The sequence below is a fragment of the Filicampus tigris genome, chromosome 1 (assembly GCF_054856515.1).
Source record: "Filicampus tigris isolate MCC_2025a chromosome 1, RoL_Ftig_1.0, whole genome shotgun sequence".
Lineage (NCBI taxonomy): Eukaryota > Metazoa > Chordata > Actinopteri > Syngnathiformes > Syngnathidae > Filicampus > Filicampus tigris.
In genome coordinates, this window is record NC_141217.1 from 36,683,189 (window position 1) to 36,753,463 (window position 70,275).

The 70,275-nt window shown below is 44.9% G+C and overlaps 5 protein-coding genes across 13 annotated transcripts in view; 3 read left to right on the forward strand and 2 right to left on the reverse strand.

Annotated features, from left to right (window-relative positions):
• Positions 1-200: 200 nt before the first annotated feature.
• Positions 201-27,845, reverse strand: LOC147153917 (chemokine-like protein TAFA-1). Of its 4 annotated transcripts, none has more exons than XM_086045109.1 (6): positions 27,429-27,845; positions 25,410-25,551; positions 5,342-5,482; positions 3,195-3,319; positions 2,959-3,048; positions 201-906 (listed from the first exon to the last, which is right to left on the reverse strand). In XM_086045109.1, the coding sequence occupies exons 2-5, from the start codon at positions 25,549-25,551 to the stop codon at positions 3,013-3,015; spliced, it is 444 nt and encodes a 147-aa protein (XP_085901235.1). In that variant the 5' UTR covers positions 27,429-27,845; the 3' UTR covers positions 201-906; positions 2,959-3,012. The 4 variants fall into 4 exon arrangements, with proteins under 4 accessions (XP_085901235.1, XP_085901253.1, XP_085901245.1 ...); XM_086045127.1 differs by having other exon boundaries at positions 25,410-25,554; XM_086045119.1 differs by having other exon boundaries at positions 25,410-25,609.
• Positions 27,846-47,432: 19,587 nt separating this feature from the next.
• slc16a7 (solute carrier family 16 member 7) lies at positions 47,433-55,109 on the reverse strand. Of its 4 annotated transcripts, XM_086037782.1 has the most exons (6): positions 51,320-51,407; positions 50,973-51,203; positions 50,737-50,880; positions 48,389-49,219; positions 48,281-48,311; positions 47,433-48,201 (listed from the first exon to the last, which is right to left on the reverse strand). In XM_086037782.1, exons 1-6 carry the CDS (start codon positions 51,396-51,398, stop codon positions 48,159-48,161), a joined length of 1,359 nt encoding a protein of 452 aa, XP_085893908.1. In that variant the 5' UTR covers positions 51,399-51,407; the 3' UTR covers positions 47,433-48,158. The 4 variants fall into 4 exon arrangements, with proteins under 4 accessions (XP_085893908.1, XP_085893903.1, XP_085893894.1 ...); XM_086037777.1 differs by lacking the exon at positions 51,320-51,407 and adding an exon at positions 55,040-55,109 and having other exon boundaries at positions 47,433-48,311; XM_086037768.1 differs by lacking the exon at positions 51,320-51,407 and adding an exon at positions 53,834-53,910 and having other exon boundaries at positions 47,433-48,311.
• On the forward strand, positions 54,448-57,715 carry LOC147153919 (uncharacterized). Its single transcript, XM_086037801.1, has 3 exons — positions 54,448-54,716; positions 55,494-55,682; positions 56,281-57,715. Exons 1-3 carry the CDS (start codon positions 54,591-54,593, stop codon positions 56,473-56,475), a joined length of 510 nt encoding a protein of 169 aa, XP_085893927.1. The 5' UTR covers positions 54,448-54,590; the 3' UTR covers positions 56,476-57,715.
• Positions 57,716-57,996: 281 nt separating this feature from the next.
• LOC147153920 (uncharacterized) lies at positions 57,997-63,044 on the forward strand. Its single transcript, XM_086037760.1, has 9 exons — positions 57,997-58,341; positions 58,887-60,287; positions 60,391-60,543; positions 60,934-61,082; positions 61,330-61,424; positions 61,516-61,687; positions 61,774-61,831; positions 61,901-62,095; positions 62,416-63,044. The coding sequence occupies exons 2-9, from the start codon at positions 58,956-58,958 to the stop codon at positions 62,872-62,874; spliced, it is 2,613 nt and encodes an 870-aa protein (XP_085893886.1). The 5' UTR covers positions 57,997-58,341; positions 58,887-58,955; the 3' UTR covers positions 62,875-63,044.
• A 1,120-nt stretch (positions 63,045-64,164) lies between these two features.
• The window catches only part of LOC147153921 (neurofascin-like), a 17,600-nt gene continuing 11,489 nt past the window's right edge, over positions 64,165-70,275 (forward strand). The window contains exons 1-7 of one of the 3 annotated variants that reach the window (XM_086037730.1): positions 64,165-64,198; positions 64,416-64,571; positions 67,819-67,931; positions 68,028-68,133; positions 68,238-68,428; positions 69,352-69,474; positions 69,728-69,946. In XM_086037730.1, the coding sequence (XP_085893856.1) occupies positions 67,856-67,931; positions 68,028-68,133; positions 68,238-68,428; positions 69,352-69,474; positions 69,728-69,946 (715 nt within the window). In that variant the 5' untranslated portion in view covers positions 64,165-64,198; positions 64,416-64,571; positions 67,819-67,855. The other 2 variants (XM_086037739.1, XM_086037748.1) reach the window with 2 other exon arrangements.

Consider the following 70,275-nt stretch of genomic DNA (forward strand, 5'->3'; position numbering starts at 1 on the left):
CCCTCCCCTTACGTCTTCATGCTAAGCCGAGCTAGGCATTAGCCGTATCAAGCCGCTCATCTGCAGCATTTTCCAGCAAGAAAGCGAGGTGGGAAAACGGGTATATCTCTGGCAAATGTCAAACCATTTCTGTTAAGCATCAGTCCCAGCAATCTGAAGGATTTAGGGCAAGTCTGTGAGGCCAAGCCCTTGCAAGCATATTCTGGCATTGTCGACAGGATCAAGGACTTTAATGACACTTCATCACATATTCACATATGGCTTCATACAGTATGTACAACGTCATCGTCTGAATGCTTTGACACAAATAAGGCATTTCCAGTCTTGAAAACAACCCAAAGGTAGTACGTGTTTGGCAAGTCAAGTTCATGATGATCAGGGTCTCTGACATGCTACCAAGTTGGACTGCTAAAACTGCTGAAGAGCAGGCAGCGCACACACAAAGTAAAGTTCCAAAGTACGGCATTAAGACACACGGGTTGAACTTGGAATGTCTGCTCAATGATCGCACTCGGGCTGCATTCGGGGCTTCAGATGAAACACACATCAAGACAAACACTTGATGTACACATTTGACTTTGACAAAAGGAAAACCCTGGGGGGCTGTCAACTCCTTTCCGGCCCCGGGCTTCATAGGAGACGACTGGCGTCTGAGGTCAAATTCCACGCCGGCGTCTCCTCATGTGACGTCCCATCGCAAAGTTGCGGAGAAATGTGGAGGGATTACATTTGGAACAAGGTTATGACGAGGATGACGACGATCCCGCCGGCAGTCCGGAGCATCTGTATAGTCAGCAGCCTTGAGCGGGTTGTGCACCATGACGTATTCTACAACTTTTTACACTTGAGTCTGAGAAGGCCCCAGAACGTTTGTTGGGTGGTTTGCTGCTTGGTCCTTCGGCAGTGCTGAAAGAAGGAAGAACGACACGTATTGGAATGATTCAAACATGTCAGGGTCAATATGGCAGGAGCTGTCAAGCAAGGCCCTGCTCTGCTGCCCTCTACTGGCCACCTTTCTCCACTAAACCACATGAAGAGTTCTACTTCATAATAAGCAATGAGAATATGAAACATGACCAAAGATCCGTGCCCTTGATTCATGTGCAAAAGAAAAAAAAAAAAGAAAAAAAAGTTGAACAACATCTCTGTCAGATGATGATGATGATGATGATGGCATTTGAGTGCTTTCCTTGTTGATCGTTTTTCCTGCATTGTCGTAGTTAGGATGATGTAGAGTACTATTACTTTTAGAACAGCGCTCAACCCGTTTCCATGTAAACCTAGCAACTGTTCCCGCCAGTATTTCAGGCTGACCCACGTGGGCCCAGTCCGTCCATCGTCAGCGTCCAGAACGTATAGTGTTGGCCTATGTTCAATAGTTATTGTGCATTAGGGGTGGGCGATATGGGCAAAAAATATATATACGTCTGTATTTTTTTTTTTCAAATCAATAATTTGGCAATATTCTACAAAAATATTTTAAATCTGCACTTGCTTCACATACCAATTGTGGATAGACAGCGTTTGTGTGGGAATATTTGTCATTTAAATGTCTCTGCTGTTATTCCATAATCATGTGAGATTTTGAGCTGCAGTAAGTGCTGCGGTACAACTGCCAACTACTAGAGCAATCAGAATGAGAAAAAGGTGTTAACTGCAGCAATCACAATGGGAAATAAATGTATTTGATATGTGACTTGTGTGACAGAAGTGTCACGCGGCGCGAGAGAAAAAAGACGTCGTCATGACAACACCCATTCTCATACATTGGCCACCGTATTCAGAATAAAGTTGAATTGCAAAACTGCAATTTACCGAAAAGTGCATTTTCCCACTCATTCATCGCTGTGATATGTCGCTTTGTGACGTTATTCATGTTTGGGTGTATCCTGGCGTCACACTAATAAGCGGTCGTAGTTTGCGCAACATGTCTCGGGAATACATGCTAGTTATGAATGATGCGGACTTAAAGCGTGTAAACTGAATGTTAACCGATCATCCTGGATATCACGTTTGACTTGCTCGCTAAAGTACTGAGTGTGTGTGCGTGAGTGTGTGTGTGTGCGTGAGTGTGTGTGTGTGCGTGAGTGCATTTATTTGTTGATGCAACTGTTTTCTGAGGGTGTGTTTCAGCTTTTCTTGAGCGTGCTTGAGCGGTCGCCAAGTTTTCCTCGTAATCCATATGGCTCGCGGTGGAACAGAATTGCTCTTCACGGTGACCGTTTTGGCAATGTTATTCCCGCCGACGTCAGTTTTGTCAAACTCAAACCATTTACAGTGGACTCGCGTCTCGCTATGAATCCCCGCTCGACACTCCTCCATATTTGAAACAGCTCGACTGCAGTGCGGACAGAGTCACGTGACCCGGTCCTGCCCGCTGATTCGGCAAATGATTATCACTTCCTCCTCCTCTGCCGTCAATGCACACTGATTTTCAGCATTTCCTCATACTTTGCGGCCGTCGGCTGAGTCGTTTTTCGAGGAACTATCAATAATTAATACTAATGTAAAATTACACATCGTTCGTCAATCAAGATTGACGATGATATCGATGACGATATATATCGCCCAACCCTATTGCGCACCACTATTTTGAAATGATTAGTATGCTAATGTCTATGTGTTTACATTTTCTCTTTTTTTTAAGAATTGTTCACCATGCGCCAAACTGCTGCTTGTCGTAAAGTGACTTGAGTTGAGTTCACTTCCACCACACCGCGCTTGTACGTGTCGGAAATATTTGCAGAGCAAAACATTGGCCGAATGACACTTCGCATCTGAAAGACGTGTAGATCGGTTCACTCGCATCTCCAGACAGACACCACTCCGTGCTTGCCTGCATGAGGGCACATAAATGATGCTAGTCTTCGATCTCATTGTATCAAATGTAAAAGCCAGCGAGTGTACATTCATACATGAATGATAGTAAGAGCAATTCTTTTGAGTGTCATAAATTACCTGCAATTCAAGCTGTGCACCAAAGACGTTGAGTTGCAAGCCTATGGCAAAGTTTCAGTATGTAGCTGACGTTGTGTATGGCTGAGTGTTCTGGATGGGGGAAGAAAGGCCATATCGTATCGCTGTTAGTTAAGCTGCCATGTCCACCGCTAGTATTCAATGCTAAAGCATTTTTCTGGCCGGGTACATTTCTCTGCCTTAACGTCTTGTTTCCTGCGGTCAAGCGAGGTTCTTACCCTGGTGGTTTTGATCTTGTTGCCTGCGTAGCACATCCAGCCTGAGTTGTCAGGGAGCGTCTTGCATTCTTCTCCCTCCAGGCAAGGCTCCATCTCACACCACCACTTCCCAATTACGATGGACGCTGCGGGCAGCAAAGACAACAGAGCCAGTAAGGTAGGTGTCGGACATACTGCAAATACGCCCCCCCCTCCCCCCCCCACCCGCCCCCAAAGTGGGCAGTCATTAACCCGACTTGTCATTTTTCTTGAATTGTAATACCTACTTTTATATTCTTTCTTGACTAGATGAAGCTTCAATAAAAGGGTGAAAGTGGCGCTTTTCATGGAATGAGTGGCAGGTGTGAGTATAATGTGGCCCACGTGCGCCAATGGTGGGGAAAATTGCCTTAAATACAGGGCAAATAGACAGTAAATGGGTCATAATGTGCCATGGTGAGAGTCTGTCAAAGCAGAGATTGACACACTTCCAAACGCTGCAGCCAATTTGAAGGAATATATTTGCATGAGGGAGTCATGATAAAAGCTGTAGCTGAGAAGTTTTCCAGAAGGCATTGGGCCCCTTTTGTGTGTGGATTGTGCAGCAGGCATTTATCAAAGCATTTACACCGGCACCATTGTACATCTGCAACCTGCTCCTTCAACGTTGGTGACTTGGGCTTGCTTTTCTACTCTTGCTCATGCTGTGCTACACACATATGCACACCTCAGCGTCTGGCTTTGACTGTCTGCAGGCATACGTGACAGAATCCCCGGTAAAATTCCTAAGCGATAGATTTTTGCTCCCCTCGCCCTAGAAATCGGTGTCATCTTTTTTCAAAGATTTAGATGGTAGATTTAAGGGGTGAACCGACTAGCCACCGTGTCAACTTTTATACTAGATGTTGATGTTTTTGCCTTTTTGGAATGCGTTCCTTCAATGGCTCAATTAGTGAGGGGCTTCAACTGAGCCGCCTACTGCCGTGGGCAGACTATAACGCGCCGTCCGTCGAGCAGCAAAATGCGCGGCCCTCAAAGCGGCAGAGTTGCGCGTCATGCACGGGATGAACAGTATGAAAATAAGATGGTTTTGGATGACAATTCAAGAGGTTCACGGCTCAACATCTTTATTTGTTATAAGTGCAGTAAAAACACACATGGAGTACTGAGCAATTTTAAATAAGGGATGATGAATACTGAAAACAAAATACAAAAAACAATTGAAAAACAAAGGCAATTCAAACAACTAAAAGGACTGCGTATTTGAGCTTGGCCGTAGTTGTTGCGCCCCAAAAGGTAAGTAAAATAATATACCGTGCAAAGATGTTGGCATTTGACAATTCAAATTGCAGAGGTATTGCGCAGTGCAAACGTGAGCAGGATTACGACAAAAACAATAAATAAAAATTACACAATGCGGTTGACAGATGTCATTTGTTCAGGCGTCTACTGGCGTGTTGGGGGAATCTGTGTTTCCCCCCCCCATCTTGTTTTGGCCAGATGGGATACATTTGCAAAGTGTATGTTATGAATTTGTGCTGTCTCTGATCATGTTCAGTGTCCTTTTTCCGGCACGATGGCCATCTCCACTATGTGGTGTAGTGCTGGCGTGAAGCTCTCTACACTCCGCAGACATGTTGACATACTGGAAAGCCTTCCTGTTCCGTCCTGTGATGGAGTTCGTCAGGATGCCGTGAGCCTGGCTAGCTTTTGCTATTCTCGTCGACGCTAGTCTTAAAATATTCATAGCAGAGGCATAAAGGGAAGCTCCATCTTTGTCGCCGAAATGTTACTGCACAGACAACAACTGTGTGCTAACTAGAATTTTGTTTTTACGTTGTTTGCTACAACACACGGACCGGCATTGCAGCATTTGTGTCGCTCACTTCGGTGTAGACCGCCGTACGGATGCTACAGGAAGTGAAAATATTTGACCAAAAGTGATCCCATTAGCAAGTCTACCCTCAAAATAGAACAAAAGGCCAAGTGAAAGAGAGAAATGTTCACATTTTCGGGCTTCCTCACGATGCGTCGTCTTTAAACATGCTGCAACGGTGTCATTGTCGTAAAGCGGCACAAGCGATGTTGATAAGCTGAACTGGTCATGATATCATCGCTAAAACGAGCATGTGGGCCAGCAGCAGTATAGTTTCAAGCCGTAAACTCACCATCAACACACGAAGGTCTGTTCCTGGTGGTTCCAGCCACCTTCCCCGGCAGGCAAGAGCACTTGACTGTTTGTGAGCGCTCCTCAATACGATTCTTATTACAGCATCGGTGAGCAGCAATTACTTTGCACGTGCCGCCCTCTGATAAGGGGGAAAAAAAACAACAGCACATTAAATTGGCATCTCAGGGGTGAACTAAAAGAACATTCTCCTTCCCGAGAGCACCTCGCTATGGCTTTCCTTTTTATTCATCCTTTTAATCATGTTTGCCTTCATGTTGGCGCTTGCATCATGCAGGTGAAACGCTGGCCGCACACAATATTCATGCACAAATTCCCCACACATTCATCGTTGATATGAACTGCTTCATTTCATGCAGCAAGAACACGAGCAAATATCCCAGTAAACAGGAATAGCAAGCATGTGCCCGTCCACTCTTTGACATAGAGTGATGATGAAGAGACATGTGTGCGGGCGGGTATATATATATATATAAAAAAAAAAAAAACGCTTCTATTAGCGGGAAATGAGGTCTGCTTCAGGGTCATCATGAATATGAACGGCGGCTCCGCTGTGCAATTATCACCAAGCTGCGAGCCCCGACCCCAAGGGTGAGAAGCCCGGGCCGAGTGAGGTCGGCCCACGTGTTGCCCACCCACTGTGTCCCGACTCTCCACTCCTGAGTGTCGCGCTGCCAGAGGACCGTGTGACAATTACAGCCGCCAGCGTGACACAAGATCAAGAGGGCTGTGAGGAGAAAGGGGCGATGGCTCCCAAAGATGTCGCCGCCTGCTACTCTATATTGGCAGTAAGGTTATGCTTGACAATGCGCCGCCGCTTTGGTAAATGTATTTGAATATTTTCCTTTAAAGTGTCTTCCGATGCAGAGGATTTTCCTCGAAGCAGCGAACACCTTGATCAGTCCTAATGGTATGTATTCATTCCTCCAGGTTGCTTCATTCATCCATTCCCTGTAGCGCTGATCCAATTCAGGGTCACATGAAAGCTGGAGTCTCTCCCAGCTGGCGTCGGCTGTCCTTGGACTCATCACTAGCATAGGGCACAGTTGCAGCAAGCACACATCCGGTGGATACGTCTTTGCTTCTATTTGGGGCTGGTTTTGCAATGAAGGAGACACTTGATGCTCGTTTCCCACAATGTCACGTTGAAAGCCCAATTCCACACAAGTTGGCCTTTGTGTGAAATCAAAACGGAATACAATGATTTGCAAATCCTTTTCAACCTATAGTCAGTACACAACGAGATAGTTCATGTTCAAATTGATCAATCTGATTGTTTGTTTTTTTTAAATAACCTCTTATTTTGAATTTAAACAAATGCCAGTAAAGCTGGGACAGGGGCAACAAAGGACTGGGAAGGTTAAGGAATGCTTAAAAAATTCTTGCTTGGAACATTATTCCACAAGATCGAACAGATTCATTGGAAAAAGGTGAGAGTCATTGTTGGGGACAATCGGAGCGTCCCTGTAACGTTCCGTTATCCACAAGCAAGGGTGGAGCGAAGTTCACCACTTGTGGTGAAGAACTGCGTGAGCAAATAGTACGACAGTTGAAAAGCGTTACTCAACTTGCACTTGCAAGGATTCCATCATCTACGGTCGATAATAGCATCAAAAGTTTAAATATCTGCATGTAAGCGGCAAGGCCGAAAACCAACATAGAATGCCCTTGACCTTCCGTTAGGCAGCATTGCAGAACAAAAAACATATTTCCACGTGGGCTCAGGAACACTTCAGAAAACCATGTCAGTTAACATATTTCATGGCTACACCGACAAATGCAAATTAAAACTCTACCATCATAAAGTCGGAAAGCATGCTGTGGTCTGACGAGTCCACATTTCAAATTGTTTTAAGAAATCACAATGTGCCCACTGGGCCAAAGATTGATCGATCGCTAATCATTCACCAATACTGCAGCTTTTCCCAGCATTTGGCTTTGATATATAAATATTTCCAAATGGCTTATATGAAGTGGTGGTTTCTGTACACCTCACACATATGCAGGCAAAACTCATGAGACTTGTGGTTGCCACACAAACATATAAATTTGAACAGAAGAAAGAGGTGTGACCGAAATAATCTGGGCAATTCTATGGCTTGGTATCTGAAATGCAATTTGCATTGCAACGTTTTCAATGATATTCGTTGTTGTGCCGTTTAGTGAAATTGGAAGCAAAAACAAAATGTCTGAAACTGTAGTCTTTGGTTCCCCACTGTTATTTGTTCTGTAGCAGGATCCACTGCTACAAGAATATTTAACCCAAGCCGCACAAACCCAAGTCAGCCAAAAAGTGGCTTTAATTCAAACAGCAAATAATTGTGTGTTGACATAATTGTGCCATCATGTGAGCTCCGATGGGGATTAGTCAACGCGGCCCAGCTTGACCTGCTGGAGGGAAGTAGATCACTCGACTTCCATGCACTTGATTCACTTGTTCCTCACACTTATCAAGCCATTAGGGTGAGCGTCTAATCTGAGGATTTGCAGTTTTCATCCCGGTGGACGGACAAGATGAAGGCTAGCTATTTCTTTCCTGTATACTATCCTGAAAACAACAAATGAAAAGACACTTACAGGTCATATTCTTGCCAAAAGTGAGACACTCACTTGGGTGTCAGCTCCAAGTTCCATTAAAACGTGAACCGGCGACACTTCTGACATATTTGAATAGGTGCCGGCTGACAGGCAGACACATTTCGCTTTGACGAAACAGCAATGAAATAACCATTAGAGAATGAGTTTATGTGTTTACATTTACTCTCTGCGTCGTGGAGAGCCTTTGGGGAGAAGATGCCACTGGGTTGAATTCTTGGAGCCGGTTTGTGGCTGTCTGATGCATTCAACAAAAGGGCATGCATGTGCAACGTTAATCGTGATGCACCAGCGGGAGCAGTGGGGCATCATTTGAAAACAACAGCCCACAGGGGTTTGTTCTCCTTAATGCAATGCCGTAATTGCACAAGACAGCCCCAGATTCCTTCTTTGATCTATTAAAAAACACGCGGCTCAACAGAATTAACTTGCATTGCTTGTCGGTAGCAAACAGCGCAAAGAGAACTCTATATTTGGAAAGCATCACCTCCTGAGAATGAATACATGCTATCGCCAGCAGGTACACACACCACCTTGAAACTCAAATGACGTTGTTCTGCCATTGATTAACTACCGGAATGGTTGTCGTAAATGTCTCACAGCAAGGTGGGGGGAAAAAAAATGTATGGCGGGTGGTGGAGAAGGGAGCTAGACAAGATTATAATTGACTTCACAGTGTGTGTGCGCGCGTGTGTGTCCAGGAGCATTTTGATTGACAGTGTCTCACAGGAATTTTCCTGCGTCGGGTCAGAGTTGGTGCAGAAGGTCTCAACTGGAGCTGTTGTGTTTGTGTTGCAACCATCTTCATTATGCCGAGGCGAGAAACTGGCAGGTAACGAGGCTCCCGCATACAGGCTGCGCCTTGGTCTCATTTTCACCTCGCAAAAAAGTGTTGCAGAGGTAGGCTTGCTTTTCTAGCCCGATTTGTCTCCTTTCTTAGTGTAGTTTGCACAAACTAGCAGAGTGGTGGGAAAATAACACCTATCTGGTTGCAGTCAACGCTCTGTGCCTCAGTTTGATCTTAAATTTGATGAATAGCTCATATTTTGTACTACCCTGACACCATATTATACACAATACAATGTAAGGTGAATATAAATACAACATGACTGAGGCAAACGTGCAAAAATGATCCACGCCATCTAAATCTGACACACCCCACCAAAAAAAATGCTGTCAACAAACCTGCCAAATCTGCGTGATTCAAAAAAAAAAAAAAAGAAAAAAAAAGAGGCCTCGAAATCATGAAAAATCAGACGGTACTCCGGCTAGTAAAATTTGTAATTGGCCTAGCAGCTTTCAAACTGCATTATTGAGCTGTGGGAATAGATGTGCTTAATGCCTTTGGGTGACTGGAACTTATCACACAGCGTCGTCGCTGGGCATTTCCATGCCGTGACAATGAGGCGCTGTAAGTGGCTGCATCAGCGGCACAAGGGAAGATGCACTTTGGTGTCGGCATAGCTAGCTAGCTAAGTGCACAGGGCAACCGCTTATACGAACAAACACGCTTAGGTTGCACAGTAATATAGAGGTCCAAAAATTTGGGAAAAAAGCAGTTAAATGCTATGTCAGCACAAATGAGCGCTACATATTTTCAGCAATCATCTTCAGCCACGTATCATGGATTTCGAAACAAATGCCTGAATTCACTTTGCACGTTGCCATGAGAAGTGCCCTGGCTAGTCCCGCATGATTAGAAACTACTGCGGTCACCATAGCAACCACACAAGCCAGGCTTCTAATGATGCAGTCGGACTTTTTCAGACCCGCGTACAAAAGGTAAAGCAAGCAGTAGTTAAAGGTAATGAAGCAAAACAACGCATGCGCGCACACACACGCAGTTCCATGAGTAATCTTACAATTCAAATGAGTATTTATTCCCCCAGTCAAGAAATGTACTGTGCAACGAATGACTGAGACAAGTATTTGAACCAATGATAAAAGTCAATCGCACTTTCATACTTTGTACATGTCAACATGTGAGGTTTTGTAACTGTAAGTTGATCTAATGAAAACTGTTGTGATTGGACAAACTTGGACCAAAACCATTTCTTTTGGCTCCATCTTAGTTTCAGTTGTAAATGAAAGAAATGAAAGGCATATAAAATATAGATTTATAAATATAAATCATGACAAGACTTTGTTGCAAGATGCTTCTTATCTGCTGTTACTGAGGTCAAATATCAACTTTGATGTTTAAGCGCTGATGTAATTCATTTGAACATTTTCACTGCCGATGTATCTGCTTTATTTCAGAGGAGTGAGCAGATTTTGCCAACATCAGAAAAATATCATTTGCACACTTCCACATCAAAGACTTCATTAGCTTCTGTGATAGCAACGTGGGTCCCAAGTCTGTGCATTTTTGTGATTTGAGAATTGCTCTGGCTCTCATCATGATACATAGAACATTGAAGTGAAACAATAATGGGGGGGAAAGACTTTGAATGATTGCAGGCTTATCGTCGGGACGTCTTGCTTCATGTCAGACATGTTTCTTGTCCTTTGTTGTGTTTGAGTTCATCGCAAAGTGGCAGTTTTGTTATGGCTGCACATCAAGATGTAACAGTGTCTTGACAGTTGGTGCAAAATGTGCTTTAATAAGCCCTCTGGCACAATTCCCAATGCCGGATATGCTTTGTGGACTTAAGGCCTAGATACACCAATCAGACATCGGAGGTCGTGAAGCGTCGTGGCGTCTGATTGCACCGTCTGATTGGTGTAGTGACCACGGTCGTAGCGTCGTAACCCCTCAGGAAGCGTCTGTGGGCGTCTGACATTTGATCACTCTGATTGGCTGTTAGCTAGCAAATCAGGGCTCGGAGCACAAACGCGAAGTGACAAATATGGATAAATAGTGAGTACGCCTTTGCTGCGTGTACAAAAAAAAATAAATAAATAGAATACATGAAATATTATACGTGTACTTATAGGAGAAGTTTGCAGTTAAAGCTGCTAGCAAGATTGGAATGTAGCCTCATTTCATTAACCCCATGAGTGTCTTACCAAAGGTGCAGCCCTCGCTAACGCGCAGCGCAGTTCTCAAACATGGCCATTAATGATGGCATGTGTTTATTTAAGTGCGTAGTCGTGATAAAGTGCCAGAGAACACTGACAAAATGGCAGCCCACCATTGCTAAGCTAGCATTAGCACTGTACACAAGCCGACCTTGGCCACGATCTTCCATCTGCGTGAATATATCGTTAGTGGATTGAATTGTTTATAACTGTTTAAATAAGACAGTTGTGTCGCTGTACGTGCTCACAGCTAGCATTTGCAACATGCGCATATAGCATAGGAACATGAGCACACGGCCTGAGAACGTTCAGGAAAGGATCCGAACATACTGTACAGTGTACATGCAGCATATTTCATTGGCTCCAGCTTTATATTCCAAGTGTGAATGTAATGAGTGTGTGGGCAGCACTGACTCTTCATTCCAAGTACTCCATGAAAAGCCTCCGGGGCTCAGGCTCGGCTTTCCCTATACAAGTGATTGGCAGCACTCACTAATGCGTCGCAAAGCCTGCTAAACAGTAAGAGTACAATGCAGCTACACATGAGTGCCTTTCTTTTGTACAGCGGTGCATTGAGATGCCACACTCGAGTGTCAAATAACTGGTCAACAACTTTTGACCACATTTTTGTCAACTTTTGCCAAGTCAACTTTTGCTGACGCATTTTCCAATACGGCTGGACTGGCGTGTGATGACACATCGGCTTGCGATGGCTATGCCGCCTGAAGGACTCCCAACAAGCCAGTACCGACAAAGTCAAAGCCTGACCGTGCGGTGAATTATTTTCAGTTTGAAAGTCATTTAAAAAGAGACAGCAGGTTGCAATGTGTGGACCACAGCGCCGCGTGTTACTGAGCAACATGCCTGTCACCTTCTAATGAGAAACGCATCCAAGGTGACCCATAATAGGCGCCGCTTTCTCCACAAGCCAGCAGGCGGCTGGGGCTCAGTCTCTGCCAGCACGAGTCACATTAATGCAGATGGAGGACTGAAATATGGGACTGCGTGTTGTCAAATTATTTTCTCTCCGTCTTGGGAGAAAACAGAAATCCCCGTAGAGCTTTTGTTATTCCGGAGTGCAAGAGGAGTGACACATTGCTCGATAAACTGTGAGACAAATTTGTTTTGAAGCCGCCAAAGAAATAATACCATTGGACGACGCGCACGTTGGAGTAAACAATTAAAGGCAAGAGTTAGAGGATGTCTGACAAGTGAGCTTGAAGCGGAGGCATGAGAAGAATTTCAGATTCGGGACACGTCGAAATGAGGCACAGGATAGAGATAGGAACATCAGAACAAGTTAGCGGCAAAGAGAGTGGTGCAATTGCTGACACCTTTGTGATATTTCTGACAACATATCGACCATGAGAATGGACCTCAACTAAGAGCTATTCAAATCGTAGCAAGGCCAAGTGGTTCCTACGCGCACAAAGTGATGAAGCGATGAGAGTGGGGGTATTGCTTTTTGTCTAAACTGGTTTCACACGACTATTAGACATTCATGTGCTATTTAGTAAGTAAGTCAATGAGAAGCGACTCAGTTACTTAAGAAGCTTTCTGTCATAATCTGTCTTTTGAGTTTGGTTTTTGACTTCATGTTCTTCCTTGTGTTCCTTTGTCTGTCATTAGGTTATTGAGTCCACCTGTGCTTGTCATCAGTGTTAGCCAATCAGCTCTCGCCTGCCCTCTGTGACTTGTCCAGGTGTTCCTCGTTGTCTCGTCAACTTGTCTGTGTTTAGCGCCCCGTTTTCTTTCAGCCCTTGTCGGTTTGTTGTCATTTGTCTATGGTCTATTATCAAAGTCAATTCAGGTCCTAGTGTTTGTTTTGTTTAATTTCATTCATCCTTGTTGTTTTTGGACTGTTGTATTTTTTGAACATCCCAGACCCTTGTTTGCCTTTACTTTAAATGACACCTTTCATTCTCTGCATTCCTACTTTCGGGGTCCTCGACCGAGCAACAAGCGCAACGCTTTCTTTTCACTGAATAATTATTCTTCCTTGTTTGGGTGGATAATTTTGACTTAAACTTTAGTGATATTTTTCTAAAGTACCACTACTCTAACTTGAGCACAATCCATGGATTCTCAAGCCACCTCAGGTAATCCCCATGTTATATCACAGTGAAGCTGTGGATCTATAAACTGTGAATTTCTGTACGTTTGCCAACACGAAATGACCTTTCCGCACAGCATTTTGGGGGAATTAGCCAAATGTTTTTTGGTCGTATGGCACAAGATAAGAACAAAGGTCAAAAACCTTCACCCCACCCTATGAATTGCCAAAGAGTAAGGCGACCAAAGCGTTGTTCGTCTTGTAAAGTGCCGGGTGGCCACACCTGTTCAAATAGGCCAAAATCCTTCTCACGTTTTTCACCTTGCAGGGGACGTGGTGCATTTGCTTGACCGCTTGCCTGGAAAATCCAAGGTGCGCGAGACACGAAGGTCGCAAGTGCGTGATAGAATATTTAGAAACAGTGGGAACGCAACGTTATCATTAATTTATCAGTAGCTTTTTTCTCCACAGCAGCAACATTGAATGAAACAGGAAGCGTGTTTACATGTGAGGCCACGCAGGTGCTGCACGTAGAAGCGCCGCCGCCAGTCATTACAGCCAGGTTATACCGGGGCTGCTCCTTTCATTTGCGATGTAAACACTGCGTTCTCAAAAGTCCACACACGTTTCCACAGTGTTGCGATGTGCGGACTTTGCTTCTCCGCGGTACGTAGGGAACATTTGAGACACCGATTCCTGTCGTCTTTCATGTACAAAGTCAGTCAGCAGCTTGGATTGAGTGACCGCAAATGCAGCTAGCGGTGGCTAATGTACAGGATTGCGCTATGGAACTTCCTGTCCCTGTCTAACACAATTCAGACTAATGAAAGTTTAATACTAATTACTTCTTACAGTCGCCATTACAGACAAAGGAATATAAAAAATGCATGCTGTGCTGTTATCTCTGTTTAAAAGGAACGCATTCAGTCTCAGCTGCTAATGTTAACAATGGTGCCAGATAAGAAAAGCACTCATTTAGCTTGCACACAGCCCAAATAATGGTGTGGCTAATAGTTTGCTGTGCTATGCACATGCAAACAGAGCCCTGGAGTAAGGCAGGCACTCAGCAAAGCACTATGACACATTTAGAAAAGTGCTGGCAGCCAAGAAACTAAAACAAGTCCTGCTAATACCACCGAGAGGATGTTTTATACCTGTCAGGGGAAAAGACATTGGGAAATGCTTTCATTAGTCTGTGTGGCAAACATACCGAATAGTTCATTGTTTGGCTTCTACCTACAAGCAAAAAAGGAAACTTCAAGGGTCGGGCTAGAGGGGGGGGGGGGGGGGGGGGGTTAGGGTAAAAACACATGCGACAAATGGGACAGGGAGCGCTAGCTCGAAGGTTGGAAAGAAAGTATGGATGCAAAATAAACAGTCTAAGTCAACATTAATATCATTTAATCAAATCAACTTTCTCCATTGGAATAAATGGAAATGGCATGAATTTCGTTGCAGCGCTTGTGTTCCTTCCGGTGTGCGCACCGCGACCACCAAGGGGTAGTACAATATCGATATAGTGTCGCACAAAGAGTTTCACAAATTAAGTAAGCTGCAATAACGGCAAGGTTAGTTCTTTTTCACAGAGGATAGTTGTGCACCACCTACTGTTTGTGTTCAACTATCCGTTAGATAAACGGTTGTAACACCAACGTGACCGTCTATGGCGTTCACACTGTGTGCTAGCATTACGCTAGCCGAGATTCCTCAGTTTGCGGTTGTTTTAAATACAAAACGTACAATTTTCTTTCTGTTATACAGTATTTAGTTTGAATGTAAAGTCCAACGGTGAGTGGCAGCTTGTAGCCTCAGATCCCAAAATCATTCTACTTCATCCGGCTAACAGCTGCCTGCTGGGACCGGACTTGAATCTTGCGCAAGTATCAAATTTTTGTTGAAAGTGACGGCAAGTAAATCAGCAAAATGACAGGTCGTATCTGGAAAACCTTGTAAGTCAGCTGACCAAATACAATTGCTGAATGCTTTTATGACTTCAAAAACAAAAAGACAAGAACAATTCAAATGTTGTTGATACTGTAACGAAACACTTATAACAAACTTTTAACACAGATGTGGTCACCATAGTTAACGCTGCAATGACATGGTGTCTGCACTGTTCATTTCCTAAAAGGAAGGCACACTAAACTGTCAATATTGTAATATGTTAATATAATATATTAACAATTTAGGTGAATTTCTCAAGTATGTATTTGTATTCATTCATGATATACATTTTCTTGAATTAATTTTTCAAACAGCCGTGGATTTCACCATACTGTGGCAATCGCCTCTTTGATATATTTGCGTCATATTTCCAGGCTGAGGCCATTTGTCCGTCATTGTTTGTGACTTCGTTGGCATTTAGCTCAAATTGGCTATGGCTATTTAGTTTGGTTTCAGTTTGATCCAACGTGCAAATGAGCACTTTTATTTTACTTTTATGCATGGAATGCAGCAGTTGTTAGCAGTTACTAGCAGCACTAGCATATATGTTTGGCTTTTCTTTTCCTTTTTTACACACTCAAAATTTACAACACCATTAATCAACACTGGCACAAGTGTGAAGACACGTTTATTTTTTCTGACTGTCACAGTTACAATGCTGATATTTGAGTTACGCTACAGAGAGGATGAGAAATGATTTGATGAGAAAAGGTTTTGATGGCAGAAGTCTGAACATGAGCATGTGCCTGAAGCGACCGATGATGAGGCGCATTACTCAAAAAAGAGTTGAAGGCCGCGGCTGCCTCAGAGGTCACCAAGATGACACATAATAGACCGTCTCATGCTATGTGCTAAATACTGCACTTACTGCTATTTGGACTATATGCACGCACCATTTCCACATTCAGGGTATGGAAAATACTAACGTCCGGGGCCGTGCTAACTTCAGCTCGCTAGTCCAACACATAGCAATAGCATCAAACACTTTAACATATACTGTGCTTGCAATCTGCTGAAATTATGTCAAATTACCATAAATGATGTATCAGTTTATCGTCTTCGCCAGTTATCCAAGTGTGGGCAAAGCGATCAAAGCACCATATCTGATTTCATATAGCCTGGCAAGCCATACCCATTAAGAAAGTGGGTCTGGAGACCAAGCCCTTTACCACGGCCGGGCCTGCGTTAAAAACGAACCGTCCAATCAGCACACGTATCCTTCGTGAACGCGACTTTCAAAAACGCACGAGGGAGAGGCGATGGTTTGTTTCATTGATTAAATGACCAGAAACACATCGAGTCATTAAAACCTTTGTTTTGTTTCCGACGTCGCGTTCGTGCTTCGCTGATTGGTTCATTCTCTTTGCTAAGGTTTGCCCCGCCTCAGAAATGCACTTGATGCGACTACCCACCAGACTCATTCGTTGGTACGGCAATGAGTCTGGATTTCCAGGCCAGATTTAATGATCCATTTGCTGTCTCACAGTACATTCAGGTCCGTGTCAACATAGACTTGCATGGCTTATGTTGACACGCTTAACCCAACTTTTTTTTACAGGGCACAAAATCAATTACAAAATAGAATACAAAATCTTTATTCTCACATTCTATGGTGCAGAAGCAACTCATTTGAGCTTATGAAAACATGAAAGACAACCAATAATGAAATAATAATGACAAGCATATCGTCGCTGACCTGTGAAAAACACTTATGTCCAATTTTGGAAACTTTTTTATTTTTCACAATGCCATGTAACGCGGAAACACCATTCATGTAAAAATAAGAAAATGAAAAAAAAATGGAGATGAGCGTTTTTCACATGACAGTGACGATATAATACCAACTGCAAGATGAGGATAATAAATGTTCCCACGAAGCTTCGTGACGGAGCGGCCGACATGGCCTTGCGTGGATGGCAGGGGAGAGAAGGAGTGAGAGAGCGCAGCTCAGGGACTCGCCGGGGAGCCGAGCAAGAAAGAGAAAGACGGACACACTACCTTGGTCGATTCAAAGTTGCAGTGGTTAAATTGGCTCACAGAATTTATAAACTTTCCCCTTTGTACTACCGGCTCACTGGTAAACGTTTGCAAATAAAAAGCTGAACATAATGGCTGGCACAACACAGAGTTGCCTGGAAGAGCGATGCCTTCATCTTTAAAAAGTCACAACTGTGGCCTAGTAGTTAGCATGATGGCAGCCAGTCAGCTTCCATTCGGGGTCCTACATGGCAACAATTCGACCAATGTCCATTGTAGGATGCATGTTTTATAAATCTGTGTTAGTTAAGAGCACCAAATTAAAATGTCAAGATGGAGATTTGTACTCTATGTGCAGTACAGTGTATAACATGCATGTTTGAACATGGCTAAGCAGTCAAGCTTAACTTCAACAAAGTGTTCAGAACAAACTCAAATGTATCGACTGGCTATCTGGCTGGACTAATAACTTCTCCGTCTTTTCCTTGACAAATGTTCAAATGTCTTGTAGCACTGATTCAAAACGAATGCTGGTGAACGGTGAAATGAGACGTTGTCCCTCCCACTTGTATTGTTGAAGCCAAACAACACTGTGCCATGAAAATAGTTACCAGAGCCCCTTTTTAATGTTCTGCTGAAAATGAACGGCAAAACCTATTTTTTTTTGCTCTTTTGAGAAACATCTTTCATGGCTGAAAAAGCAGCAAAGTCACCAAGGAACAAACATTTATGACAAGGAGAAGAACAAACTCCGTGTCTGAAGTAATGCAGCCTTCTTGAATACGTACGCAGTCTGTGCAGGACAGGCATCGTTTGGCAAAGACGCCGGCTAATTAATTACGCTGTGGGCAAGGGAAATTCATTTTGCAAAGAAGCGTTCACCCCTACACATTGGCTGAAAAACTTCAATTAAACATGTTGTTTAAACCAATATCCACAAGCTTAGAGGAGCACTCGCTCATGAATTATTCATAGACCGAAAGACGAATAAATGGAAAACACTGAAATATGCAAACGCTATTTGTACCATGCGCATACAATAACAATTAGGACACTGATAGTACTTAGATTCATTTACTTTGAGAAGAAGAAGACACATTTTTCTTTGGGGGACAACAAAAGGAAATCTGTCTGGAGCGATCTGAAAACAAGCAAAGTGGGCCTCCAGTACATGAAGCAGCCTGGCCTCTCCTAAGTCAAGAAAATCCATTTGGAAAGGGCAATTTTGCAAGTTTGGTGTGCGCTACAAAAAGGGTCACTGGTCTCACATCAGAGTGGCATACGCAACAACGGCATAACAAAGCGGATATGCGTCGCTGCGGATGCGGCGAGGCCTCCGGCCGAGGAGGCCCGACGCTTCCCGTCGGCACCACGGAAGCGGCGCTTACAAAAGAGAAAGTACGGATGAGAGAGGGGCAGGGGTGGGGGGTGTGCGTCAAACTAATGTGCCTCCAGGATGCATTATATAAGGCTATTAAATTGTCAGTGTCTAAAACAGCGCGCAGAGGATGTAACCTTTGTTTGTGACAGCCGAATATCCATTTTTCATGACACTGTGAGCAGCCAACAGCTTCCTTTCTTGGAGCGCAGAAAATATCTCCATTAAATGCCATGAAAGGAGATTTGAAAGACACTGACTATCTTGCACTAAGGAAAACCTGTCACTCAAGAATATATTTGGGTAAATTGGAGTGTTTTTTTACTTTTGGAAGCTGAACCAACGTCACTGATGGCGGAGTGGCTCGCTGGCCTGACCCCTCTCGGTCACTTCCCACTCAGTCAATAATGTGTGGAAGTGAGTGTGAAAGCCTCTCGTATTTACCCCATTATTGAGTCCTGGGCGGATTCAGCTTTTGGCCCACTGTCAGCCGTGCTAACCGGTGCTCCCAGCAAGCCTGAACAGGACACCCGTTGGATGCAAACACAACAAAAAACTAAATGTCTTCAACCACTTGCCTTAACACAATTTTTAGTGCCATTGCGTAGTTGCTACCAATATTAACACGATGCCATCCCCAAATCATATTCAATTGCTGATTTATGACGCTAGGAAACCGCTAGTTAATAACGCAGTCATTTTTTGATCCAGCACAAGTCTCGGGCGTTTGTAGCCTGCAGCTAGCCGTTAGCAACAAGTACCAGGCTGGCAACAGCCAATGTCAATTAATGTCATTTATGAGCTTGTGGGGTTCATTTGAAATGTGTTGATTTCAGTATTGCTATGGAGATTTCCAGAGGTGGGCGTTCCGTCCGATTGACCGACCGGTCTATCTGTGCATCACGGACGGGCGACCATTTTGCTGACATCATACACGAGAAACTTAAAAAAAAAAAAAAAAAAAATACGGCCTACGCATGGACAGCGGTGGGTTTCGTCCGTATAGATTGGTGAATAAGCGTAGGCTATGTGAAACAGTGTTGTTTTTGGCAGGCATTTTAGACTTAGTCTTTTGGGCAAAAATGCTTATTAGGTTTTATCACATTTTAGTCTTTTTTTTGTTGTTTTTTTTTTGTTCTTCCTTGCCCTTCTGTGGGGTTTCGATCAGGGCATGGTATTAATATTTGTGGGCCTGTGAAGCCCTTTGAGACTCTTTTGTGATGAATGGCTGTAGAAATATATTTGCTGTACATCTGTACAGAAGAAGAAGAAGGTCAAACAATTGTTGGAGAGTTGTAGTTGACCTTACTTCATTACAGAATACTCAGTGACCCTTGACATTTTTTTTCTTAAATGTTGCACTCGACAAACTCTATAGATTTAAAAATAAATAAATAAATAAAACTAATAAGAACTCAACTTAAGCTAAGCATTTTCAAAAAACAAAACATAACAACTGAAAAACCTGATCTAAAAACGAATGAAAACTAACTGAAAAAGCCAAAATGAAACAAAAACTAACTATAAGTGAAAAATCCCAAACAATATCAAATAACCTTTGTCTTGATGTTAATGAGAGCCTTATTTACCGTCGATTATTGCCTGCATGCTTCCTGAAGGAACTGGATGGCGACAGAAGGAAGGCAATGGATTTCTTCGATTTCCATTCAACCCTGTGGCCAAAAGTGTTGACCAGTGTCCAGGAGTGGATTGTGGTCAGCTTTGCAGGGTTCAGTGTGTATCCGGATTTACTTTTTTTTTTTTTTTGGGGCAAGTGTCACTGACTGAGCCAACAGACATTAAAGCTTCTTGAACAATATCACGCCCCAAAGCAGTGTGAACAGAGGGTATTACAGTTTAATGTAAGAGGTATCACACTGCCTAAAAGATGTATGACTTGAATCTGAATAAATGATATACGTACTTACACATGAGTTATTTCTGTTTGTACTCAGCCGTGTTCTTTTGCTCTGCATATCTTAAGCGGCTGAACACAAACAGTCAGAGAGTGTGGGCACCGCCGTGACAACAGACGACCTTTCAGGTATGCGCAACATGATGCGACTAAGCTGACATATAGTGGGAGGGACTTAATTGACCACGGTACGAGGCCACCAAGGCAACTTGGGCTGCTTTTTGTCCCTCCATATCCTGCACTGGCCTGGCTCACACGCAGCGCCTTGTGCGAGTCACCTCTTTACCCGCACATTGCACCGCGCGTTGAAGCTGTCGTTGCACCGTATTCATCTGCTACTACAAATGGGCTGGACTCCAGCCGCATCACTTTGTCCCTCACAAATTTGACGGAAGCCATCCTTTTCGTGAAAAGGCTGCCATTAGGCTAAACCTCCAGCCAAAGGTTTTATAAGGACCAATATATTTATGGCACGTTGATAGGGCAACAAGACAGGTGACAGGATTTGACACCCAGGGACTCCCCCAGTGGGTCTTACTAGGCCAATATAAGCTCTTTTAAAATGGTTCTCTCTGTTGTATATTTGAACAAATACTAAATGTCAAAGTATTGCAAAACAGTTCAATGTTCTGCCCAAAACTCATATCTTTGATGTTGTCAGCGTTAAGGGACCCAAAAATACGTAAGTTATCTTATTCATTAAACTGGACATATTTTTAAAATTATTCAGCTAATTAATCGGTTATTTAAATTTCACTCTGCCAAATATCGGCCTCCAAAACATCCATATGGGTTCGTAACCTTGATGGAGATACTGGACCCAGCAAGTTCCGTACCTCAAAAATGGGCAAAGTTGAGGCAATTTTAATGTTGGCAGGTTGAAATCACTCATTTGGAGAAAAATGCGTTCAACATTTTAGCACATACTGAACATCTTTCAAAGGTCCACAGCAACCAGTACCATAGAAAGATATTAACCGCAAACTTACAGGAACTGCTGAAAGGTCACTGGAAAGTCAATCCCAACAGCAGGTAAGGACATCAATCGGATTAAAAGATGAGGAAGTTTAACCGCATGAAATCAGCTCAAAATGGTGATTCAGCCTGAACTCGAAAAAAACGACATCCGGTTTACAATTCATTTCATCATCAACCAAAGATTGGTCGATTCACTGTTGCTACTTGTGGCCATTTTTTTGTTGGCATGCTTGTTTTTTTTTTGGGATGAGGTCAAATTACCACAGTTGGAAGTATGACTTTTGTGTCAATTAAAAGCGTTATTTTGTCATTTGGTGTGGCCTTGACAAGACTGCTTATTTTATCATGGATATTGTCATATTTCATATTATGTTGTATTTTGGACGTATGTTGATTGCTTTGTGCATTTATATGCAGTAAATCATTTGTGAAATTGCACTGACAATGCGGCATGATCACTGACAATGCGGCATGATCAGCTGTAGCCAGTGATGGCCGAGAGGAGAGCTGGGGAAAAAATAGGAAACGGGGACTCACGCGCGTGCGCACACGCACACCCCTGACACTGACTCACTCAACCCCTGGGGTCCGATCAAACCCAATTGAGCACCCACTCAACTGGACCGTCTGTAATCGTTGAATTTCTGTTGGAATAGAATGGTAGGGAACACGTGGAAAAGTATGTTTTTTTTTGTCCCCGGTTGTAGTTGGGACCAACCAAACACCTGCAGCTCGTTTGCATTTAACGGGCTGCTTTTATAAGGAACTGCTCCGAAGAGCTCATGAGTTGAATCTGTTGTTGAAGTCACCACAGGTACAAAATTGTTTTTTTTTGCTTTGACAAGTCAGTGATTTCAGCATGGACATTTCACCTCTGGACAGAATTGCGATGCCAAGAATACATGACCCCAAAAAATACATGACCCGTCCACAGTGCTTTACAGATGCATGCCAAACACAATCTGCTCTAGTCTTTGGTGCACAATTCATGCTCTTTGCACCAAATAAATGCACACCTTATGAATCATAGGGTTGAGCGCAGCACTGCCTGTAAATCGCATTAAAAAAAAAAAAAAGTAGCTCCAAGCAATCAGAGGTAGCAAAAATGGACCTGAGCGGCCACCTTCTTGTAATCATTGACCATACACTGTGCTGTATATATTTTCCCAGGGGATCATGAAGCTCATTGACTCGCCACTGTTAACCACTGATACCATCGAAGTTTTTATTTAGTAGGGGAGGGGCAACTCAAGATGCACGCCCAAGTGCATACTGAGCACTGATTTGTGCTGGACTAACAATCAGTGCATGTTTGACGCCAGGATCCCTGTCTGGAGTCATGGGAGTCATGGGAGCCTCTCAAAGAGCCAACGTCACTGGCTGCATCGATCATTCAGAGTATAGATTACCTCGGGACTGGAAATTGTGACTCACAGAGGTTAGGTTTACATTTTGCAGCAAATGTCTTCCATGTGTCAGACGACATGATGTCGACCAATCTTTGAGTAGCGCTTGCAATTTATAATCGCATTCTTACCAATGAACTGCGCATGTAGCGCTACTCCCAGACTTCTTGGTACAACCGAAAGCAACACACCATGTCATTTTTACCAAAGAGACAGTAAATAACTCGAAAACGCCACAGAGAAATCAATGTGTTCAAGTTAGGTGCGCTTCGCGAGTGTCAAGGCAATGGTGGTTTCATTCTTTGCTACGGCAAGTAAGCGCCATGAGCGGTCCGTCATAAATCCATGGTACTGAGCCCACAAATGAGAGATGCGCAGTTCTCAGTCATTGCACATGTTTTCAGCAGTTATCTTCAAACGCGTCTCATGAGTTTAGAACCAGATCTCTGAGTTTCTTTATGTAAAACGCCCACAACATTTTCACAATGGCTTCAAAGTCCCCAAATAACAGGTGGATGTTGCCTTTGAAACCCATCAAGAGGAAAGATTGTCCACATTGATCATCTTCATGCAGCCAACAGACTGCTGGGGGAAAAAAAATGTGATTATTTTATTCTTAAAAGGTATTTTTAGGCTTGCTTGCGACACTCTAGCACCCGTGCAAAGTGTCTAAATAGCAGCGCGTCACGGTCTCTTCTCAAAGCTATTGACACCCTTTTTATTTAATCACGTCATATTCCTGTGGGAGTGGACAGGAGTGATCCCTCGTCCTGCGAAATCTCGATTTCCCGGAGCAGTTGCGGTCGTGTTGGACGTATGGCATTTGGCCGGCTTTAATGGTTGGCCCGGTGCTCTCCATCCACCGGCCTTCTTGCCACCAATTGGTGACCCGTCAACCCCAATCGTCCCAGCAATCCAACAGGCACACAACACAGAGCGCAGAACAAATGTCTAGGTGTCAGGATCAATGTGGAGCGGCAGCCCATCCTGTGCTCATAAAAGTGGCATCTCATTTCCCCGAGAGTGACGACGAGCCACGCAGGCGGAGGGCCCTGTCCAATCCAAACGGATCTTTGGGTGTAATCACTCCTATTGTTTTTTTCCCCTCGTTTTGTACTTGATGTGTGAGATGCAATGCAAAGTGCAGCGAACGAAAGACGCATACTTCCTTGGAAGTGTGTGACGCCTTTTTCTCCATCCAGTGCGGAGCCGGTAAACACATTTACACACCTCCCCGCTTGCCGAAAACAAAAGTTCAACTACAGTGGTTTGGTTATTTTCTATTCAATCCCATTTGGCAAGGTGTGCTCTCGCTGTTGCTGAGCAAATTGAGCGGAGGCAATGTAGCATGAATATCCGCTGCAGACTCAAGGAGGAAATTGTGAAATGGAGCAAATATCGGAGGAACTGAATCCAATTAAGGTTGGATCTTAATGAAGAACTAGCAAGTGGAAAATGGGTCTTCACCAAATATCACCACCTAACATTCAATATTCATGAAAGAAATCATTGGCGGGCATTCATTGAATGATGTTTCTGCACATCTTCCAACAAATATGCAAGTCACAACTTAGACACCGGGAATGATTGATTGACCTTTTCTTGACATAAATATGCTTCGAAAATCTTTAAAGCCCTTTTTTTCACTAAAGAAAATTAGAGGAGTCGGCTAAATTTCAGTCTATAATTTCCATAAAGACGTTAACCATAGCAACCAAAACTCCAGTGCATGCCGACAGCTAACCACATTACTCCCCCAACCACACACACCCGCCGCCCCCCCCTTACGATTTTCCGTTGGATCAAATGTTGGAGAAACAAAGTGTGAAAACGTATGAACAATTATAGCCGAGCAGGCGAGGTTGCTTAACCCATTAAAGCCTGAAACCCCTCGTGAGACATCTTTGGAGTCACCTTTGAAAACCTGACATTTCCGCCACCTACAAAATAATTAATATCTCAGCCCCTGTAGCAGATAGAAACACAATTCCAAAAGAATTTGAGAGCTTAGACATGTGTCTTTTACACAGGCGCGAGTTTATTAATCTTTACTATTTCAATCGAAGACGCAAGTGAAGCACTATTTTTAATTTTGAAAATAATCGAGTGGTAATTACCACGCTGTGTTCTCTTACAAAGACGTTGAAATCGTCATTGTCTATGAACATATATCTTAACCATACATCACGTTGGGATGGTTTCACGGCTTTAAAGTCCGTGAGCGTGTCGTCTATATCACTGCCGTGACTTATAGCAGAGCTCCCGCGATCGACTGCCTCCATTACTCCTCGAAAGAAATCTGGACATCCTCCGACAACTCACAGCACCATCACATGTATATTCTGATGCATTCCATCGGCAAAGAGACTGACAATCGGATTAAAAAAGAAAATGACGTATACGCTCTTCCGACTTTAAAGGGAGAAACACGCAACAGCGCTCCCGGCTTTAGTGCTAGAAATGCGGTTATGCGCTCCCGTCCTCCATGGGTTAAGGCCTTGGAGTGGCCAAACTGCGATTTCGTGCTGAAGACGGTGGAACGCAGGAAAATGCCACCATTGATTTGCTGCTAGGTGAAAAAAAAATGCGATTTCCAATCCAGATAGCCAAACGAACTCGGAGGAAATCGAAGTCACTCTCTGCGAGCTTGTGACAATCTAATTAAACCTAAGGAGCCAAAGCGATCGCAGAGGCTGCGGCTCTTTTGTGCAATCATCATGTGGAACGACATTTTCAGCTCCTTGGGAGGCTTTGCAGAAGCGGGAATGAAAAGGGGCTCACCGATCATGTGGACGCTGGTGCGGGCGGGCCTGGTCCCGTGCTGCTGCTGGATGGCGTCGTAGAAGGTGGCCTGACACAGCTGAACGGCCGTCACGCTGACCCACAGGCACAGGCAGAGCGGCCAGGACATGACAGGACACATCTGCTGAGGATCAGGTTCACAAAGCGTGACGTCGGCGGACACACAGAGACACGCTCCACTGTCAACAAAAACACACTGGTGGGTTTTTGACGCGCCTCCTCTGCAATCTCGTCCAAAGCGGCGGCGGCGGCAGGGCGGCATCCTTCTCTGTGATGATTTTTGCTTAAGTGGTGTCATTGAGTTAGTTAGGCCAGAGAGCTCCTTGGATTTGGGAAACTGAATGACGTGAACTGAGGGGTATTGGTGGCTTACTATTTGAACAAAAATTGTCGAGATCGTGAGAATGATGCCGCCAATTATTTGCCCAAACTCGGGTCCCATGCTGACATTTTGGGGCTTAAAAGTAGGACATTTAACTTGAATAAATCACTGGCCTTTAACAGAAACAAAACTCATGCAAATCTCCTGCCCTGCAATTGCTGAGCCAAATAAAGGCGGCGTATAGAAAACGTGTATTTGGTGGCACTGGCCTAGCAGGCAAATTCTGCCGTTTCCACACTTTTTTGCAGCTTCGCGCAAGCAAAGACTCAATCTTTGTACAAAGTTGTTGTTGTTACGGGAAGCTGTGTAAGAAGGAATCAAAGGAACCAAAATGAACTTGTTTTGCCCTACACTACTTCCAGATTTTTTGGGGTTATTCCTTCAGTGAAACCATTCTGCCTCGCGAAAGCACTAAACAACAATTGGGGCTGTATTCTGAAAGCAAAGCAATAACGTACTTGAAATGAGAGTCACATGCCCAATGAAGTATTGACATTTTAAAATCACAGCTGGAAGTTTGTTTTTGTTTTTTACGTGGACATATCCAGGGAAAGGCATTTCTTCAAAATATGGGTGTTTTATGAAGAAAGTCATAATCTTAGCAATCAATATCTGTGCGATATCGGACTACTTTGTGGCTGAAGGAAGCAGCAAGTGACCAAGACATGTTCTAAATCCGTGTTTGTTTTCATAGAAATGCTGTCTGCAAAGTTACCTTAGCAACTAAGCTAGTAAGACAACACAAGCTGTTCGCCATACTGAAGATCATCTTGCTAATAGCTTAGACCCTTTTTTTTTTTTCTTTTACGGCTGAATTTCTACATAATGGCCGCTTGAACCATTCTGAGCGGCATTAAATTGGTTCTTCGTTGCTTGTCTTCCTAGTTTTCGCCGTGTTCTCCCAGAGCGACGCGGCTGCAAATGTGGAGCGATCCCCGGGGAGGTTTTCTTTTGTTTTTTTTCTTTTTCCCCGTCGTGCAGCCCAGATTTCCCCTGACAAAATGATTCCCATCTACTCCTGAGCAGTGCCTGCCTCCAAAGCAAACTCCGACTTGGAGAAAGACACGATTTCACTAGCAGAAGGCTGCCGAGGCTTTTCTGCGTCTGTCACAATGATGTGACAGTGACACAGCACAAATAAGAATCAAAAGCTGTTGCAGAACATTGTTTCGGAAACAAATCAGAGAAACTAACAAAGCTTGGCAGTGCATTTTTTTTTTTTCTGGTGAAGGGAGAAGGGCTTCATTGGAGTGACATTCCCGCTCTGACATGTTTATCCTCTCGAACAACATGGCATGATGAATGAAATTCATTTACGCGCTCAAAGTTGGGTCCACAGCCTGCTCATGACATTGAAAAGACCCGCAGTAGTTGCAGTTGAGCGTTTTGTTCATTTTCAGCTTAACGCTCAAACTTTTCGAGGGAAACAAAAACGTGAGCGCAAGTTGAATTTGAGAGATGCGTTCACGCCTGGAAGAAAGCTACGTCAATGTTTGAGCTGTACCTCCAAACATTTTGTTTGAAAGATTCCTGTCAAAAAAAGTGACATGGTGTCATTTGTCCTGCCATGGTAGCACATGAAGCTGCTCTCAGCTAGGAGTAAAAGAGCATCTCACCTGAGCAACCCGTCCACGATGAGAGAAATGTCTCAACAAAATGCCATAAATCCATCCACGGTGCCGCTCATAGTGAGTCCATCCGCTAACTCAGCTGGAGGAAACAACTCCACTCACTCTTGCTCGCCGCTGCTCCAACAGCCCGAGTGACTCAGACCCGAGCAGAGAGCAGAAAGACAACGTACACTTCTTCTTTCAAGTCCACGTCGGAAATAGCACCACCGCCCCGTCACCAGTGGCTCTCCCTCACTTCATCTGCCCATTTGCGTGTGTCGGCATGCGCGGCGCCCTCGCTCAGGTGCAGTGGAATCTCGCCTCTCGCCGTCTGCAACCTTCCAGTCAGAGCGAGAGAGAAGCTTTGACTGACTCCCCCCTCAGTCAGCGCCAAGGCACAAATGTTCCCGTGCAGCCTGGCTGACTTACACACGCCTTCAAGCCGCCAGAACCGCCTCTGGATTCGATGCTTTGGCGTGGAACGGCAGCACCTGATCAGATGCAAATGAGGGAGACTAAATGTGTGCCACATGATTAACAGCCATTTACATACTGAGGGAATCACCTGGGGCTGCATTAAAAAAAAAAAATAAACACATTTCTCCTTGCACATACGACTGCCCCACATACTAACAACCCAACATTGTGGACGGCTAATAATGGCAATTCCCTCAAGGAACATTGGAATGAAATATGGAAATATTACAAAAGAACGTGTGTTTAATGGAGGCGGATATTGTCTCAAGAAACTATTTGTTGTAGGTGGTTCACATGCTGTGAATAACACTCGCCCGAAAAAAAGATCCCAAATTGAGGTGGTGGGGCGTATTATACAGGGGGCTGAAGAAATTGGCATTTTTCACATTGTTTAGACTTTTGTAAAAAATAAAACGTAACTCAATATGCTTCACAGACGGTAATTAAAAGCACAACAATCGAAAGCAGTTACAACGAGCAATAAAGAGATTTCAAAGGAAAGTCAAGATTTAAAAAATAGCTTATTTGCGTACAGTGTAAGAACAAGGTTTTCAAAATACACCTTCATCACAGCTATTGGAAAACAGCATCATTTTCAACCTGCATTGAAAAGCATTTACTCTTTACTGATGTATTTAGAATCTTTGTATTTTCACTCTGATAATACATTTTACCAGACCATATCATTCATAAGTACAGAGGGGAAAAAAAACTTTTTTAATGGAGATTTTTGTATTTAATTTTTTTATACTGGTGTGTGTTATTCACCAGACTTTGTCGTAGCTGACGTTTGAGAAGCTGTCGTTTCTGCACACAACATGCGACAAGACCAGGAGACGAGAATCCGAGTAATCCTGTTGATCAGCAAAAGTTCTTCAGTAAAGCGTTACAAAATTACTTTCTGGATTCATAACTTCATCACGTTAGGACAAATGACAAGACATGATGAAAGCATATCAAAAAATAAACGTAAAAATACAATAAAAAATAAAAGTCTCCACACCCCTGTTGAATTGCCAACTTTTCATGACATAAAATAATGAGATCAAGGAAAATTAACTTGAAATGTAATGTGGCTGGCCTGGACCACCATTGTGACTCCCATTTATCACAACTTTGAACGTGATTAGTTCATTCTGAACACAGCCATACCCTACTTTCTGATGGGGTGTATACATTTTAACAACAGCAATATTTTCAGTTCTTTATTTTTACCTGCTACTTGAAAAGATTTTTAAAAATGAAACGGGCTTATACAGGCTTGAGGTCAAATGATTTGTCTTGGTCTCATTTTTTTTGAGGTCACAAAAAATTGGCCTTTGAACAGGGCGGTGTAGACTTCATTTTCACCGATGTGGCGGGTATAATACACTTTACCCCCAATATCAAACACCAAAGAAATATGCGTCTTGTGGATTAAGAACTATATCTTCCCCATTTCTCAGCATGTGCTGATTTCTTTTTAAATCTATTTTTTTTTTGTATCTCTGTCTGGCGTGCACAATACCAGCAAGGGTCTGAGCCTGCATGCCGCCCTATCTACAGATTCAAGACTTTTCATGATGAGGTCGACATGACGTTCTGAGCAAGGAGCGAAGGCAGCAGCAAGACACTGAAGGCAACGCAGCGTTAACCTCGGAGGCTTTGGATGAGGCACAGCGAGATTGGCCACTTAGAGAGGAGGAAGCATAATCTTAGGAATTGTTGAATTCTTCTCAGCTGAACAAGCAGCTCCAAAGATGGGGCAAAGATAGATATACATCGGGTTACTTTGAAGTTCTCCAGTAAGTTGAACCCATTAGTCAATGAGCCGACGGAGCTATTTATCACCGATGCTTAAAGCTTGTAGTTGACTCGTCGCTAATCATGTGTTTTTTTAGCATTTCGTCTTCCAATTGGCCAGTTTGCAGAGGACTTTCAATTGGTCCCCTCAGCTGCTGTTGCCTGGCCAGAGCGCTCGTTGGAGCGGCCAAATGGCCTCAGTCTGCATACGCCCGCAGCGGGCTGAGACTACTGAAAGGAAAAGCTTCATTCATTTGATTTCATATGCACCTTAATTGGTAGTTATGAATTGGTCTAGCTTGGAAAAAAAAGCATAGGAGCTGGACCTCTATATTGATATATTTGCTCCAATATTTTGTGGCAACATTTTCAACACATCGGTACGTCCATGTTCGATCCAACGAGACGAAGCGTATTATGCAAACTCACTGCTGGGCAATAGGCACACGTTGGACAACGAGGAGGACACAAAGACAAACAATGCAATCATGCCTTGGAAATGTGCATGCTGGCATTTGTTATTCCACAATTTGTACAAAAGTGTACTTATGCAAGTTTTGTCGAGCCCCCGGTGTACACAAGGACGGACAAGCACGTGCGCAGTGAACATTCCAACAGAAGAGGAGTCGTTTACATTTTGAGACAGGTGACATCAAGAACGTTCCGAGTACTTTCAACGAGGAAGAGCTGGGAGATGATCTTAGTTGCCCGAGGGAGGATCTGTGCATCCTCGGAAACCGCTGCCATTTACCGGCCCAGGCGGCGGTCATTTTGTCCATAATGCGAGCGCGCTCGTAAATGAAGGCACTGAGACACCCAACCAAAGCAGCACTCTTGTTCATCAGGCGCGCAAGGTAGTAGGACATTATTCCCGGCATCGGCGATCCGTGTGTGGCTCGCAAGCGAACAAGCACCATGTCTGCTACACTTCCTGATAGGCTCCTTCTTCAAAGTGTATTTTGAGCCACCAAAAGGCCGTCGGGCGCTACATCTTTCACATCAAAAGTGGAATATCACTGGGTCAGACTTATTTCATAGTATTGGCTGCAAACGATATGGCTTCATTCTTGCAGCTATAGCGGGTGCGGACTTCATTTGTTTGTCATTGGGCAGTCTAGTCCAAAGTTGACACACATGTGTGGTGACGTGTTCCATGAACTTGGCGGCCAACTATATTGCTTTTTTAAATCGTTATTATTGTGCATGAAACATAATGAAGTTATCCAATTAGTTATGGACAAAATAGGAACTTTTTACTGCTGCAAATGGCCAAGTGTTGCTTTAAAAAGGCTGCTGATGGCTGAAAAGAGCGGTCAGGCTTGCTATTCCGATCGCCGCTCGACCTAAAATATTCATGCCAGTGGGAGCAAGGTACGGGCGGCCAGGAACAAGGGCAGCGGCGCAAAGTGAAACTTCACCTTCATTGTCAAAACGTTATGTCCAACAACGTCACCACACTTGTTGACGTGATCAAAGAATTTGAACCGAAATGAGACCGGCAGGCTGCACGGTCGCTTGCAAAGTACGTAAGTCAAATCGAACGTGAAACGGAGAAGTGCTTCACTTTTGGGAGCTTTGCCGCAATGGCGCTTCTTGTGACACGCGGGGAGAGCCACGTGACAGCGGCCGGCTCACCCGAGAGCACATTCAGCACATTGACGCGTATGTTTCAGCATTTGTTTACGTCCGTCAAAATATGTGGACGTGAAAGCGGACCGTGGGGGGCCAGTTGGGCGCCGCTGTACTGCGCTGAAGCAGTCTCAAGGACGACATCAGTTAATTGACTGTGACTGGACTTTCATGACCTTGCAGTCGACTGCGAGAGATGGTGTGTTATTCAACGTCTTCTCTGTAAAGAAGAACTTTTTCCACTTCTTCTGGACGAACTACTGCACGTCTTGCTTCTGTAAAGCTCAGTGGCAGCGATGCAAATTTGAGCGTGTTTAGCGGTGGATGCTCATCAACAACAATTGTGACTTCATATTTGTATTTTGAACAAGAAGGGACTAGCTTGGTACAGTACTTTGGCGTATTTGTACTGCAAGGGTCCTAATGTAGGATGCTGAAGACTGAATGGATGAAATGGCTTCTGATGGCTTGCTTTGATCTTGCGCTTCGATTCGGTGGTGCAGGCCATTATTTGAGATGCATCAATCAATGACATGTTTATGACGTTTTCTGCACTGTTGAGTCAGGGAATTCTTACTTGACTAGCCTCTTTCGTTGGGGGCATCGCAGGTCGGTGATTTATGGTTTTATTTCATTTATCATATTGATGAGCATTTATTTATGGTCATGGCCCAACAAAATTCGGTCCATTTTCCTCCATCCGTCCGTTCTCAGTGGTGATCGTCCTCATCGGGCTGAGCTGGAGTGTGTCCCTGCTGGCTTTGGACGAGAGGCTGGGTACACCCTTGGCTGGTTGCCAGACCATCGTAGGGCGGTCTATTTTTATTCAATAGGGAATAGAAAAGATTGGGTTTGAAATAATAGCCTTATTTGATACGTGGATAGCTGGATTTGCTCTGCCATCAATCACAGTTTAAAAGGTTTCATTTGCCTGACTTTTTAAACATGCTTCCTTCCGTCCACAACCTTGAAAATAATGACCTGAAATGATGTAGCACAAATACATCAAATATGCAGCGCAGTATGGATTGCCTTGTCTGTCTGAACATGCAACTTCTTCTCCTGCCTCCCGACTACCAGAGAAAAAAATGTTGTCCATTCATCATTTTCTCTTTGTGGACACTTTATATCTTAAAGCGGAAGTCAACCCAAACATATTTTTTTTCAAGAACATGTTCTATGCAAGCCCACAAGTTGAAACAATGGAATTCTGATAAATATTGCATTTGTGGAATAAGAGCTAATCCACCCATTTTTAGCCATCTGTGGGGGCGGCCATTTTGTCACTTTTGTCGACTGAAAATGACATCACAACTGCTTAGGGCTCAGGCAACGACCAATCGCGGCTCACCTGTTTTCTGAAGGCAAAAGGCCTTCATTTAGTCGCTGGAAGATATTTCCGTTTACAATGTCCTCCACAGAGGACAAATCTGAGCCAGTGTGAGGAGTTTGGTTTTCTTTTAAGCGTCGCTTGATGTGCTCTCTCTCTCTTTCTCTCTCTCTTGTTTCCAAAAAAGGTCAAACCAAGCAAAACACGCAGCGGTGGGATTCTGACCTTTGACTTCAAGCATCGTATCCTTCCAAATAATGGATCTCTTCCTGAGCGACGGTTGGAATCCCCGCTCAGCCTAAATAAATCTTTACGATGACTTGACAAGCACTCTGACAGCACTCCTAATAGAAATTAGCCTTTCATTTTTGCACTCCAATAAAATGCAGCCACGCCTAATGCCTTTCTCATAAAGCATAATCAAACTTTAGTCTTTTGTGCGAGACGGTGAAGCACCCCCATCAAAAGGCAAATTCCCTCCTGTCCATCATCCTTGCAGCGCAGCAAAGCAATCACAGGGAGCTTTCTGACCTGCACACCACCGATTTCTCTCTGAAAAAGGTTCATGCACTGCTGATTCAATGGACCTCCCTCCGCCTGAATGCTTCTGACGTCGGCCCTCTGCAGCGCAAGCCTGAGAAAGAAGGAAAAAAAAAACAAAAAAAAACACCTCAACTTATTTCTAGCCTATCGTGTAGACAGATGTGTCCCAATTGGCAAATGATCATGCCAGATATGCGCAAGCAGAGAGTCCCGTGTTACAGTCAATGACTCCTGCGAGTGCGGACCACATCAAATCATGTTTCCAAGAAATAATGGCAACACTCTGGCTTTCATCTTAACGGCTGTCTGACTCTGCGCTTGGAAATGGCATGCCTACAAAAGAAGGTGTTACTTGCTTCTTCCAGAGGGCGGCTAAGCACAGTGAAAATGTCAATAAATCGTTGCGTTCCGCTCAGGGCGGCAGCGCTCGCTGAGAATGTCTCAGGAAGAACGATGGAGCCAGGATGGTTCGAGTCTATTTAGCTTCCCCCTCAGCAGCGCCACACTTGTGTCATTATGACAATCACTTAAGGCCCTTTCTTTTTTTCTTTGTACCCCCTGAAATAAAGACATGACATTTGAAGATGATATTCAGATAACAACAACACACCGCAGGCGAGATTTCTGTTGGACGACGTGACACAGCCACGATCATGTCGTGCAGAAATGTTTTTCCAGCAACGATAAAGGGGAAGATAGTGCGGATAAAGAAGCGGAGGAACCAAAACATCCTCAGCCACACAAAGATATCGAAGGCTAGGTTCACACCGCAGGCAAATGCGACCCAGATTGGATTTTTTTTGCCCATATCCGACCTGTATCTGATTTTTTTTTTTTTTTATGACAGTCTGAACGGCTCCATTCCGATTTTTTTCAAATCCGACATTGGTCTCTTTCATATGTGGTCCATACGAATCCGATTTTTTAAACGTCCAGGTCGCATATACCCGACGTTGACGTCATCCGCAGCCCAAAATGCGCTCGGCGCAAGCAGAGCGAAAGTGCTGGCAGCAGGGGGATGGAATCTGCAAAGTTGTTTTGAGTAACACTATTGACTTTATATTTTACTTTCATTTTTTTCCCACTTGAAATATGAAGCATAAAGTGTACATTTATGCTGATAGTAGTAATTCAGCCACAGTTCAGATCGTTTCATTTTTTATGCAAGGTTATGACGTGACGTCATTGTTAGTGATGCCTCTATGAAATAAGATATTAAAGCCTCTTCTCATAATTTCCCCCAAATACTGTATTTATTTTTCTACCTCCGACCTAATCGCTACACTGTATAAATGCCCAGACATGCTGGACCACATTTACTTCTGCAAACACAACGTCGGGAGTGACGTCGTCTCTTCTGCCCATGCGAGTCACTTTGGCGACGCATGTGTTCATACAGCAGACCGAGGTTGCATTTATGATGTAATATGAACACTTACACAAAAAAATCCGATTTTTTTCCCGAATATCCGAATTGAGCATTAAGAGCTGCTGTGTGAACCTAGCCGAAGTGTAGTTGAGGGGCGCAAACGGTCATGAGAGAGCTACTCACACCCCCTGCCTGTGAGAGCGACAGTATACGCTAAGTTTGTCACTGACAAGTTACAGCGCTGCCTTCTTCGGGACTCATTTGCATTTTCATTGGGCCTTTTTGGTTTTTCTAAAGCCTTCCCCAAAGGTCAATAGGAAACGCTCGCTGTCTACTTGATCTGCATGAGGCGACTCTCAACTTCAGCCGAGTAAGAAATAAGATTATCTTGATTGAAGCCAGTGTGCAAATCTGCCCTTTGAATCTCTTTTAGTGGCATATTAACCTCTAAGTGGGTAAAATCAATACAAACAAGTCTGGAGTGGGATATTTTTCAATTTGCTGTGGCCCCACCCCCAATGTTGAATGGAAATGGAGCTTTTCCACCTTTCTCGTCACTTGATCTTAACATTTAATAGGCTCTCTTCGGGATATTAAATCTGTTCCGTTGGAGACTTGTTTCGGATAAAAAGCAAGGCAGCGGAACAACTCATTAACTTGCTGGTCACAAACCTTTGTGCACTTGAGGCGTGATGGGAGGAAATGAAGGCAAAAAGCACAACAAACCGCACGCATGCCTAATTCCTGAAATTGTCGTAATAAGCACATGCAAATGTTTCCCGTGACATCCCCAGTCCAACGTTGACATTTAGCCAGGTAGACGCCATTTGATCCTGAGTCAAATGTCATCGCGTTCACATTATGAAATATTCAAATGAACAAAGAATTGTCGGGATCCACGTCGACAGGAGGTTTTCCACCCCCCCCCCCCCCCCAAATTGCTGATGATCGTCAGCTCGGCGCGTGGATATTTTTCCCTTCTGGCTATGGGCTCGGCTGTTCCTGAGATTTTTCGACTCCTTTGGCAAGACATAAATGTAGTCGGAGGCGTTTATCCATGGCCTTTAAGAATGTCATCTGCACTTATCTGCGGGGATATTTGCAATTGAGCATCCCGAGCTTGATGTGCATTTCTTGCATTCCTGATAAGGAGCCGTCACGAAGGGAGATAACGGTGCCTTTGAAGAATTTTGAAAAGGGATAAAAATGTAGTCACGCTATCAATCATTTTGGTTGCCTTCATTGTGCCATGCCGCCAAAGACCGTCGGCTGCGTGCCACCATCAACTCGCTCATTTTGCTCATTTTCATCTCCCAGATGAAACCCGATTTGCCCTTCAAATGTTGACATCAGCCGCTAAATAACACAAGCGCTATTAAGCCATCGTGTTCAGTGTCAGGTATGCGCAGGAGAATATTTGAGTTGAAGCTGGCAAACAGGGGCGGAGCCAGAACGTGGCTAATGGGTGGGCCTGGAAAAATCAGGGTGGGCCTGAATTTTTCTCTCACTTCGCACAATCCTCCTGTGCCGACCCATTGTAAATTCAAATAAAACGACAAACCGAATAATATGAAGTTCAGATCTTCCTTACACAACCACAAATATGCCACTATTAATATTCCATTTTTAAAAAAAAACACACAAATAATTTCATAATTTACAAAAAATGTAAAAGTATATCTTTTTTCATGAGTCTCTCTGGGTGGGCCTGTGCACACCCACGCCCACCCATGGCCCCGCCCCGGCTGGCAAAATGTCTTCTTCTGCTACGTCCTGAGGAAATGAAGGCCAGAAAAGGGCCGCAATTCAGAGCACTTTTCTCCCTGCCAAAGTGGCACGCAAACAAGGGCCGAAGACTGCATGAAAAGCAGCAAGGCGTTAAAAGGTGGCTTTGCGAGAAACGGCATTCAGGAAGATGTCATTTAGATTCCAAGACATGTGTCCAACCTTTGCCCATCTCCTCCGCACTCAGAGACGGACTGGCTTGAAATCTCATCCCGGCGATCTTGAGAAGGTCAATTTTCTCATGCGAGCGTTTTGTGGAAAGTACTCGGCCCAACAGAGACGCAACTAACTGCTGCCCGCCTGCCTGCCTGCCTGCCTGCTGTTTGCACTCCAAAGGCAGCGCGCAGGACTTGATTACAGATGCCGAGCCCGGCGTACGACTCCGTCCTCCAGCATTTGTTCGGGGCCGCTGCTGCCCCAGTGTGACGCCAACGGCCGGACCAAAGGCAGTGGCAGAGGTCGGCTGCAACTGCCCCAGGGCTAATGAACAGAGAAAAAGTTGACATTTGACGGCTGGATAGTTAAAAACAACAACAAACAAAAAAAAATGAACAAAGCGGATACTATAGAGGGAGCTTTCACATGAATCGTGAAAACATTCCTGTCCAATATATGAAGGAGTGAGTTTTCCCTAAATGCTGTCTCCAGATCAAAAGGTGAGCGTAATGACAAACGAGTTGAAACTCTCAGTTGGTGCATATTTAGCTAAAAATTAAAAAAAAAACATAGAGGGATCAGATGTCTTCAGAAAGAGGGGAAACTGAGGAGCTGAAAGTCAAGACCCGACTGAAATCTCAGATACGGAAACAAAGCCACAACGAGAGAAGATTACGTTTTTTTTTGTTTTTTTTTTTTAAACTGCAGATTTTATCAGTGGGGCTAAAGGAAAGAAACAGGTCCGAATGAAAGAAAGCAAAGCACCATGCTGATCTTCAACCAGCAGCTGACTTCATGAACCTGCTGCAGTTGGGAAAAGAGCTGCAAAATGCAACTCGTTTCCTCACCAATTCAGCCGGCGATTGCCTTGTCCGTCCGACACGGCAAGGAACCATTGTTTTGCAAATGCAGTGAGCTCAATGGTTGCATTTGATGGGCAAAGGAAACAAATGATTGCTCGCCAGAGCTTTGCTGGCCTCCGCAAGGAGGACGTGAGAAGCGCGAAATTCTTGCTTGCATATGAAGTTGGCTGCTTCAAGTGTCCCTTGTGTACGACTCCTCCTGGGTGCACAGAGAGGAAACATTTTTCTTGCAGCCGATAGAAGAGCGAGTCAGGTTTATGACTGGGGGGGTGGGGGCAGAGGGTGGCCTTTATTTCCCTGAGAAGAGTCATTATTATTGCTCTGCAAATTTATGGCTTACTTGTGAAGAGAACGTAGCAGCTGAGTGCCTATCATTCCTCTTAGCAGATGATACATTATTGATGAGTCTATGGACCTTTCATCCCCTGCGTGCCAAGGCCATAACTCAACAACACAAACAGAGTGTGTGCGCGTGCAGGCGTGCGTGTGTAAGTGTCTACTTTCGGTTCCCTACTGTACTTTTTCACGTTACAACGAGAATGCTCGATTCCAAACAGACTACTCGGGTCGCGCTCCCTGCAGGATTTTTCCTATGAAAGTCCTTGTGAAGTGCAAAGGCAGTAAATATGCATCCGTCATTCGACACAATGCAAAGGACGCCTGCCAAATTCCTACAATTGAATCCCCGACCACTGTCAATCAAATACCACCACTCCAAATGGTTGCTACTTGGTCTTGCAAATTTGCTTCTGCCTACGCGTAACTGCAAGTTTAAGCCAAGAAAATATAACCGCTTGCGGTGGTTGGAATGTGTCGTTGAAAGGAGCCAGATGAGGTGGCTCGGGCATCGGATAAGGATGCCTCCTATGAACGCCTCCCTGGTGAGGTGTTTCGGGCATGTCCCACCGTCAGGATGCCCCAAGGACGACCGAGGACACGCTGGGGAGACTATGTCTCCCGGTTGACCTGGGAACGCCTTGGGATTCCTCCGGAAGATTTGATTTACGTGGCTTAGACGAGGGAATTCTGGGCTTTTTTGCTGAAGCTGCTTCTTCCGCGATCCAACCGATGGATGGATGGATGGATGGATGGATGGATGGAGAGAGAGAGAAGGTGGGAGACAGAGACAGAGAATCCCATGGCTCTGGTGGCCTTGACGGCAAAATGTGCCAGATGATGAATGCCGGGCATCAGTTAGTTTTCCCATGCAAGATGGTTGCCATGAGCAACATCTGCAGCCGTTTCACAGGGCGATAATGACATCATTATGTTGTGAAAGCGTAATAAGGGTCAGGCTTTTGCAGCAAAGTCTGCCCTCCTTTGATGCCGCCCCCTTCACCTGACTGAAAGGCTTTTGTCGCCATTGAGGGCGCAGGAAAGAGGAAGATGGCCAATCTGTTTCCCCATGAGGGCAAGCAGCACAACCAGAGCGTGTGCACTTTGCAAAAAGTGGATCGGCACTGCCGCTTTCTACGAGGCCTCCCACACGTGCGCCCGCCCCTCGCTGAAGCACCCTTCAGCCCGGCAGCAATCATCCTATTTGGACAGCTGAGGGGGCCTACCTTTTTCAGACGGGCTATTGTGTCGCGCTGCCTTCGCTTGCAATCACGCTCTCCACGCTGCCGTGATGACGCTTCGCTTGGGGCTTTTGTTTATGGCCAAGCAGTTGAATTAAACCTGAGGAACAGGTTGAGCCTCGCACATTTTGGAATCCAGGGAGCAAGTGACCCTTCTAATTTATGACCTCTAGCGCAACCGGAACAGTATCGAGCAGACTTACGATCGTTTCATCTTGATTGTAAAAACATGCATCATGAACCTCGTAACGATTTTGTCATTCGCAACCTGCTCGGCCCTCTGATGGCATGAGCTCCTCTCAGCAGAGATCCCATCGAGGTGTCGAGGAGAACAACAGAGGAGCGATGGGGGACAAATGTTTGGAGAAAAGAAGACGTTCCCTCTTCGATGTTGTCGTCTCACAAGGATGTCAGTCTCTTTGAGGTGCGGTCATTGAAATGACGGCTTTGGGGTTTCGTGGGAATGTTGTCGAAGACATCATTGGAACACTTGCCCAAGTGTCTACAAATGAAGTGTTGACTATTGATGTTTCTGTCTCCTTCCTTGTTAAATTATTGTTGATAATTATAATGAGAAATGATTAACATGAGACGTCTCTTCACATAAATAATCATGATCATGTAGTTTATTGATAACTATCTAATTCAAGGCGATTTCAGCACATTCATTTCAAATGAGTCTGGTATCCCAAAAGTAGCTGTCGGCTTCGAACGCCACTGTTGTAGCGACTTGTAAATATTTGTGCTGTAAACTGTTGCACACGTCGCTGATGTATACTTGCACAAGCGTCCAATTTTTACAATCTTCTGGACATTTCTTTTCTTTGACTAAGTGACATGCTTATTACCAGAGCTAGGCATTCCGCCTATGGGACGGACCGGTCCGTCTATCCGCCTATGATGGACAGCCATTTTGTAGGCGATAAACGATAGACGGGAGACTAGGCGGGAGCCCATTTTTTTTCATCTATGTCATCATCTATAGTCTGTGGCGGCGTTGAGGCTTCCGTTTCCCGTTGGCCGCGGCCGAGGCTTTTCGACAGTTTCCGGGCCCTAAAAGGAGATGCATTTAGTCCGGCCGAGGTGAGTCTTTCGTTTCAAATATCGCCCAGCGGGGGGTGCGCTTGTTGCGTAGTTGGTAGTATTCGAAAATGGTAACGGAAGCCCATTTTAAATGATAGTCGGACCGGCCTATAGGCGATTACTATTTGGACAAATGGCGGATAAACGGACGGCAGAAGGGTATCCCGGCTGCAGACGGAGGGTGAGAAACAGACGGGGAATTTTTCGTAAAACGCCCAGCTCTGGTTATTACAACACAGACGTTCATTGCGTAGCAAGCTTGAGCCAGTGCACTTAAGTACAAAGATTGCCCAAAATAAAAGAGACTCAGCAAAATGTGGAAAATATCAACTCAAAGAATCAAAGAACGACAATTAGAAAAGATGACGTTTGATGTCACTGTCGAGGCTTCTGCAACGGGTACACCTGCAGCGGTTGCTCAATTTTAGCTACGTGTCATGTGGAACCTCGTCAATGTCCTTGCTTGAGTTGCTCCTCAATGAGTGACAACAACATCCAGGTCGCTGAAATGAAATCCATTCAAAAAAGTCAACAAATGTTTTTCTTTGCCTCCCACTTTCTGGGCCCCGAACAATCCATCGGCATGCACTCAACGACCTTCAGAATACATGAGAATAAATTACAGCTGATTGGCTGTGCAGGAGTCACTCAGTGACTTATGCTGCTTGTCGTTCTGTGTTTCACGAGCTGCTGCAGCCTGCAGGTGATGAGGCAGGCGCAGCAGAAGCAAGCACGGCAACATCGCACAACTCTTTCCCACTCAACATTCACACCACTGCTTGACTCGCTTGGCTTTCTTCCTCTCCACACGGCAACCATTAAGACGTTTCTAATTGTGATTTTGGATTATGTGCACTTTGAGCAGAGTTAACAGATTCAAAAGTGAAGTTAAAAAAAATATATATATAAATCAGTAATAAGTCGGTAAATTGCTCATAATTTGTCAGATCGATTGTAATGTTGAGAGTTATTGTATTAATATGAATGGAAAACACGTTAGTCAAAATACACAAAGAACAAGGGGTAGGACTAGATAAGATCTGTAATCTAATTTTGCTGAAACAATACGTTTGTTTTTTTGTTGGTTTTGGGGCTTCTGCCATGACACCAGTAATAGCGCGTAGACATTCGAATCGACGTCCGTCCTTACAGCGAAAGGAGGAAGTGAGTATGCCGTAAAGCAAATCAGGACATTTGTATTTTTTTGTGTGCCAGTGTTGATCCCGTCCTCCTTAAAGTTGCTTAGTGCCAGTAAAAAATGACCCCCCCCAAGGCATGACAAAAATCCCATTCAACTACTTGTAAGTCAATGTTTCATCAAAAGAGTTGTGAACATTTTTTATTAAGGCCGAATTCTTGCCCAGTGTTGCTTTATCACATTTGTCTGTCTTTTGCCATGCTTTTATGTCATTTCCAGTTGATGAAAACCCGCAATGAAAATGGAGGGCCACCAAAATCCGGACTTGAGTAACAAAAGACGACTCAGCGACAAGCAGCACTGGCAGAGGTGTTTTCCATCCATGTAGCGCATGAACACAAAGTTTAAGGTTGTTCTTCGTGAAGCCTGCTGCCGTAAAGACATGATATCATCATATCGACATGCCTGTTTGCTTGATATCCTTGCAAGCGGCTTCTCTTTCGAAAACAATCCCGTCACACGCCTTTCATCGAGCGACGACCCCGTCATGTCTGTCGGCGCCTGCGGAGAGGGTGCCCTTGAAGCTCCAAGAACCTAGGGAGACCTGACCCACTTTCGCCACCTTGCAAAGGTCAGCCTACTCACTACACTTGTACCAAAAAGAGCACCACATCGCTATTGAGGGGATGAGGGGGTGGGGGAGGGGATCCTTGAATCGGCAAATCAACCCTTTTCAAGAAATCCCCCCAAAAATGATAAAAGTGACAAAATGCTGCAAAGCTCCCACAGTGTGAGGGTAGAGGCGGAGTTTTATAACACTTACCGAACAGTTGCACGTTCAAGAATATTAATAGCTTTGGGGGGCAACATGGCTCAGTGGTAGAGTGGTCGTCTAACAATCCAAAGGTTTTAGGTTCAATCCCCATCCATTGTGCCCATGTCAAAGTATCCTTGAGCAAGATACTGAACCCCCAGTTGGTCCTGATGCTGAGTCACAGTGTGAAGCGCTTCGAGTTCCAAAGGTAGAAAAGCGCTATGCAAGGGACGGCTCATTTGTTCTCAGGCTATTTTCAGCAATTTGAAGCTAACAGTGCTAACAATGACAAAATGTGGGGACAGATCAGTATTGTTTTTGATTTGTACAAAAAAAAAAAAAAAAAGTGAAATGGACCACATTTCACATATACAGTAGGGTTCTTGTTTCGGAGTTTGTCGTTTCTGAGTTACACTTGCGCGGGGGCATCATCGCGGCTCAGCAACAATTAAAGTTCAGGGTGCTGATTGCGGCTTGAAATGTGCTTCAAGTCGTTCAAAGTCAGCAATGCAAACGCTCAGGTAGCGCACGGGCACACACGCGATCCAGTTTCCCCCCCCCCTCCGCCCTCCATTTTGAGGTGATACGCCTCACTTGCTCTTCTAATTATTTCTGCTCCTCGCCCCCTCGCATGCCCAGTCGCTGTCGTGCGCGCACTCTCATCCCAAGCACGGGTGTCGGTTCCCCAGGGCATGGGGAGCGTTTTGGTGGGCATCTGCAGACGCACGGGAAGGGCGAGCGAGCGAAAGAGAGAGAGAGAGAGAGAGAGAGAGAGAGAGAGAGAGAGAGAGAGAGAGAGAGAGAGAGAGATGTGCCACTGAACATTCCCAAATGGAGAGAATTCAACCAAAGGAGGTCGTATTGGTCACTCGAGCGTGTCTGATAGAGCGAGAAGACAAGCCAGTTGCTTTTCATCAGCCACATGACACACACATACACACACACACACACACACGCACACACACACACACACGACTTCCCGTGTGCTCAGCGTGTAAATGAGTTTGCGGGCAGCCTTGTGGGCAGCGAATGCCATTTATGCAGCGCCGTGACTCAACGTGGCATTCAAAGGCTAGATTACAATCCGTGTCTTCTTCCTGTAAAAGGCGCACAAGCACGCCGTCGTCCGCGGACATGCAAGTCGGCGGTTGTCTGCGTTGGCCCGATAAAGAAATGAAACAATGGTCCAAATAGGCAGCACAGAGCTCGTCGGCGACACGACGCCTTCCTACAAAGGCGAAATGTATTTCGAGTGGCGGACCGCAAGGATGTCGGTCAGAGGGGCTCCGCTTTGTCAGCAGAGAAAAGTAGGCTAAATGTGCGTTCCGATGATAATTCACACATTTCGTGAATAGTGGGCAGACAAAAAAGCCATTTTGTTGGGGCTTTTGGGGAACGTTGTTTCACACATTGTTCATTATGGGCAGAATAATCGCATGAGGTCCTTTGGCTGTCGACTCTTTCTCAAGCATTACCCGTGACGGAGGAGGTCAAGGCCTTCTCTTTTGTGGACGTTCAAATGAAGCCCTCATGCACACTTGCTGGATCAGGAGAAAATGCAGCTTCCCAATATTCAATTTGATTAGAGAGGGAGGGGTTTTTTTTCCCCCACAGATGATTCCATACATGTACTATTATCAGGTCATACTGGCAGTTGGAACAGAGAGGATAATCAGTGCGTGTGTGCGTGTGTGGGGGGGGGGGGATTACAAACTGAGTATCTGTTTTAGGATGGCTAGCTGATTCAGGCTGTCGACGATAGCATCCACCTAAATCCACAGTTTTTGGGGGGGGGTTTTCCCATCAATATTGAATGACTTTTTAGGACTAGCGAAGCGGTTAGCCACCAAGAATGACGCACTCAAGGCACTTGAACATTTGTTGACAAATCAGATCTGAAGTCTGCATTGACTGCACATATTGTTGTGCAGAGCAGGCTTCCTTCCTGCGTGGGAATCACTTGTCGCCGTAAATCCATATTTCAAGTAGGCCTTCTGGTATTGTCTGTGAAATGTACCCTTCTTTTTCTTCTTGAGCATAGGCTCATGTGTTGAATTCTCACCGGGCCTTTTCCCCATTGCTAAGAAACTTTCCAAATACATCTGTTTATTGTACTCATTTGCTAGCTTGTGCATTTAATATTAGCGTTACGCGATGGAGACATCTTGACATGTGTTAAGTGTCAGTCATAGATGGATGTAACGCAGAGAATCTAGTCACTTTTCAAAATCAAATATTTTTCAGCCTCAGATAATAAATACATCGGAAGTACTGTACTTTTTTTTTTTTCTTTCATCCGTGCGGCCCGGTCCAAAGTGGCCTGTGGCCCGGTACCGGTCCAAGGTCCGGTGGTTAGGGACCCCTGGTTTACAGCACAATGTACAGCAATGTGGCTCCAGCTCAAACCTCAAAGGAATTTACAACGAAGCTGACAAAACTGCAGACAATTGGACGTTGCTGTATGGCTCCCTCAATGAGGATGCTCACTTCAAAATATCTCTGGACTTTTATTCTATCAGGTTTTTGATATATTTTCACTTTTTGTTTTTGAGTTTGACTCCTGTAAAATTTGCGCAATACGGATGTCATCATGCATTGTAATTTATAGCTATGTCGTTTCAGAAAGAAAGAAAATCCACCTGTTGCTGAAGAGATACTGACAAGGAATAAGAGATAAGAAGTTGCGTTTTGCTGAATGTGTGCTATACGTCGCTATTAGCTGAGGCCGCCGCGGATGTGGCTGGCTTTAGAGTCACTTTTGCTTGTTTGGGCTTATGTTTGGCTGAAGTGTGCAAGGCACAACAGCTAACAGCTGTGTTTTGGAGAACTTAATTTTCATTTTCAAGCAGTTTAAGACTTAAGTTCTCTTCTTGACCAGCATGTTGGATTAAATAAGACAGTCTTGTTTTACACATGGGGTGTAAAATGAGCTTGGGCTTCAATGACTCAATTCATTCAAACACTCTTAGCACACTTGCGGTTGTCACAGGAAGAGCTGCCCGGATTAAATCATGCGGCCCCAATTAAAGCGAGATTTACTGACATCAGTCACAGTTCATCGCAGTGATTACACTCAAGCTGTTGAGAGAGCGGGTAACAGAAAGCTTATGGCTACTGCCACTGGTAGGAAGTCTTGCTTTATCTCACTTTGCCTCTCTTGAACCAAAGGGAAGGCCAGCTGCTAACGGCGCAATGTCACATTCGGGTTCACATGACTCTTAAAGGAATTGGAATAATTAGCTCAATCGCACCTGTAGGCTTGATCGGAATGAAAACGAAAAAGCGCCCCCCCCCCCCCCAAAAAAAGCTGGAGTCTTGCACATTCCATCTCATCTGCAGATGATGTTATCCACGCTTCGAGAAGAACCTATCGATTGACTCGCATAAGCAATTTCAGTCCATACGCAAGTGCCTCAATATCCACCTTGCGGCGACATGATAAGGATGGAACATTTAAGCATACATTTGTAATAATGGGCTTGCTCTGTCCTTGAATGCTTCCCCGATGCATCTTGTACTGCAGATGCTCCGGGGCAGGCAGCGAGAGTCAAAACCAAATGTACGGCGACCGTAAAGGGAAGCTAATAATGGCACCTGAGCCGTCAGCCCGCTTTGGGGTTCGCTTTCCCTACCAAGGCTGTCAGTAGCCTTGTGAGTCGGAAGCGGCCGTCTACGCTTTGGTGCAATACGGTGGCGCAAAGTCCAGAAAGCAACCAAACTCAAAATCAAAAGTTACACGAAAAGATGGAGGTCAATCGACTCCAATACATCACCGATGTGAACATGAACAAAAACACTTCAATGTAGCAATGTTTCATCCGTCATAGCTCACATATCCTAGACTGTACTTATTTTTCTAGAGCCAAATTGAATTAAAAAAAAAGGACTCACCACACCCAATTACCAATATTTATGGAAAAAAGCAGTCCAGTAATCCCTCATTTATCATTTCTTCCAGGACTCTCCGAGTTAGAATGCACAAAGTTTAGCGACCATATATTCTTTCACTCTCACTTTTCACTTCTTAAGTCTCATGCATCATCACATCGATACAAAATATGCAATTGTGGTGCAAGTATTATTTTTGTCCACTTGGGGTCACCATCCTCACGTTCTACAGTGACTTTGAATGTACTGTACATGGCTTTGAAAGGCCTGATAAATGACGTTGAAGTCACGGAATGAGAACGTCGACTTGGCCGTTGTTGGCTCCAGGCGGCAATTAAACGCTTCCTGTACAATGATTCCAATTCATTCCAAGTGATGATGGCAGGATATCTTCAATGAGCTACTGATGCCCACCTTACCGTAGACATGAAGTTCTGTAAGGCAGTTCTGCTTTGCACGAAACACACTGCACTCCGTCTTTTTTCAAGTGTGATCCCAAACTTTGCACATTCTCTGTCTTCTACGCACACTTTCCTACCGGCTTACAGAAAAATGATCACCGTAGAACTGTGACAAATCCGTGACATCAAATTAGACATATATGATTTAGAAATCCACGATACAGCGAGACTGCATAAATGGAACCGCAATATGGCGAGGTACGACTGCAGCTACTAATAAATTAAGTAAATATCAGAGCTGGGCACTCCACCTAGCCGACGGACCGGTCCGTCTATCCGCCTATGACGGACACCCAATTTGCAGGCGATAAATTATAAACGGGAAACTTTAAAAAAATACGGATTAAGCATAAGCGGAAGTGGATTTTTGCCTGTCTAGGTAATCGTCTATAACCTGACATTGATGATTATCGTTTCATTTGATGCAGGTAAGTGCTTAATTTGTGTATTTTCACCAGGCATGTTTTTGGTCCGAATAGCGCGCCACGGTCAACGGAAGCGCTAACAGAAGCGCATTTAAAATGGTAGACGGACCGACCGATAGGCGATTACTATTTGCTTGGCTGCACAAAATGAACGGCGGAAGGGTAATGGCAATTTTTAGTCAATTGCCCAGCTCTGGTAAATACCATACGAGGATTCCTCCCCATACCAGTGAGAAGAATGACTTGCCAAGATTGGAAGCTTGAGCTGCCACCCGAAGCAAGAAGTCACGAGCGCGCCTATTACGAGATGGCTCGGTCCACATGCTCGAGTGAGCGGGTGAGTGCTGACCTGCAGGTCACAAAGTCACGAAGGGTTTGTGCAGCTCAACTGAAACAAGGGCTTTGAGTGACCAAAACTCATTTTCACTTGTGACCAGACTGCTTTTTGTTTGCACTGCTGAACTGTGAATGAAATGGTGTCGGCCTTTTCTCTTGACAACAATTTGTTCAGCCAATTTCCACAACGTGTGTCATGTAATACGTAATCACAATACTAGGCTGGCATATGAAATGGCAGAATTTTAGTAGTGCTCATAGAATAGACAAGGTATGCTGTCATAATGTACATGCTGGATGTTTTTTTATTTGTTTTTAGAGTAGGAGTTCATCTTTTTTTTTTTTTTTTTTACAAAAAGTAAATAAATATGGTTTCAATCCCAAGTGACCGTTGTTATCTCGGCAAAGCCACACTTTTTGATGTAGCTCTTGTGTTGGACTCCATTGAATCGTTCCATATAAACATCACACATTGTAATTGTTAGACTGCTTTCTTGAGCATGCGCTAACCGCCCCCTGTTGTGTTGTGTACGCTCTGCAATGCCCCCCGTTGTGTTGTGTACATTCTGTAATGTTCACAGGAAATGAAGTCGACGTCTCTGCCTCCTTTTAGCGCATCGTGTCGCCGTCGGCTCAATACAGTGCATTACATCTACCATGTTGGTGTTGTTTACAAATGGAAAGTCATTTTGCAAAAACAAGTAAATACCAAAGAAATAGCACAAGAGAAGAAGTTGCATCCCGTATTTTCTTTACATTAAAAAAAAAAATCTTTTTTTCCACTACATTTTCAAAATTTAAAATGGGTCCTTTTCAATGTTGGTGTCTGCTGCCATCTAGCTGTGTTAAGTTGATGAAACAAAAAAAGGGTATACACACAAAAAGGTCACGCGCACACAAAAAATCCTAGGTTTAATCCGAGGTAGGAAATGTTTTTGTTGTTGTTTAGCAAATATCTCTGTCTTTTCTGCAATGAAACAACACTATGCACTCTCAACTCTTAGTCTCCTCCTACACATGAAGTTCATTCCTTTGCTCCCCCCTGTTCCATTTCCAGCTGCACAGCCTCTTCACACGTCCTCATCTCTGCAGACAGTCGCTGCCTCTGCTCCTCGTCCAGTCTCTTGTAGTTGTAGTAATGCATGATGAAGAAAAATATGCCGGGCACCAGCATAAACACACCACACGCGTAGTACATATACCTGTAGTCCCCCAACATATCTACGAGAGCTCCTGGAAGACAAAAGCCCAGTCAGCACAAATGTCAACATTTCAATCTGACGTACCGACGGGGCCGTTCGGCTCCAAACCTGAAAGCGGAGGGCCGAGAAGCACCGGGCCACACTCGATAATGGTGACGAGTCCAACCGCGCTGGAGAATCGGTGAGCTCCCACCAGGTCCATCAACACTTCGAAGAGCAGAGAGCAGACCATCCCGAACGCCATCCCAAAGAAGACGGCGTAAACCACCAGGCCCACATATCCGGATGCCAACGGGCACAAAAGGTGACACGCTCCGTTGTAGGAAACGGCAAAACTGAATAAATACTGGATCCTGGGCCGAATCCATTTCGTGTTGCCGATCAAGCCCGTCGCCGGTCTAACAAACATGTCCACGAGAGCAAAAATAGAGAGCAAGAACGCTGCTGAGTACTCATCCACGCCTAAATGTTTGGCATACGGGGCGAGAAAAACCACAGGTGCAAAAAAGCCAAAAAACATGACCACATTACCGATGAGGTAAATGAGGAATCCCCTGTGTTTGAAGAGCGAGACGTCGATAAAAGTGTGCACGCAGCCCTTTTGACCACTCGCGCTTTGGATTTCGTCACCTTGTTGCTCGTATTTGCCGTCTGCTCCGTCGCTCTCATGTGGCTCACTTTTGAGTTCAGCTCGGGCTGTTTTGTTGATGGGTCTCATGAGGGAACCGGCAACACAGCAGTTCAAAACCAGGGCTCCCAGGATCAGGAAGCTTCCTCTCCAGCCAAAGGAATCAAAGAGAAACTGATTAAGTGGAGCCAGAGTGAAGAGAACCACCGGACTTCCTGTCATCGCCAGCCCATTGGCCAGCGGCCTCTTCACGTGGAAGTAGGTGCCAATGATGGTCAGGGCCGGCTGCAGGTTGAAGGCAAGGCCGAAACCTGGTCAGATGAGACGATTACGTCATCCAAAATGCAGCAGATTGGCCTTGAAGTGGAAGTCAACCCAAACATGTTTTTTTTTCAAGAATATATGCAAGCCCACTAGTTGAAACAAGGCATTCTGATAAATAAAATAAAAATAGTGGACCTGCTGGGAACATATTCTTGAAAAAAATATGTTTGGGTTGACCTCCGCTTTAATGGTTGGTTTGGCAGCAAGAGAGACGACACGTCATGACATAGCAGCACAATGCAAAAAAGTACATCTTTGACCAACATTAAGACCACTCTATGGTTGCATGATGGGCCTTTTAGGAGCATTAGTTGAACAGTTTTGTACACGCAAACGATAACACTGTGGAGATTTCTGTCATTATGTTGCATTTTAGAGCACTACCGTAATATAGATGAATTGAATGAATTCTAAATCACTTAGGATCCATATAGGAAAGGATACAATTAAATGGCGATTTGGACTCTTAGTTGCTTGTAGTTAGCAAACCAAACCAAACTGCTTGGACAAAGGACATGCAACATTTGCTCCAACATGCTGACATGATGACACGTTTTGAAGAGAACTACTTTTTACAATCAAGCAGAGCTTGATGTCGACGTTATCCTACGGGAAAGCCTTTGCAAAGCTTCCGTTCCCACATCACTTTTTATCGGGTCAATGTTAAATGTTGAAAGATAAGATTTGTGTTGGGTGTAATACAACAGTCCTTTCATGAACCGCGTATTCAAATTAGGGCTGTCAAAGTTAAAGCGTTAACTATGGCGATTAATTTGAATTTTATGATGCATTAAAAAAAAAAAATTCAGTTAACTCAGTTTTATTTGCTTCCTGTGGCGCCTTCCCTCTGCTCACTTTGTAGCCGAACTTAGGTAGTCACTGTCACAAAGGCAGACTTTTACGTAGTTTTACTTTAAAAAGTTGCTGGACGGCTCATTGGAGAAATCCTAAATAATTTGCGCACTTCGCAAAGCCAAATTCAAATACCATATTAGCTGTATGTCTTTGGTTTATCATTCAACAGTTGTATTTTACAGGAAAATAATCGTATTCAAGGATCAAAGAAAGCTAGTGGAAAAGGCTTTGAAGGCTCCATATTAATTCCAAGATTTTACTCAAGTAAATATCGCTTCCAAGCCTTGTAAAAAATTGTTGTTGAAAAATACGATGAATCACGATTAACTATGGAAAATTTTGCGATTAATTAGTTAAAAATGTTAATCGCTTGACAGCGCTAATTCAAATATTATTATTTGCAGTCCCACTTGGATGCTTGTTGCCATGCTGCAAATGACATGATGTGTCCAAACATTTGTCTTGTCCTGTACAGCGCATTACATTAATTTTCAGTAGATTCTTATTGACATGCAATATGTGTCATTTTTATAATATTCCAGGTTGGGCCATGTATTAATAAGGTATGTATACCAACAGCAACAGCTACATATCATGGATAACAACACACTCCTACTATTCGTCCAACAAGCTTTTTTTCGTCAATTACCTCCAATGACTCCGACAAAGAGATACAGATGGACAATGGATGTTCCAAAAGAGGCGAGCACCATGGCAGAGGAAACCATAAGCCCACCCACCATGACCACGGGTCTGCTGCCATAGCGATTGACAAGAACGCTACTCACGGGCCCTGCACAGACAGCACACAGCAGACACGTTTGCCCACAGGCCTCACTTGGCGTCAATTCAAAGGACAGCCAAACGGGCCACGTGACGACTGACCTGCCGCATACATGGACGCCAGCATGACCGAGGACACCCAGGCAATCTGGCTGTAGGAAACGGAGAAATACTCCTGAATCTCCTTGTAGTAGATGGTGAGCGACTTGGGGAAGGCGTAGGCGAAGCCGATGGAGATGAAGGAGGCCAAGACCACGGCCCAGCCCCAGCCTCCGTCTGGCGGGATATGGCCCACATTGCTGGCTGCTTTCGCTGCCATGTTGGATTGAGTGGCTGAAAGGAAGACAGAGGCAAAACCCGTCAATCCAGTCAAGACGTCGACGCGCTCGCCAAGCAAAGGTTAGGAGTCAAAGTGCAAGGGACAAACCGCACTTCCGCACAACGCTTACATGTGGATTGATTGTGTTGTCGAGGGCGAGGGCGACCGGCTCCCTCAAACAAGTCCCGCTGAAAGCCTTCTGATCTCATCACGTGCGCTCGCACTAGAGCTACACATAAGTGGGCAGGAAGGTGGGGAGGGTGACGCAAAAAGCCCGGCTTCAGACTGGGAACGCAAGCATTGTCATCCCAAACTAAACTGCTGTAAACTTTGTCTCCGCTTTTTCAATGCACCACCTCAAAACTTGGTGTATACTGTACACACACATGTACCGCTACAATCCACAACACTGGATGCAAAGAAGGAATGTTTCGAAGTGCGCAGCTGGTCTAGCGAAACCTTTATTTTTATTTTAACACCTTGGCCTGCGTAGTACGAAAGGGAAAGTAATACAAGTGGTCTTGGTTGGCAATTGGATGAAAGCAAAGGATTTTGAAAGTCACCTTTTTTTCACCGGAAACCCCCAACAGTGACTGCAACGACGACGTCTACGGCCCACCCTTTCACTGCTCCATTGTTTTTCCTTTCGCAAGGCCTGCACGTTTGGTCACAGCCATCATATGTGTTGACGTGAACCGAGAGGAGGGCGTTTGATTTTTCTTCGAAGAGAGGTGAATGAAAGCAACCTTGCGGAAATAACGTGCCTTTTTTCCAAAGCAGGACTTGAGCATTATTGTCCGACTTCCCTCAGCTTCGCGGGATGCCGCGGCCGGGTGTCTCAGCTGTCCAAACATGACTGCTTGTGTGCAACATTTTTGCCTTCAGTGAGGTCTTGCGGTCATCACATCATCAGCATGTTTGAATTGTTGACACATTACAAATGAGTTGATAGATTCTTTCACTGTGACACAAGTGACCCAAAATACACAACAATGAAATATTAGAGAGTGTCAAAGTTGGTGTTCACTCAATAAGGCTGCTTGGGGTCAAATCTGACCATCCAAAAAGTGCATTTTACTGTAGATTTACCAGTGTGTGTTAACTCAAGGAAATGGTAGTGGTAATGGTGGGAGTTATGAAACTGTACATGTCGTAAAAATGTGTACTTTTTGTTTGATTGAATGCGACAGTGGTAACAATGTTCCAGTGAGAGTTTGAAACAGTCCCACGAACTGCCTGTGTTTCCACCACAATTGCGCAGGTTCCCGCAGAAAGATGCCCTGTTGGTTTTCCAAGAGTCATGAGGGCAATCGCGAAAGAGTGGATGAGGAAAAGAACCCGAGAATGCGCAAATAACTTAAACCTAGAGAACAGAAGTCATGCCGAGGCCAGAGGGTGCCTTGGCGCATGTGTGCCATCTGCACCAGCAAAAACAAGTCCCTGCAGCGGAGCCAAGGAAAGGGACTTTTCCTTTTCACTGAACTATTGATTAAGAAATAATCATCCATTTATTAATGTCAGGCAGGCAATTAATACATGTAGATTGTAGAGGTCAGAGAGGATATTGTGGGGCATGCTGGTGAATGCTTTGCAGCATGCTGCAAATTAGAGCCAATCAAGCCTCCATCCCTTTTTATCGTACACTTGTCCTCATTCTGGTCGCAAGTGAGCTGGAGGGCTGGAGGCCTTCCCAGCTGACTTTGGGCAAGAGGCGGCATATCCCTGGACTGGTCGCCTGTCATTTGCAAGGCACAACCATTCATATTTTAGAGTCTTCAGTGAACCCTAACATGCCTGTTTTTGCAATGTGGGAGGAAGCCGAAGAAAACAGAGAAAAGCCGCCCAAGCACACGGAGAACATGCAAAGACCACACAGGAAGGCCGCAGTTGACTTTGGAACATTTAACCTCAGGACTGGGAGCCAAATGTGCTGCCACAGAGTTCAGCAATTCTGTCAAAGTAATTACATTTAAAAAAAAGCAATTAACAACAGATTCCTCTCTTTGTGGCAACTTTGAAAAGCTGTGGGCTAAGTAGGAGAGTGCAGAAGGGAGGAGCCAGGTCGATGGATGATTTGGAGAGATGCCTATTTATTTATTTATTTATTTATTTATTTAATAAATGTGGTCCTATATCATTTTCAAAAAAAGGTAATTTATTAGAAGCTAAAGCACACATCTTAACCAAGGGTGCCAATAATTATGGAGGGTAGTTTAAGTACCAGTGTTGAACAACATCTTGATTGGGTATGCTCTTCGGGTCCTTTAAGGTTGAACAAACATCCAGGCTAAGGTGAGAAAACGAAAACTTCAAACGGGCAATTCATGAAAGTGGCTGTGTAAAACAGTTCTATTGCAAAGTTTTCAAATTGGTTAAATCAAGCAATAAGTCATACATCACTTTCACTGGTTACAGGCATACAATACATGATTTATGTAGGTACAGTAATTCATTCATTCATTCATTATCCATACTCCTTATCCTCACAAGAGTCGCGGGCGTGCTGGAGCCTATCCCAGCTGTCTTTGGGCAGTAGGCGGGGGACACCCTGAATTGGTTGCCAGCCAATCGCAGGGCACAGAGAGACAAACATCCGCACTCACAATCACACCTAGGGGCAATTTAGACAGTCCAATCAACTTACCATGCATGTTTTTGGAATGTGGGAGGAAACCGGAGTACCCGGAGGAAACCCACGCAGGCACGGGGAGAACATGCAAACTCCACACAGGGAGGCCGGAACCGGGATCGAACCCACGACCTCTGAGGCGGACGTGCTAACCAGTCGGCCACCGTGCCGCCCTAGGTACAGTAAATATATATTTATTTTTTGTGATTAAACAATTCAACTTTTGCACTTACTTAATGTCATTGTACATAAATGGAAGTATTTAAATTAATTGTTTTCTTAACCTTTATCTTCCATCATGTAGTCAGTGGCTCAAAAGGTGACTGTATGCTGTAACTTCCCCATTCGATTTGCTGACTCGTTCCATGTCCTCTGCATGGTTGCTACTTCATGCAACGTAAATAACTATAAATGGTTGAATACAACCATTCTTGGCAGCCACGTAAATGTAAAAGCTGGTACTGTAGTAAGATTTTCTTCACCAACACCGTGCTGTTACGACGGCTTCACAACGGTCATGACTGCAGCAATATGGCGGCCGCTTTGACGTACATAGGCAGTGGGCTGACACAGGCACGGCGCCATCCAATGACGGGCGTCCGTGAGTAACACACATTAAATCCGGAAGCTCAGCCTCAGACACCTTTTGGGATTTTGACCACGCTTCCTCCACCGGCTGCTGTTACGAAACACGAGAAGGTCTCGTATTTCATTTGACGTCGTGAACTTGTGTCTCTAGCTTTCGACATTTGCCTTAAGTTTCGAGTGGCAAATGTTTCCCATCGTGAGACTACATCATCTCGTGTCGGCTTTAGCCAGACAGCCCACGCGTGTCATGGGAGGCGCCCTCGTCTGCAGACAGCAGCATCGAAGGTTCACTCGTCAGCCTGCTGTCAGGGTGAGTTCATATTACCACTGCTGACTTGACACTGATGTTTTTTTTCTTTGCTGTTATGATGTGTTGTTATGTTTTCAAAGGGATACATGGACATGCTTACAGTGGTTAGCGCACATTAGGTCAAGCCAAGAGGTTACTGCCGGTCAAATCGCGTTAGCCGAATTGTGCCATAAATTAGTAAGTGGTAAACATAATAATATTTGCTCGTAGCTGAAATGGCTTACGGTCAGTCATAAGTTATCAAAGCAAAGTTCCCTTTTTGCAGGCGTTGATCAACTATACCGATGAGCACACGGAGTTGAAAATCACAAAGCGCTCATCACCTTGCAAACGCCCGATCAGGATCCTCCTGGCCCGTTTTAGTAGCAGGTTGTCCTCGCGAACTGAAGCGGCTGCGCCAACACCAGATATATGTGGCTGTAGTTTGAAATGTCAGCGATGTCACAAATACTGCACGTGGACGACCACCTGCCACTGCAGTTGCCATACCAGTGGTTCAGAGAGTCAAAACACACACACACACAGTGCTTGTCACTTCGGCAGAAGTCATGGCAAATCACTCCTGACCAACCATGGTGAATGCATCACTCTGTAAACACAGCTGGCGTATTTCATGACAAAGTATTTTGAAATATAAGATGGAGTGGAATCCCACATTCCGAGCAACGGCAGTCTTGAGTAATTTCACCATACGTGTTGTTCCGTAGAATTTACTTTTCATGAATGTGACATGAAGCTTTATTCACGCAAGCGTGAATTTGTTTTTCTGTGCTGCAGGTGCTGTATGATGGCCTTTGTCCCATATGTGTGACGGAGATCCGATTCCTTCAGTTTCTGCAGAGGACCAAGCCTGAAAAAGTGGACTTTGTCGATATCTCCCTTCCTGGCTACGATGGAGCCAAATACGAAGGAGTCAGCTTCGAGGCGGCCATGGAGGAAATGCATGTGATTGACAAGAACCAACAGGTCAATTACTGCACACCCCTTTTTTCCAGCACCACTATTGCAGCAACTCAAGGATTGTACAGTAATCCTCCACATATTTGCGGATTAACATTAACAAATCAGCCTGTTCACTTTTTTTTTTAATGGCCTACGAAACTGAGCCTCAACTATTTGCTGAAAAATTCCCCTAATCACCTTTTTTGTGCTCTTTCTGAAATGCTTAAAGTTGCCACTAAAGCGTCGCAATGAAAATAGGCGTCAGGGAAAGGGAAGTATGTTGAAGTCATACACCTCAACTGAGAGACAAGCTTTGCATGTCGGGGGAGGGGCTAAATTCAGCCACTCTTTTAGGTTATAATTAGTGTTTTGGAAGCACATGGACAAAATATGTTTTTTCTCAATTGAATGTGAGCATGTACTTGCATGGAATTACACGCGAACATTCAGAATATGGCTCGTCTTCAAGTGTTTTCCAAACCTCAACTCGTACAGATGACGTTTCGTACTGAATCTGAATCTGAATTGTTTGTGCCTCAAACGATGTCTCGTGCAGTGCGCGCCTGACACAGCGGCATTGATGCGGAGGTTTCTTTTTCTAATAGCTTTTTGTTGTCAGCAGGTTCATCGGGGCGTCCCAGCGTTTGCAGTCATGTACGGCGCCGTGGGCCTGGGTTGGTTGGGCCGCCTGATGATGTGGCCGCCAGTAAGACCGTTCATGGACAAGTCCTATGCCGTCTTTGCACGGAACCGCTTGAAGTGGACTGGACGTGGGGAGGAATGCGCCACGGGACGCTGTCAAAAGAAAACGCAGTGAAAGCACCAATACAGACTGTGAGGAACAACTCTTTTGTTCATCATCACCCGGAAGCGAGAAAACCCTCAGATGCTGAAGGGAAGTTGGCCGTTCGGCTACAGCACAGTATGTCGACCCCCACGGATGCTAAGGCATTAAAAAAAAAGCAAAGAAAGGCCTTGAATCTGAACATCCCTATAGAACATGTATAAAGTAATCAGACGCTGTGGAGTAGGAAGGCAAATGATCTGTGCTCGTTCCAACCTTGTCTTCAAGTCCACAAGGGACGTCGTGTACACAAAAGGCCTCATGAACAATTTGTTGAAACAGAAGAATATTTATTTCGTCAGTGTTTGCTAATCTTTAGCACATATTGTCAAGGCAGGTTGCCATGACATCAGTGGAGCCTTGGAGTTTAGAGGAAGATTAGACTGAAGAAAAACATATCCAGCCAGGATACGTTCGCATCACGTTTTTTTTTTTTTTTTTTTAATGTGTATGATTAGAAATATATTTCTGCCTTGGTTATCTCACTTTTGGCAAAGAATTGTCATTTTGTTGCATCCCTAATTATCCATCCATCCATTATCTGTACCGCTTCTCCTCACAAGGGTCGCGGGGCGTGCTGGAGCCTATCCCAGCTGTCTTTGGGCAGTAGGCGGGGGACACCCTGAACTGGTTGCCAGCCAATCGCAGGGCACACAGAGACAAACATCCGCACTCACAATCACACCTAGGGCCAATTTGGAGTATCCAATCAACTTACCATGCATGTTTTTGGAATGTGGGAGGAAACCGGAGTGCCCGGAGAAAACCCACGCAGGCACGGGGAGAATATGCGAACTCCACACAGGGAGGCCGGGGGAGGCCGGAGCCGGGATCGAACCCACGACCTCTGAACTGTGAAGCGGACGTGCTAACCAGTCGACCACCGTGCTGCCATCCCTAATTATGACTCTTTAAATAACCCACCGCTGTTTTGAGTTAAGAGCGTGGTCACGGAATGAATTAAACTTATATCTCAAGGCACCACTCTACATTATTAGTAGTAATAAATGAATAATTTTCCCATCAATTAGATAAAATTGGACAATGGCACATGAATTTGCCATATATATTGTGGAATAATACTGCGGTCATTAAAACGATAAAAGCAAAATCCCATTTTTGTAGCAGATTTTTTTTTTAAAAATCTCGTTACAGGGTCGAATGTACATTGTTGTAACATGGGAACTGATCATTAAAAACAAATCTGAGGTCATGTACAGTATTGGAGTTTTTTTTAGCAGGTGCAGTGATCAGTCAATGCTTGCCGAGTGTACAAATAGCAACTTTGTAAATAACAATGGCAGAGTGTTATTTGTTTGTGACAAGATATATATAGTGCCTGCAGGACAGAGGTGTTTACAAAATGTACACTGTGTTCACTTTCAAGGTGTGTCTGTGTGCTGTGTTTTGACGCAAGACGGAGCTAACATTGGCTCACCGAGTGTCTTTTTTTATTTATTTATTTATTTTTATTTTTTTGCTCACCGAGTGTATTTCCGGCAGTCATGCAGCAATTGTGTGCTGTGTTTTGACGCAAGACGGAGCTAACATTAGCTCACCGAGTGTCTTTCCGGCAGTCATGCAGCAATGGCACCATGCACGTGACCTTAAGCCTGTTTGCTTTGACTCAAGAATGGTCAAGACCACCCCCCCCGGCTCAGTTCATCCAATAAGGTTCATGCTTGGGCAGAAAGGAGTTAAGAATCCAAACACCAGTGGTGGAATACTGCTGGCGGCACGCTGACAGGTGGATTGTCATAACAAATATATAATTAAAAACGTATATATGTTAATGAGTGAAGTGGACGCATAAGGGCAGAAGACGCTTCACTATTTCAGGTAAATAGAAAGCAGATGTTCAAGGTTGGAGCAGATATTAGCCACTTTGTGTCTTGACCTTCTCCAATCAACTAATGCATAATGTAACTGTGCGGTGAGACTTTTCGTTCTAGTGGGCTCTTGAATTCAGCTAAGAACACGCGAAAAAAACACAAGGACACCCAAGGGCATGCTGCAGTGTTGAGAGAAGTTATTTAAGGTTTCATGTTGCATTCCTATAGAATACTCAGCATGTCATCAACAAGCATTCAATTGTCTGACTGCGGATTTTCTGTGTGTTTCAAACAGTGCCATAGTTGGAAAAAAACCGGTGTCCCCAATCATTTTTGACACAATGAGCAGGTTGTTTTTGAAGGGGTGATGAAACTGTAACTCTCCATCTGCACCACTAGATGGAGCAAGTACACTGTGCATTAATTGTGCGACATGTTTGTCGCAAAAGCAGGAGAAAATCCAAACATCGCGCTTGCAATTGTACTCAATCCTGGTCACACCGATCTGGTTGCTCCAAATCAAGCTGACAAATGTGCTCTTGTTTTCCTCAGAACCATCTTGAGTGTGTTCTCGTGCGTGCAGAGCTCAAACTTGGACTTTGAGCAATTGCAGCTGATCACATGAGGCCAACAATGGGCCGTTACCTCAACATCAACTTGAGGCCCGTGGGCAGTAATTGGCGCTCACACGGCAAAATGAAAGACTTTGTCATTCTCCCGAGAAGGTACCCGGCCCACATCCGCCGATATTCATCAATGCCTGCTCCTCAAATCTCCACCTGTGCGCATCAAACTGTTTTGACAAATGTAAAACTACTCAGTGATACTTGTGTCTCGAATCTCTTCCTACGTGATGTTGTCAACAAAGTGAAAGTTCTCCAGGTTGTGAGATGGTACTCGCCCTCGAACAGGGTTCAAACCCAAACGCCCGCTGGGATCACTGAGGCGGTTCACAACAATTTGCAATCGAGTCCTCGGGCAAGTGGCTCGGGTCAATCTTTTCATCAATTGTCCCGACACGTTGACATTTATTTCCAAAAAAAGCACATTGTGTCTCGGGACGGAAATGCTCCAACGTATGTCAGCAGGACACAGCGGCGTTGTCAATGTCAGCAGGCACAGACGCCTTTACCTGAGGCTAACGACGCAACAGCTCCATCGCAAGAAGACAAACACAAGGACTTGGGTGTGGCAATCCAGGAAAACGCTGGACTGCAACTATTCCACATTAGTTCTTTGGCAACACGATTTGGCGAGAGCTACAATTACGTCGCCGGTCACATCAACTCGGTCTTCTCACTTGGTTTTGCCAAATTGCAAGTTCCAGAGAAAGGGGAAGTTGCAAACGGATCCAACAGGAGACTGAGGAGGAGAAAAATACAAAGTCATCATGTCCTATATTCCAAAGACATTGAAATGTCTCATTTAAAATCCAGCGCTGACCAGGCAACGGCCCACCTCAACCACAGTAGGAGCAGGGAGGAGGACTGTCGTCATTTGGCAAGACACATCAACAAGTACTTTGGCGCCAAGGTTGCGGACGACACCAGCCGGCATAGTCGACCCGAATCTTGGTCGCAATCGACCTTGCGCAGCCAAGGCGGCACAACGCAACACGGGCAGGACAACATCAGCCGTGAAAGCCGACTTTCCCACAGCAGCCACAACTCCGCCAACTTGGGGGAGAACCATTGCCAGATGTCAAGTCGCATGGATCCCTTTTTGAAGGCTGAAAACAGCTTGCATGGCACGAGCGGGAATCTCAAGAGAGAGACTGACCGGCCCGCTGCAGGACAGGACGGACAGGAAGCCATCGGCTTCATGGACTGCTTTCGTCACCCCGCAAGAGCCATCCCTGACCTGCTGGGCGCTTACCTGAACCGGGGTGCCAAGCCGCAGGACAGCGTGGCAAAATCTGCAATGACATCACCGGAAGCAGCCTTCAGTGGAAAGGTGAGCGAGAAAATGGCACGGCTCATCAGAAAAGCTGAAATTGTCTCCCTACTTTTTATTGACTAGAAATGCTCAAAATGGCTTTTGTGTTGCACGTCATTAGCTAATTTGCAGCCCCGGGCAAACTGAGGAGGCGCTCCACGGCTTGATGGAGAACCTGAGACAGCCTTCATCTGCACAGCTTCTGACCACCTGCGTGGAGACGCTGAATGAGCACCTGCGACGTCACCCTTCGCGTAAAGCTGCGATGTGGCAGGTTCGTGTCAAGGAAAAGTCTTCTTTCAAGCTCCGGTAGCGCTACCACAGCTGGACTGCTTGCTTTTCTCGAGCATAAACTCTCGAGCATAAACTCGACATTAGTCCCATAGCAGACACTGACACCTGTGAGGGAAGATTATTATTTTCTTGCTTCACATTGTTTTTGATTACGTGGCCAGCTAAAAAGTTGAACGCATCAATGTTTCCGAAGCACAACAGAAGACACAGATAATAGACAAAAAGTGCAAGATGAGTAAAATGAATGATAATAGTCCGCTACGAGAGGCAAAGGTAGGAAACGGTGGTAGTGCTAGGGCAAATAGATCTATTAGTTGACCACTAGAGGCCCCCAAATTCTACACGTTGTCCTTTTACTGATACTTCGCAGGAGAAAACAGCTGTGACGTTGCTGAGGCAGAGGCGAATCAACCGAGCTCTTCAGACAGCCATACGAGAAGCGCTGGCTCTCATCGGCTATGTGGACCCCGTCAAAGGTCGCGGTATCAAGGTGCTCGCCATTGATGGCGGGGGTACAAGGTAAGAGTCACACCAGACACAATGCAAGTGTCAGCAATGTGCTGCACCCATTCATAATCCAGGTAAAAATGCCATTTTATCATAAAGAAAAGAAATGAATATACAGTTGAAAGGTTAATTAAAAATTTAAATCCAAAAATAAATGAGGTTATTTTAAAATATTTTGCAGTATTTTGGAGGTCTTTTCGGGATTGTTGCCCTCTGTCTCGTGTCATGGCAATCGCGCTTTTGTTGTATGGCCTTGCAGAGGCGTGGTCCCCCTGCAGGTGTTGAAGCTGCTGGAAGCGCAGACGGGGAAAAAGATTCATCAGCTGTTCGACTACATTTGTGGTGTCAGCACAGGTGACCAAGCCAAGAACCTGAGATGCTTTTAACAATAAATTCATTTGGCTGTAAATTATAATCCCAAGTGTCACATTTGAATTGGCTACAGGGGCTGTGTTGGCCTTCATGCTCGGCCTGGCCCGTTTTTCCCTGGACGAGTGCGCTGACATGTATCGGCGTTTCGGCTCTGAAGTTTTCCGGCAAAACCGCTTGGTTGGCACCGTAAAAATGGGTTGGAGTCACTCGTACTATAACACAGAGACATGGGAGACCATCCTAAGGTACGCGCACGACGGACACCGGGGAAACACTGTCGATTGAAGTGTACATTAAAACGAAACGTCACGCTTGTTGTTGTTGTCTTCAGAGAGAAGCTCGGTGATCGAGTGCTCATCAAAACCGCCAGAGATGAGTCCAGTCCCAAGGTAGGACCAGATCGAAAAAGATAGCCATCTGCCACAATGGAGCTGTTGCTACTTGCTGAATGTGCTCAGGTGTCAGCTGTCAGCGCTGTGGTCAACTGGGGCACCAGTCCAAAAGCTTTCATCTTCTGCAATTACAACCACAAACCGGGATCTCTGAGCCGCTACGCCGGAGGGTCCGGCTACCCCATGTGGCAGGCCGTGCGAGCGTCATCGGCCGCTCCGGGCTACTTCCAGGAATTCCCGTTGCAAAGTGACATCCACCAGGTGGGAACGATTGGTCGTCGCAGCAGTGCAGTACGGCAAGCGCCGCTGTCCGCATTCCGAAAATCTCACGGCGCACCCGAAAACACAAAGTCGACGGTGGAATGACGATGATGTGTGCTGGTCATGGAAGAGCATTTCATTGTTCTCACTGGAATGTAAAGATAAACAGAGTTACGCTCTCTGAGTTCAATGTTGTGAATTTCGAATGGAAAAAGTGAAATTGCGCTGCAATGTCTACTAAAAGCAGTGGCCGGTGTGGTCCGTGCTCTTATTTCGAATACAACTGTCTTGCGGAGTTGACGAGTTCCTTTTGATTGCAGGACGGCGGGATCATCATGAACAACCCCTGCGCCTTAGCTGTGCATGAAAGCAGACTCTTGTGGCCCCAGCAGGCATTCCAGTGCGTGCTGTCCCTTGGCACCGGTCGCTATGACAACGCCAAGAGGAGCCCTGCCACCTCCACCAGCTTGAGAGCCAAAATAAGCAACCTGATCAGCAGCGCCACCGACACTGAGGGGGTCCACACCCTTCTGGATGACCTGCTACCCGCCGACGTCTACTTCCGCTTCAACCCAATGCTGAGCGCTGAGGTGTCCCTGGACGAGAGCCGCCCGGGGGCCCTGGACCAGCTGGAGAATGATACGCGGCTTTACCTGGAGCGAAACCGGCTCAAACTGGCTCGACTGTGTTTGGTGCTGGGGGCGGAGCGTTCGGCTGCAAGCAAAACCAAGGACTGGATCAGCCAAAGGGCCTGGGAGATGAAGCACAGATGGCTCTAGAACCAGTGGGCTGCACTCTGACTTTTGTGGGGTTCATGCATACTATTTATTTCATCGTACATGTGTACTGATCATTTTTCTTGCGAATGAGCCAAATACATATTGAGAGCTGTTCTAAAGTTTGACTCTCTCATTGAGGTCACCACAACACAGTCAAGCCCTGCTATTCGTGTCTTCGAGACCAAGAAAAAGTCAACAGTGACAAACCGCGAGTTACTGACGCCACCCCTACATTTTTTTTTTTAGAATTGCCCATATTAGCGATTTAATGTGTAAAGATACTTAAACATCCGTCCTAAAAAAAGTCATTTCAAACTCATTTAAAAACATTACACTTGAAAATAAATGGCTTACAGATGAGCTGATGCAGAAAAAATTGCCGTGAGAATGGCGATTGGCTATGACGAGACTTTTAAATGGCCACTCAGCAGAAGAAAAACGTAGACGCGCGGCCACCCAGAATAAACTCACTGTCGCTCCTTCCTTCCTGACACGCAAAGATCTGAAAACAGTTGAGATGTTTCGTTTCAAAATCACTTCTTTGACTTGAATTGCTACTTTGGCTTGGGCACCATCTTGTTGCGTCCTCGGGTGGTTTAGAAAGAGCACAAATACGGCGATGAATAGAATGTGTGACTAGTGAAGCGCTTTTGAAGGACTCATGCATCATCACTATGATGCGGTACACATCACACCACTGCAAACAACAACAGAAATCAGAAACATTGTTCAACAAATGCCTCAGTTAAATCAGAATTTCAAGTGAGTTTGTGTGGCCGCCGTATTTGACACAGATCTTGATTTCATGAGAGTGGAAGTGGCCATAACATTGCGGCTGCTACATGTATCGCCTAAATATTAGCATGCTAGCATTAGTCAGTGGTAGCTCGCTGGTGTTAGCTTCACCTCACATGGCAGCATGTCATGATGGAAGTCTCCTCATCTTTTAAACCGGATTCTGTAGAAGGCCCTTTCGACAGACTGCTTGCAACTAACTTTTCAGTGGACAGTTGACAGCAAATGCACTCAACGATCCACATATTAAGAAAAAGTAAATATCCACATCCATTTTTATGCTTCCATGTATTTTTTCCATCTATATTGCCACATTTCATCAAGCCAGGCTATACATTAGTCAAGTATTGACAAGTGACGTAATCGCTGATTATTGAGTAAAATAGCATCCAAGCACTGAGTTTCTGGGCTTCAAGCCCAGCCACATGTCTCCAAGCTGAGACACGATGTCCACAATAGGGGGTCTTTATTCCAAACAATGCGCTATTGAGGAAATGTAGCTTGGTGCCAGTCACAGTTACAATTCAAGGTCAGTAAGGAACACTTTACTCCGCTGAAAAGCAACCTCACCTCATGAAAAAAGGAACAATTAGACTGACTTTCAACTGACATGTATGGATGACACTTGGCTCGTCTCGGTTCAACTTGCAAATATTCCAGCTGGATTTCGTTGAATTCTGCTATCACAGCGGCGATGATGACGTGATATTTTGGTTTGCATTTCACAATGGATTTATTATGTCAAGCTTAGGGTACCAGCCGTCGGGCTTGATGACTTCTCTGTCACGATCACGTACCTGGACGAGATGTTACTGACGCTGAGGATGATAAGGAAGGAGGGCTCTGGTCTCCACGGCAACTAATAGAAAAGGCAACGCCAAAGGCAACCCTGGTACTTCAAGGTAGGACAGTCAATGTAGTCCTTGTAAAACAATAGTTTGTCATGTACTGTAAATGCATGTGACATAATGTTAGCGTTGGCATGTGAAGGGTGCTTTTGTGCTTGAGACTGTGCCAAAGCCAAGAAGCGATGATGTCACAAGGGGGCTGGATCAAGATGTGAGCGTGTGGGGGGGGGAAACGGTGCCAACTGCTCTTACTAACACAATGTCATGTTATTGAATATGTTCATTTGCCTTTGGTCGCCACAAACATTCCGCAGTTATACGTTAAGAGTTTTGTTATCTCACAGTCTATGACATATTCATCGTTATAATCGTAATATTTCCTATCCTACAATTAATCTACATTGTATTCATCATTTTGGTTGAAGCCACACATCCCCTTTCAACTTGGTACACCTCTATCACAGATATGTTGTACCTGCTACTTAGCTACTGTATATAGTTAACCTGACTTTCAATACCGGTTGAAGCACTGTCAAACTAAACATTAAACTAAGAGTACTGACGGGTGTCCGTCGGACCTCTGCATACGTATACTGCACCATAGTGACTATGTTTACATGCAGTTAATATTCGATTTAAGGTCAAAATTCTGATTTCCGAAACATTCTGAATACGCCGTTTACATGAATGAGCGGACAGAGTTGCTCCGGCATTTGAATAATCTACTGTGGCGGCGACGCACGGCGTCGTGACTGAAATGGATGTCATTTCAGCGTGTTGCTTTCAACTGTCAATAAAACACTTGACATTCGTGTCACTCACCACATGAATGAAGCAGCCGGTTTCCTCCTCGCTCCAAAAGTGCGCTTTTGTGCTGCGTCTCTTGTTTACCTCTGTTTGGGTATTTGTCTTTGTAGTACAGGAAGTGCTTGTATGCGGAGGTGCGGTGATTGGCGCGCAACCACCGCACTACCGCATACAAGCACTTCCTGTACTACAAAGACCAGCATTCCATTCCAACTCTTGATCGTGTATATGCGGGCCGGGAGTATCTTTGCCTTTTTCACCCCCCTCTCCTTCTTCTCCATCCACCTCTCAGTAGTAATGCTAAGTACAGCGTCTTATGTCTTTATTTGAATGTATTTTCGTTTTTTTTTTATACCAAGCATTTTGATGTAAATTTCGACTTTAACGGTGAAATCCGCCCAAATTCAGGTTACATCGCCAGTGTAGGTATGGAACTCCTTCGTAAAATTGAGGGCTGCCTGTAAATCAGAAATCATATAACAATAATAATAAATAAAGCTAGCTTCCTTGCCCTCATGCGGAACAATGTTCTGCTCAAACGGACAGTCCTTAGTCGAGTCCCGCCACACAGTGATGGCAAAGGGAAACAGATCAGGGCAGCAGCCCTACCATCCGCCCACCACCCGTTTACGATTCACTCCAATTGAAGCTTTGGGCCGCACGCTACGCGAGCATGGAGTCCCGTCGTCATTGAGCGGAGCCGCCACTGTGCCGCGTGGCGCATGGCACTGCTCTCCACTGGCTTCGACGAGGAGTAGCGCATGGGGACAGGCGGCCCCTTTCTGCCTTGCCAGCTTTCATGGCCTCTCTCCCATGATGAGTTTGCTGTCCACGTCTTCCATGAAATTAGGAGTCAACCTAAATCTGAACTGCTCACACCAGCTCAAGTTGTGAGCGTGTGAACGCCTGAGAGCCTTCACAGAAACACAAGCTTCCTCTGTGCACTTGACCTCTCGCTTTTCATTCTTTCCCACCTCCAAATGTAGCGTTTTATGTTTGCGATATTTCCGATGATTGCCAAAGAGGGAGATGCTCTCTTCTCAAGCGATGGGCCTGTTGCCAGGGCGTCATGGGACTCGAGCATTGCCACATGCAAGTTGTATGTGAGAGAAACAAACATTGCTTTCATACTGGCCTCCGCACTTCATCCGAGAACAATCAAGCCCACATTTCGATGTCATCTCAAGCAGCGGGAATGCAATTTCCCCCAGGATGGCTCATTAGCAGCTCTCGTATGCATTTCTGAAGTTAGTTTCTAGCGACTGCTATCGCGGAACCAAGAGAAGGCGCAAACTTGTGCCCCCCGACCTCGAGTTCTTTTAACTTCAAATCTTTCGCGGCCTCTTCTGAGTGGACGATTCAAGTGCAATGTGGTTTTCAAGCGTCGCAGTTGACCACCAAACCTCAAGACTGCGTTCGAGGGAAATGTTGTTGTGATTGTGAGGAGCAAGAACAATGAAGTGCAGAGACCGAGGTGTAGGTGGTTGCAAGGCACTCATTCATTATTCATGAGCTGGGTTGGCCCCGTGTAAGTGGCAGTGACGGCGCACACAACCTCTGTTATTGAGGTGCAAAGCTGCTCATTATTTGGGACATTTGAAGAACAGCCCTTTTGTGGAATGTTGAATTATGACCAGTCGGATAGGGAGGAGAGTCACATGAAGAAGGTAGGTGCAAATATCTGTCATTGCTGTTTTTTTTTTTTTTTTAATTTTTTTTTTATAAAAGGTAATACAGAAAGTTCATCAGAGAAAATGGAATGTTTTCCAAGTACCACATGAGGCTGCCGATGGACAGTTGCATTGATAAGTGAAATGATGACAGGGGACATGTCTTATCTTTGCTGAATTCTCATACTTATTAACAAGGGCTTTGCTGAATCGTCCGACCGTTTCTCTGTCTCCTCTTGTCTCTCTGTACATACTTCATTGTATTGAAACATGTCCACCCACTTCTTTAACGACAACCCATGTTTGGCACAATCTTAACTTATCGCAAAAAAAGTGCCCCTTTTGCACACCTTTGCACTGCATCTTAAAGTACACATTGCTCATCAACGTGTACAGCTACTGTATATATTCGATATAAACGATGTTTGAAACAGTTTTCATTTCCGTTAACTGCGATGCCCATCGACAGAACACATTAAAAGAAAGATCCAATTGCCTGTGTTTTCATCTGCAAAGGCATCATTTCGAGGGGTGTGGCCTTCACTTCAGCTTTGCAATTAGCTGCCAACAAGCAAGTGCAGTTAAGCCAATTGGCGCTACGCTGCAACTTTCTCTCGCTGGAGTTTTTGGGCCTGATAAGTTACTAGTACTACATTTGATTTTGGCTCATACTAAAACACTAACAGCAGTATCTGTTTCATTTGATACCCAACTGAAACATCAGAAATGTCACATTTGAATTCATACTATCTTTTTTTTTTTTAGTTTGCCCCAGACTGTTTTGAATGAATATACTTAAAGTGCAACGATGTGTTTGACTAAAGAATTTGTGACAAGCGGAGGAGCCCATGCACAGTCGGGATGGGCGCCCTGCTCCAAGCGGCATTGCTGATGGTTTTATGGCAAAGCGTTTGGCCTTTGGACATCCCTCTGGAAAGTGAGTCAATACGCTGCTTTTCTGCTTGGACTTTGTGATATGTGCATTCCAATGCGTCTGCTTGAATGCCTACGCTCATTCTTTGCCCGCGTGCAGTCCGACAACCCCCAACCATCATCAAGCAGTCAATGAAGGAGCATATTGTTGACCCCAAAGACACCATGGTCATTGAGTGCGAGGCCAAGGGAAACCCGCATCCAATGTAAGCCGCAGATGCAGTCGGTCGCGCGCTTTGGATTCCAACCCCTTCAACCACTCTGTTTTCCTTCTTCCCCTTCTTGTTTCATGCTTTGCTCATTGACAAAGTTTCTCCTGGCGGCGCAACGGCAAGTATTTCAACGTGGCGCGTGATCCGCAGGCAACGATGCGCAGGCGCTCGGGGACGCTGGACATCAACGCCTGGAACAATCCACAACAGTACCAGGCAGAATATCAATGCATTGCCTCCAATGAGTACGGCTCGGCCTACTCCAATAAGATCAGACTGCAACTGTACAGTAGGTTGAGAAAGACATTGGTTTTTTTTTGTATCCAAAAGGGATGTCATGATATCCAATTGTCACGATAAGAACCTCACAATGTGATAATTATCACGATATTGGTTGGAGGTTGGCGATGTATTAAAAGCGCACGATACTCTATAAAAGTTCACAATATTAAAAAAAAAAAGAGAGATTAAAAAACATCAAAATATTCCCTTTTTTTTACATAATAACAGCACTCACAAAGAAATAGATGACCTACCGGTACAATGGCCGAACACCTAATATTCAGGCACTTATTTGCGAATGCAGGCACACGTGAATCGGGCCAATTTGTGGAGGACCTCAAATGTGTCATGTTCCACTTTATCTGGCGATTAGCGTGGGTCTTAAAGATCTATGCAGCCATTATAGGTAGCAAAAAAATTGCATCAAATTAAACTGCAAATTAAACTTGACTGAGGGTGCTGGAACTGCACAAATGTAAAACAACTTGGGCCTTCAAACAGATTTGCTGATATTAACATCGTGACATGATGACGACGATATATTGGGGCAATTTTAATTTTGCAATATCACGATATTGCCGATATTGTGACATCCCTAGTATTCAACACAAACAATCACGCTCTTCTAACATATCGACGGCCGAAGTGCAAATCCTCCAGTTTGCGTCTATTCCAGAGCTTGTTGACCTGCCGGTTGAGGAGAAGCTAACGCTAACCCTAACCCCAACTCTTTTATACAGCCCCATGTGAGTAATGGCTGTGGGACAAAGGGTACATAGATCAATCGATCGATGGATCGATCAATAGTGTTTTAGTGAAGTGGGCTAAAGTCCATGGCTAGACAGATGCCGTATTTTTCATGATAGGCAGTTGATATTTGGTCGCTCTGTGGAGGTGAATGTAAAGTGACGCTTTGTCACGCTTGCGCAGGAGCTCCTGTCTGGCCGAGGGAGATTGTGGAGCCGGTGGTGATTAGTGCCGGCTCGCCTTTGGTCCTGGCCTGTGACCCTCCCGCAGGGCCGCCGAAACCTGAAACCTACTGGATGTCCAGCTGTAAGTGGCCCTTCACAGGTAGCGCTTAAGGCTGGCAAAGCGGCACGTACGTAAGTTCGAGCCCTTCAACGCTAGCTGCCACACTGCCACGTCCACCGCTTCCAGATTGAGTGAAAGTCGATTGGTTATAAATAATGACAATCCACGACTGTTGTATTTGAAACGGAAAGATGAACATACAAACCCAATTTAGTTTTTGTCTCTTATCATGTCCAGTTGTTAGCGAGAATTGTTACTGTTGATTTCCCGTCAGGCTCGTACGCCCGCCCCTTTAACTGGCCAATTCAGACAGCGTTCCCCACCATGCGCGCCGTGCGGCAGGACCGTCGGGTATCCATGGGCGTCAACGGGGATCTGTATTTCTCCAACGTCCTCTTCAACGACTCCGCCTCCGACTTCTGCTGTAGCGCCCGCTTCCCGTACAAGAATGCCATCCAGCAAAAGATGCCAGTGGTGGTCAAGGTTCTCACCAGTAAGTACCAACAGCGACTCACATGTGCCCCTGGTTGCTCTCTTCCCCCAATTCAGATCAACAAGTTACAGGTGACTATTTAAGAGTTATTGTTTTTTTCCTTTGCCGTGTAGATATATGCCACACCGGCTAGTCCAGCAATAGCATAGATTGGTGGTTCCCAAGCAATGTGTAAATTAGGACATTTAACTTCATTGGTCAGAAAATGATTATTTATTCACACCACATCATGTAAATTGAGAAGAGGTCATCATTATTTCAATATATATACTCATTGTGACATGTATCTGATGTGAAATACAGCATTGTGCCTTGGCTAAGTCAATGTT

Excerpts from the sequence above, each read along its gene's own strand:
- LOC147153917 (XM_086045109.1), bottom strand. The coding sequence starts at position 25,551 with ATGTGTCCTGTCATGTCCTGGCCGCTCTGCCTGTGCCTGTGGGTCAGC. Across the intron at positions 5,483-25,409 it reads CACCAGCGTCCACATGATCG|AGGGCGGCACGTGCAAAGTA; the intron begins GTGAGCCCCTTT and ends CCCCCTTATCAG. Across the intron at positions 3,320-5,341 it reads CAGACCTTCGTGTGTTGATG|CGTCCATCGTAATTGGGAAG; the intron begins GTGAGTTTACGG and ends TGCTGCCCGCAG.
- slc16a7 (XM_086037762.1), bottom strand. The coding sequence starts at position 51,398 with ATGAGATCAGAAGGCTTTCAGCGGGACTTGTTTGAGGGAGCCGGTCGC. Across the intron at positions 50,881-50,972 it reads GGCGTCCATGTATGCGGCAG|GGCCCGTGAGTAGCGTTCTT; the intron begins GTCAGTCGTCAC and ends CTGTCTGTGCAG. Across the intron at positions 48,312-48,388 it reads TCTCGGCCCTCCGCTTTCAG|GAGCTCTCGTAGATATGTTG; the intron begins GTTTGGAGCCGA and ends TTTGTCTTCCAG.
- LOC147153919 (XM_086037801.1), top strand. The coding sequence starts at position 54,591 with ATGTTTCCCATCGTGAGACTACATCATCTCGTGTCGGCTTTAGCCAGA. Across the intron at positions 54,717-55,493 it reads CTCGTCAGCCTGCTGTCAGG|GTGCTGTATGATGGCCTTTG; the intron begins GTGAGTTCATAT and ends TCTGTGCTGCAG. Across the intron at positions 55,683-56,280 it reads TGATTGACAAGAACCAACAG|GTTCATCGGGGCGTCCCAGC; the intron begins GTCAATTACTGC and ends TGTTGTCAGCAG.
- LOC147153920 (XM_086037760.1), top strand. The coding sequence starts at position 58,956 with ATGAGGCCAACAATGGGCCGTTACCTCAACATCAACTTGAGGCCCGTG. Across the intron at positions 61,083-61,329 it reads ATTGATGGCGGGGGTACAAG|AGGCGTGGTCCCCCTGCAGG; the intron begins GTAAGAGTCACA and ends ATGGCCTTGCAG. Across the intron at positions 61,832-61,900 it reads GAGATGAGTCCAGTCCCAAG|GTGTCAGCTGTCAGCGCTGT; the intron begins GTAGGACCAGAT and ends GAATGTGCTCAG.